Here is a 72,089-nt window from a genome sequence, read left to right on the forward strand (position 1 = left end):
TTATTATAATTATATATAAATTTAAGAGTCTTGAGATATTGACAAAATTAGAAAGTATATTTGCAGTAAATGAAGCCCCTTGTAACCGGGTTTAGATAGTAAAGAATTTTTATTTTAAAAAAATATATTTCTTTTAATCTTTTATAGATTGTAAACATTCATACATAAAAAATATTATACATGAGGGAAACATACTTGGAATAGTCTTTGATTAATTTCCGCATGAGGTCGGCCGTGCCGAGGTTCGTGGCACTCCTCAGAGCCAAGAAATCTTTAAGAAGGTCATCAGGGATGTCCAGTTTATTGTCCACATTCTTGTTACCAAATGACGCAGCATTGACCTCTGACCTTTCTGTAAGCATCACTTTTTCTAAATCACTCTTGGTGTCCTACAATACCAAAAAAAAATGTCTTTAATAATTCAACACCCTTGATTTTTATTTAAACTTATTTTATTGAACACAGTCGATGGGATTGGACACAAGTTATACCAACTTAGATTGTCCTCACCAACACAAACAAAATAAAATTGTATTTCAATATATATTTACATATATGTATATATATATATATATATATATATATATATATATATATATATATATATATATTTACATATATATATAATTCATCCTTTGAATGGTACGATCTACATTTATTTTCTCAGAAAATTTTAGTTATCCCCTTGTGCAGTTGCAATGTAAAAGTTTTTAGCTTTCCAGTAAATACACCCTCTGTATTGTCTCTGTGCCTAAGAGAAAGACATTGGGAGTTAAAGAAAATACTAGTATTGTGCCTTTACAAAAATAAAGTGCCACGCCACAACATGAAACGCCCGTCAAAAAATTACAATTTTCTTAAAATTTCAGTTCAGAAAATCATGTGCAATGGTTTTGAAGATTTTTCCTTTCCTTAAAATATTTATCCATCCCCTGTGGTGTAAGCATTAATTATAACAAATATTACATCACTGATAGATTTCTATGCTGGTTGTGTCAGACCTTGTCAAATGCCCATCATATTAAACAATAAACAATTAGTCTTAACACCTTAATCTATATCAAATTTATTTTGAAAATAAAAGGCTGGCCATCAAATGACATATGCTATAAAATGACCAAGAGTTCTTCTGTCTAATCCCCAAAGGATACAGATAAGACTTCTTAATCAGAGATGCTCTAAAGAAATGATTGAGACAGCTAGCTTTCCAACATTGAACTTATTAATTAATCTTTAACTGGATGCTTGTCTACTCATTACTACCAAGAGATGAATGGGTCTGCACTATCTACCATAAAACATTTTTAAAACATATGAAACACTCAAAGATTTTTAATTTTTTTTTGTTGAGATTATATGTCAGACAGGTTTTAATATGTAATTCATATGGACATGCTGATTTCACTCCACCCCATAAAATTAGTTTTCAAATCAATAATATTATATAATATCAGATTAGTCTATTATGCAATATCAAATTAGTTTTTACCTTTCATCAAATTCATTTTAAAACTAGGCTAGCCAACAAGAGCTATTTTTAATCCAACAGGCTGACCCATTTGCCCTCTTCCCAAGGGATATAGATAACACCTGCTTGATCAGAGATGCTCTACCAGTTAGCTCCTCACACTAAACTCATCAATTTCTCTCAATTTTACATGCAATTTTCTGTTTTCAAAATTCTTCTTGACCAGTGCTTGATGATGACACTTATGGGAGGAGTGGGATTTCTCTAACATACATTATATTTGTTATAGATTGCTGTCAAGTTTATGCTTAAAAAAAATAAGTATTTTCTTGATTTAACACTCTTTTAATAAGGATAGTGAAATACTCTTACATTATTTGGGATGTGTAAATGAATAGTAAAAAGACACATTTTTTTTTAAATTTCACTTAAATTAAAGGTCACAGTGACCTTGAAATATGTCGCGACACGCCTTCTACCTAAGATGCATAAACTGGCCAAGTTTGATGATTCTAAGTTTTATAGTTTTCTAGTTATGGGCCGGAAGGGATTTTTCCATATTTGGCTATAATGTCTTAATTAAAGGTCACAGCGACCTACTTTTACTGCATGACACACCTCCTTACCCAAGATGCATCAGATGACAAACTTTGATAATCCTAGGCCTAATAGTATTAAAGTTATGAGCCGGAAACGAAAAAGCTAACAGACGGACGGACATGAAGCCTATAACATAATACGTCCCGTCTTAAGATGGGCGTATAAAAATTGCAGATACTGGCTTGCGCACCATTAAATTTTATTAAAAGTAAATATAAGATTCCAATGGAGCATCTTGAAGATGTAAAAGGAGAAGACCACCGGTAAAACACAAACAGCTGTAAGCTGTTATCGAGTATCGGTATAAATTTTTTTTAAAAGAGTAATTCAAGAGGTCCCGGGTTCGATTCATGTTTCAGCCATTCATTTTCTCTTTTCATGTAACAGACTTGGTGCCGTTGACCACCGTTGACTGGATCCGGAATTGCAGGTGAAACTCCTGCCAGGTGTTAAAAAGAATATGGGTTGTGTCTTCGAGGGCGAGGACAAAGGGTAATGGTTGGGACTGGGATATCGGCCTGGGAAGCTCAGTTGGTAGAGCATCTGACTTGTGACTTTAGTTTATGTGAATTAAACGACCGAAAAACCTCACTTGTTCATAGACTAACAGACAGTCATATATTAGTGCAATATGTTACAATAAAGGCTTAGAGTATTACCTATATCACAACTGGTATAGTTAGCTTTCAAATTTTTTGAATTCTAAAATATAAACTCAGATTGGCTTGTGAAAATAACCCATTTATTTTTTTTTCACGATAAGTTTCTGGGAACTTAATTCATCTATTTGTAGTAAAACTCAGCTGCCTCTGGGATTTATGTTTTTTTTGATAGACTTTTGTCTGAAAACAGAAAATTGCCGACAGTTGGCGCGCTGACAAGGTATCTAGATTACAGTTGTGTTCACAGAGAACAAAATATATCTACAAGAAAACATTTATGTCGTGGGGTTTCAGATCATGGTTGTCTACATACAGAACATGCCTATAAGTGATTCATTATTATTAATGTTTTTTTATGTTAATACTAGTTCATATTTCTGATTTATATTTTAATGAATTGAGGATAGACGACAAGCTGGAGAAATTCCATGGTTTAACAACTTGAAAAAAAAAGAAAGAATAAAATCCTATTTATGATGCAACTTTCTTTATTATTCAGACATGAATGTAAACTTCAAGTAAATCCCTACCATCGCAAAAATCTTCCGCGCGTTGTAATTCGTTAACAAAAAGCAATCGCACACAAAAGGGGATTTTTTTTTCCAATTTTTAACAATATTTGTTCCATGTAAATGGAATTTTGCTGCATTTCTTTTTTAGGTAAGTTTTAAAAAAATACATTTTTGGTTAACAATTCAGGGGCGTAGCATCGATTTTGAAAGGTGGACAGTCAGAAAAATAATTAAAACTTAACTGATAAAGTTTACAAGCAAAAAAGTAAGTATGTGAACATGATGAATAAAAAGGAAAATTTTCCAAACACGAACATCCTATTATTTCGTGTGTGTGTGTGTGGGGGGGGGGGGGGGGAGGGGGTTAGAGGGAGGGGGTGTTCCAACTTCTTTCAGTACATCTATTCATATTCTATTGCTTTAAACTTTGATTATTATACCCCCCCTGGAAAAAAGCAATCCCCACCACCCCCACCCCCCGATGCTACGTGCTTGAAATATAAGCATGGAAATTAAATACACCTTTAAGACAAAAAAATTGCATCTCTTTGTCATAGATAACTGATTTTTTAACTATTGCTGTAATTTAGTGCATTGTTAGAGAATTAATTAATTTTGACCGTGCTCTTTAGCCCTATTATTAAGTTTAAAATAATTTGGATATTTATCATGATATAGTTTATTTTTTTAATATTTACATATACAACTGTACTCGGATTAATAGTTTATATATACCAATTTTTGATTAAAATGTGACGTTTTAATAATTTTTATTTAAAAATTGTAATGATCCTCGTGATCTTCAATTTCTGAAAATAATCTGAAACACAAGATTTTGGTTAAAATCCAAAGATATCTTTTTAAAAAGTTTTTTTCGTCAAAACTCCATACTTTTCCATGAATAAAAACTTTGTCATAAACATTTGGAGACGTAAAGATTTGATTAGAGGCAGACATCAAAAGACAGGACAAGAACTGGAAAGAAATAGAGAGCATTGCTCCGGGTAGAGGGGCCTGGAATCTTGTCAGCGGCATATAGTAAGTAAGCGTAAACATTTCTTTTCCCAATTGAATTTGATTTTTAAACATAACGCTATTTGCTTTGTTCGCCTGTCTGGGGGCGACCCTGAGAGATACCCCGTCGTGTCTGAGGGAGGGGTAGCGGACGTAAACAAAGGATTATATCGGACCCACCGAGCACTGACCTCATTACCCCCAGCAGAGCTTCACGTGCGGAAGAGATAAAGCTGCTCTACATACGTGTGTCTTAAAAGACAACAAGCGAAACATTAGACAACTTCCTCAAATAAAATTCTTACGCTTCTATTATTTGTTTTGTTTGCTTGACCTAAGTTATTTCATGCTCCATTTTATAATAATTTTAAGTTAACCTAGGATTCTTATATAATTACAAAATCTTTTGATTTCATATAATTTATTGGCTTCGTTGAAACCGCCGTCAAACCTACCTCTTGGCGAGATTTGGCCGATAACAGATCCAGAACGGCGGAAATTCTCTTCTGTTTACACAAAGGATGCGAATTCTTTCTTCTGTGCGCCATGCTGGAGAATTTTCCCTATTAGCTAGTGGTAAACTTCTTCACCCAGTTGTAAAAGTTTTCCCCAAGTTAAATATAAACGAGTCCCAGATGTCTCGTAGAAAGTCAAATATCACTGAAAGCCATGATAAAAAAAATATGTACGTCCATGTTCCCCAAATTTGATAGAATCTTTGTCAAAATCTTCTTTCCATACCACAGTCTGCTCGGATTATTCCGTTGTGCCAAATATGGTGAGGATACATTAAGAAGAGGCGATATCGTGTTCCCTGTCGGTTCTGGAAGCGAGCAGTGAGGAGGCTGATAAAAGGGGGCAACATAAGCCAAAAATAACCTCCTACTGTTCCCTTCCAGGTTTACCCCTTAAAGGGAATGTCGAATATTTTTTAGCTTAGTTCCCATGGCAACAGACGATTTAGAGGAGAGAAAAGCTCTACACATGTAAGAATTTATCATCAACAGATGTGGAAAGCGATTTATAACCGTAGTGTTGTGGGGAGTTAAACAAGAAACTCCATATACATATATTTATATAGTTTTGGGGAAAACTTGATGATTCATACATTGTGAAATGTCGGAAGATTTAAAAAGAATATATTAATTCTTCGGATTATCTTCATAAAATGAATTAATGTTATCTTTTTTCATATGTCCATTATTTAAAATGAAATTTAGAATTCAAATATTTTTTATTGTGGTGTCAATTAACATGACATATTTTAAGATGTAGGATAATCCGAAATTGCTAAAAAAAAAAAATAATAATAATGTGAATTGATCAAAAGACGTTTTTAGGATTACTCGCATATTTCAGTATTCTTTCCAATTCTGGTAATTAAAAACATTTTTCCTCTGTAAGTTGCAGCATCAATCTTCAAGAGAGATAACTCTATTTTCAGGAGGCAAACTCGCTCAGAAGCTTTCAGTTTTCATATCCTTAGTATATATCTTTCCTAGAAGAAAGAACAAACTTAATAATTGCATAATTATGCTTTATTTCACAGAATATCATATGGTAGTATCACAGATATTTAGATTATTGAATTAATAAAAAGTATAAAACAAATTAGCATCAATATTCATCGAAAAGAAAAGAAAACAGCTCAATTCTATACAAGATGATTTTCATATATAATGAAGAAGACGTTAAGTTGAACATTTTGCTCATGATTTCAACTCTACAAGAAGAAATTTGCAATTTGACATTTTGAAAATCATCAAACCCTGTTCCCATATATGTAATTACCACGTTATTTGCATTGACAATCTTAAAATTTTCAAATCCTCACACTGATTCTCGGTGGTTGTAGATAATTAAATATATCATTTGACCTGTTGAAAATTACCAAACCCATAACCAGGAACTTTTTTAATGGATTTTTTTACTTAGTATATAAAGATCAAAAAGTGGAAACAAAGTCATCCGATGTAATATATAAAAAAGAAAGAAATCATGCATATTGGGAAAAAACAAAAATTTTATTTAAAAAATTAAAACTGGTGTGTAGAATTCAACCACTGGGTAGGCTTATACATTGTATACATGTATATCATTTCTCAATGGAATTAACAACACTTTAATGAGTGTAACTACAACACAAGATATCTTTATACATAATATTTACATTTGCAAATGTTTTCCTTTATATAACACTACTGAAGGCAACGTTTTTATAACTTTTTTTACAGGTATATGAAGAGGTCAAGATGTAAGTGGATAAACAAAGTCATAAAATTTTATATATAAAATAGCGTTTAGTGGATTAATACATGCCGTTGGGAAAAAAAATAAAAATTTTACGTTAAAAAAAATTAGGCAAATATGGTGTGTAAGTCACAAATGTAAATACCAGTAATAAGGTATCATTTTTACATTGTATACATGTATATCATTTCTCAATGGAATTAACAACACTTTAATTAGTGTAAAGTTCTACAACACAAGATACATGTATCTTTACACATAATAATTCATCGTTTGTGACATTTTTCGCAGTAGAACAATAAATTGCATGGAATTTCAATGCATATATACATTTGCACTGAGAGATGGACATTCATTTAAGGAATCTCAAACATGCCGGTGTAGACAGGCTGCCTCCTAAACTATGTCGGCTTCGTTGACTTTGATTTCACAATATTTCTTCTCTCTAAATAACTTGTCACATTAAGTTCATTATCTTGGAAGTCACATGTCACTTGATGTTCACTCATTCACAATTAGTAAGGTGTACATATAGTCTCCTGTCTTTGTGTGGTGTTTATACAATCAAATGTCGTTTGCCTTTTATGTAGTTAGTTGTGTGGGGTATATTCATATGTCGTAACGATGTTCCCATGCTCACAGAATTAAATACTTATTAACTTAGTCAATTTTGTTAATGCTTAAACACTCAGATGTATATCCTAAAGTCACGTGTCGTGTGACAAACATGTCGTGTGACAAACACATAATCACACGTAGCATGGTTTTCGAATCGTTTTGTTGTTGTAACTCTTGATACGCTTGTGTCATGCTTTACAGGTAATAATTAATGTCTCTAACAGGTACAGTGTAAGCAGATAAAGGACTAGGTACAGTTAATGAGAGCTAGAGAGTCAACAGCAGAAAACATAACATCAACGAGTGTAAGACTGGGAAATGATATTGTGTCTTTGCAGGAATTTAACTTTCCTGAACATTGTGGAAACAATCTTGCGACCATACGCGAATGAATTGTTACATTTGTATATAGCTCAGAGATATTCACCCTTTCCATGGGAGCTAGAAGCGAGGTGCTTAGAAAAGGAGAACTTCATGACAGACTCTCGGATCTAAGGAACGGATTATTTGGCTAGTACAACTTTATATGTCAGAGGGAAGAATAATAAGGAATGCGGAATGAGCTATGTTGAAAGTTACGATACATCGACTAGCGGATTGTCTACCACTGATGACCCACCCACTAAAGTATGCCATGGTCAAAGGTCAAAGCTTCTTGGTGAGATTGGAGGCCCTTTGATGACGTCAAAAACAGACAGACAGACGCGAGGGGCGGATTCATGATGTAGGGCAAGGAGGCAAGGTCAGTATTGAATCGGTAGAATAACGTCCTCTTAGAGTTAATATTTAACAACTGCTCTCATCCTTTTCATTTCTGATCAAGCTACTAGGATGTCTCAGTATAAATGTTTCAGCTTTTTCCGGAGATCCATGTAAGCTCTGTATTTTTTGGAATGTTGTATATTTTGGAGTCTGTCAACTTTTTTGGTATACCCTAGATATCGGCGGACATTATTGTCAAATTTGTTCGCTTTCATCACCATGCTCTCAAAGTCGTCACAGCTGTAACCGTAGTACAAGCGGGGTTGGCTTCCTAGTACCGCCGGGAAGTCGAGACACGTTTTTTGTGGAGACCTCAGTACCTCCGCATACTGCATCTGGTAAAGTTCTCTCAGCATATCGTCCACCTTGGACCGCTGCCTCCGCTCCTACAAAGATACTCAAAAGGATAAATCCACGGGCACCTGACGATATATATAGAAAAAAATTAAAATAACATACCTCATAGTTATTACTTGATATGAATTTTTAATAAGAAAAATATTCATTGTCAAGTGCCTGTGGATATTTTTTTCTCTTCAACACATAGATTATTCATTGCATACCAAAGATTCGATAACAATTGTTTTATGTTTTGTTTCAAATGGTGGTCTCTCATTCCATTTTAAGAAAAGGTTTCATGTGCATTAAAGGAAGGAAATCAATTCTACCTTTCATAAGAGTCATGCCAGTAATAACCAATTCATTATAAACGGCTGAATATAGTAAATACAGATAAGTTTTCTATCAAAATTTCGATGTCTCGAAGAAAACTGTTTTATCAACAAAAAATTGACACAGAATGCCGACATAATGATCTACCCTTGCAGAGTTAGGACTTCCGGTTTTAGAAAATGCTCGATCGTTTTAATTAAGACAGCATGGGCTGCACACTCTCGCACTTAAACCTGCATATAAAATGTAAACCAAACAAGGAGAGGAGACATGTATAAATTAAAGAAATCTATACAGTTTTGTTTCTATTCAAATAATATCGAGCATAGTAGGAAAGTTACTTAAAAATCGAATTGTTGGTAGGTATAATAGTTGAAATGCATGTTTCTAGCATTAAAAGAAAAGGACATTGAAAATCAAAATTTTACCCAGTTTGAATTGCAATTCAATATTTGGCAACTTGATTTTGTCGTTGTGCATGACAACAGGGACCTATATACTACATGGTATATAGGTCCCTAATAACAATAAAAACTAAATTTGAATATAAAAGTAAAAGAAAAAGAATGAATTTAAATAAACACAGGGTTTTTTTTAAAACGGAAATCAATGAATTTGATGAAATGGTATGATATTTGTCCATAATTAAATACGAGGTATATGATGTCATCTCTCAAAAGAATATATTGACCCTCGCGAGAAAAAGGATTAAAAAAAAACAAAGAGAATTCTCCGGGAAAAAACACACTTAAGTGCAACTACATTGAATCAATATTCAAAGAAATGTCCCATATTTAGCCAAACTTGAAATATTTTAAAGTTCAGGAGCCGACATTCTTTATTCATTACATGTAACTAAACAATATTTATCATATAAATTTCAATATTTTGGGAGATAAAACCGAAATAAACTCAAAATATATAAATTTTAACTGTAAAAGTGTGGACAGTATGAAAAAATATGAGGGACAGAACATCAATTGTTCTATCGTCACAGCCAGAACTTTATGGTAATGTGGGAATATTGTGGTGTCTGATCTTTTGTTGCTTTCCGGAAGTACAAATACGAGGATGGAAAAATAAATGATCGGGAAAGGGTAGCTTGTGGATGGGTCGTAAAAAAACATTGATAACAAAAGCCTACCAAATAAAAATCAAATAAAGATATAAAAGCATTTATGGGTTGGAAATGGAATTAGGGCGCGAGGTTTTAAAGTGCTCGTGACACAGTGAAGGGAAACCTCTAAGCTGTACAACTTATATAAAATGTTATAAAAAAAGGCACACTAACGAGTTGATATAAATATCTGGCAAGCCTCAATGCCCGAGAGCCTTTAATTACATAAAAATATTATTCAATATGCACTGAGTAATTGAAATATGTTTTTAGCATAAACCATTCTTTGAAGAGAGCAAAAACGCATATAAAAGCTGAATCAATATGAGCTGCAACTTTGATGTCAAACTTTTCTGTTGCAAATTTGTCATTAACTATTTCAAGGACAGGGAAAGAGAACATTAATAAACGTCTGTTATTCATATCTGTAATAGAACTATTTGCAAGCTCTTAATAATGCACAATTAAACTATTGTCTACCTATACAATATTGTTTTCTGAAATAATGATAAATATTTGATTGTACTTTCTGTGAAACAATTTAATACTTTATTTTAGTCTAATTGTTCAAAGAGATTTAAAGTAATTTATCATAAGGATACATTTTAATAGCAAAATAAAATTTTCAAAAATGCAACTCATATTGCTTGAATCAATATTGCGTATTATGTAAAAATAACAATTTATGGCGGCTGAGGGGCATAGTTAGCATGGATAGACAGAAAGGGAGAAGCAATAAATCGACTTACAGCTTGTTTGATGAAGTAAAGAACCTCGGGATCGAGCTCCTCCCTTGGGCTGGTTGTTTCGTGACGTAATCTGATGAATGACCTCTCCCTCATTTGAACCAGTGGAGGTTCACATTTTAATGGCGGTAACACGGTCTTTTCTGGTCCTACATATTCTCTGTAGATTTCAGTGTCTGTCTGACAGGATTGCTCTCTCACTTCAGAAGTCTTTTCAGAAGCATTGTTGCTGTCAGAGGGCAGTTCTATCACTACAGTTAATTCATTCTCCTGACTTTTGTCATCGTCTCTTATAAGAATCTCAATCCTCTTGGGGCTAGATTTACGAGATTTGGATTCATGATTTTTTAGGGGTTCAAGACTGACTGGAGTATCAGCTATTTCCCTGTTCTGATTTTGAGACGACAGTACACCAGGAAATCTATTATTGTTTCGTTTCACTTCTTCTTTAACCAAATCATACCTTGTTGAATTGATATCTTCTGCTCCTTTCCGACTGACATTGCCATCCCCTTGTTTTAATCGTTGATTATCCATGTCGCTAGAAATATTTGAGTCTTGTTCAGTTTCAAAGTTTTTAGAATAAATCTTAGATTGCTCTTGACTTGGTCTCGGAGTCTTTTGATTTGCTTCATCATTCAAGTTACTTTCATTGTGGATGTCTTTGTCATCAACGTTGTCTAAGACTACCCCACCCTCATCGCCTTCTCTTTCTACACCACTATACACCCCACCCTCATTGCCTTCTCTTTCTACACCACCATACACCGCTTGATCATCTGGTTCGATTGTTTGCACCAATTTTGCAAACCCAACAGTATTTTCATTTCTCTGAGTATCTTTCGACTCTGTGTTTTTATTCTCAGTGTCATCTATGTCTTTTGTGTGTCCGTGTGAATTTATATCTTCTAGACTTTCGTCAATAAAGCAAGGTTCGTTTATTACAGAATAGCTACTCTTTGTTTCTGTGGCCATCTGAATATTATGGACCTTAGGATCTGTAGGCTGCTTCTGCTTTACATCGAAATTGCTATCGTTTAATTCTTTTTCTGCTGATTCAAAATTACCGATTGTTTCTTCTGCAAACTCGTCAATGTTGCCTGTTGAGTTTGTCGTCACTTCTAGGTGATTTTCTTCGATAATCAAGCCTTTCAAATCCTTTTCTACAGCCTTATTCTGATTTTGTATATTGGGATTTTCTTCTTCTTCCATCCTCGCGTTTGTTACTTCATTGCTTTTATTGTCCATCCCCGTTTCACTTTCTTCGTGTTGTATTTTAGAATAAACAGCCACCCCGGAGTCTTCCCGTTCGTTTTCTTTATTTTCAACGTTTACTTCCTTTTTTATGTACGGTACATCAGCATTGACTTCCAATCCCATGCCATTTCGTTCATTTTTGTTATTTTTTTCATCTTCTTCCATGGCATGATTTGATACCTGTCGTTTTTCAGCTCCATTTGTTTGCTTTTCTCCATTATCTTTATTTTCCAAATCTATTTTGTTTGGATCGGCATCCTTTATCGCTTCGTTTTGACATGAGGTTTTACTTTCCAAATCTTCATCGTTATCACTGGGCAGATTAGGATTTTCTTTTGCTAGTATTTCTTTTTGGACAAAACTTGTCTTTTCTAACTTTTTATCATTGTCCTCGCTTAGTTTATCTATATCTTCTTCAAGTTCACTTTCATTTTCTTTGTAAACTACATTTTCTGGATATGTCCTCGTTGTGTCAACTGGTTCCTGAGAATTGTTTTCGTTTTTATTTTCGAGATCTGTTTGTTCATGAAGGGGTTCTTTTTTCTGTTCTTGATCTTTACAGTCATTATTTTCTAGATGAGTTTCAATTTCCTCCACTGGTACATTAAAAGTTCGGTTGGAACTCGCATCGTTTCCTTCAGGGAGTACATGTTTCCTCTCCTTCCCATCCTTTTCATCAGGTCTATTTTCTTTTTGAATATCTGGGTTCTCTTTTTCGTCATTTTCATTATATTTGTTATTTTCTGGACAAAGTTGTATTTTCTCTGCAGTGGAATCCTTCATTTCTTGTTTCGAGCTTTCTTTTCGTGTTTGGTGAATCTCTTGGCTCTTGAGCCATCTTTCTATAACTGCTACTTCGCTAAACTGACGGGACTCAGGGGTTTTATATAGTTTGGCGTTATGAGTTCTCACATCCTGCAGCGATTTCACAAACATTTCAGAGCATTCCTGTTCCTCTTTCATTAAAGACTTCATACTTGCGGCCATGGATCTGTAGTCCTCGTTACTTATCTTTAAAAAAGAAATCACAGATAAACAGCAGGAAGAATTTAGCGCAAATATGTTATAAATGAATATTATCATTACTATAAATTGACCCGAAGAGCCGTATCAGGTCTCACTGACTGGGCAGATCATCAGATCAAACAAGACGACTTGCGTCTCGTTTAAGTCGATGATCCACGCCTGTCAACTCGATGTGATATGTCTTTTCAGATTAAGATACTATTATACAATTATGTTAATCATATACCTCTCTATATTTAGGAATATATTTTAAAATAAAACCTTAGAATAAAGTGTATATCTTGAATTCAATTAACAAATCATTTTTCGCAGTGAACCTTTTGATACGCAAGAAAAAAGGCATGTATAAGCTGTACTAATTCATCAGTTTCAGAGAGAGGTTGAAGTGATATGAATTCAGAAAACCACATTGTGGTGATCTGGAAAGTTGGTATCACATGAATGAGTGAAATCTATAGTAAATTTGTGAAATTCACAGTTAAGTTTATATAATAACAATTATATGACTGTTTTTCCAGTAGCCTAATTTTCTAAAAACAATTAATAAAGAAATCGAGATTGATGCATTTTTTTCAATACTAGTACTTACTTTTGACATTCTAGATGAACACTTTGAACTATTGACAGCATTCGGATCTGGCAGATCTAATTTTGTATTTTCCTGTTTGTCTGATACATTGTAAACATTTGATTTCGTCAGTGTATTGGAAATGATGTTTTCATCTGAATCCTTGGTATCAACTTCTCTCAATTGTGGAACTGATTTTTTTGCATCAACTTTCAGATTGTCGACGTCTATAAGTTCAATTTCATTCGTGATTTCTTCGCATTTACCGTCATTTGGATAATCTACATCCGTTTTGATATCCAGTGATGAACCAATAGTTTGATCCACTTTATTTGTGATTGTTGACAATTGTGTATCGCTTAATTTGGTTTCTCGATCATCCAGTATTTGGACTTGTGTATGTTGTTGGTTCGATGCATGTCTGTGATCTTCACCTTCAGACCTGTCATCACACGAGCTATCTCTCTCCTGTGTATGAACCACTGTATATACTTCAGTTGATTTATTTGTACAGGGAATCTCTTTTAGGACTTTGACTGATGTGTTTGTAGAATGGATATCCTTTGGGTCTTCCTGTGGTTTATTTGTAGAGGGAATCTCATTTGGTACTTTGACTGATGTATCTGGAGAATGGTTAACCTGTGGGTCTCTTTGTGACTTATTTGTAGAGGGAATTTTCTTTTGAAATGATGTTTTGGAAAGATTCTCCTTTTGATTGTTGTGTGGTATATTTGTAGGGGGTGGCATTTCGTTTGATTCTTTGTGTGAAATTTTTGTGTTATGGATCTCTGTTGTCTTTTTCAGTGAAGGATTTGTAGGAATCTCCTTTAGACCTTCGTATGATCTTTCTGTAGAGAGGTTCCCCTTTGAATCTCTCGGTGATGTATTTATAAAAGGAATCTCCTTTGAATGTTCTTGTGGTCTTTCTGCAGAGAGATTCTCTTTTAAATCTTTCCGTGATGTATTTGTAGATAGAATTTTCTTGGAATCTGTAGAGAGATTCTCTTTTAAATCTTTCCGTGAGGTATTTGTAGATGGAATTTTCTTTGAATCTTCGTGTAATCTCTCTGTAGAGAGATTTTCCTTTGAATCTTCATGTGATCTTTCTGTAGAGAGATTCTCTTTTGAATCTTTCCGTGATGTGTTTTTAGATGGAATCACCTTTGACTCTTCGTGTGATCTTTCTGTAGAGAGATTCTCTTTTGAATCTTTTAGTGACGTGGTTTTAGATGGAATCACCTTTGAATCTTCTTGTGATCTTTCTGTAGAGAGGTTCTCCTTTGAATCTTTCAGTGATGTGTTTGTAGATGTAATCATCTTTGAATCTTCGTTTGATCTGTCTGTGGAGAGATTCTCCCCTGAATCTTCGTGTGATCTTTCTGTAGGTAGTATCTCCCCTGATTCTTCATGTGAAGTGTTTGTAGAATGAATCTCCTTTAGGTCGCCGTGTGACGTATTTGTGGAGGGAAAATCATTTGATTCTTCTTGTGATGCTTTCGGGAAATTAATCTTTTTTGGATTTCTGAGTAATGAATTTGTAGAGGGAATCTCCTTTGGTTCTTTCTGTGAAGTTTTTGTAGAAGGAATGTTCTTTTGGTCTTTGGGTGACATATTTGTAGAGAAGTTCATTTTGGAATCTTTACGTGACAAATTTAAAGGGGAAATGTCCTTTTGCTGTGATGAATTGGAGGTAATGGTTTTTGTATTTTTGTGTGTTGTTTTCGAAGATGTATTTGTTGTGTCTTTGAGTGGTTTATTTAAAGATGAAATCTTCTTTTGCTCCTTATTTGAAGTATTTTTCGAGGAAATCTTTTTTTGGTCTTTGTTTGATGTATTTGTCTCTGAGTTTTTGGGTGACTTATTTGTGGAGAGAATCTCCTTGGCATTTTTGTGTGATGTATTTGAAGAGAGAATCTCTTTCGGGTCTTTGAGTGGTGTATTTGTACAGGAAATATCCTTTGAGTCCTTGTGTGATGTAGTTGTAGAGAGAATTCCTTTAGACTCTTGTTGTGACGTTTTTGTAGGTGACAGTTCCTGTGAAGAGGGAATCTCCTTTTCAGTGGAAGGAATCTCCTTTGGGCTCTTGTGTGCTATGTTATAACTATCATTAACCACTGTGACTTTGCTTGACGACACATTTTGAGTCATATGTTCTGTGGTTTCTCTATTGTCCTTTGTAATAATTTCATTAGGTTTTCCACTAAATTCAATTCTGTCGTGGACATTTTTGAATGATTCCCCGGTTTTCAAATTTTCTGAATTAACATCGTGAGTTGCCCCTACATTATTTCTGTCTGAATTGTTTTTTTGTTTGGTATGGCCATCTTCAAAATAAGGAACTGAAACATGATATTGATTAGGATCACCACGACGTTTATCAGATTTTTTGTCTTTACCGTCTTTAGCCGGTTCTCCTACCTGCAATATAACGACGTTATTTTGCTTCTTCCCACTTTTCCCTCGTGTTATTTCAACTCTGATTACCTGGTTGTCCTGAACGTCTCTTTCATTTACTTGAGCTTGGTCTTGTTTTGCAGATTCCGTATACCCCAAGTCTTCGTATCTTCTGTCATTCTTAATTAATGCAGATTCCTGTCGCGGCCCTTTACTTCTGGGCATTGATTCCTGAAGAACATCATAATTCACTGAACCAGACCTACTTCCAGGATAAGAAGAGGAGGGAATAGAATTTAGGGTCCTTGTTGACCTGCTTGTCCGTCGGCTACGGCCACTTTTTAAACTTCTGTTCTGATTACCTCCTTCTTCCTCAAGAGCCCTCAGTTTGTCCTCTTTGGTAAAACTGCTCCCCTCATTGTCTTGAATCACAGAAAAGCGGCGACGTTTGGAGTATCCACGAGGTACAGACGGTGGAATTTGATCTATGTTGGGTTCATCTGGCGCGATGCCGCCTAACTCTTTGTCTATGACGTCTTGTAGGGAGTTTTTGCGGGATTCGTCGTACCATTTTGAGTTACGGCGGTGCCGTGTTTGTTCGCGCCTGATCCGGAGAGGATACAGGGCCGATGTCTCGCCGTCTGATCCTACGTTGTCATCAATGGTGGACAGCTGACTCGGACGCTTTTCAATTTTAGGTTTTTCTGCACTTGGGAATTGCGTGTTATTGACGTCACTTTTAATGTCTTCTACAGCGGTTTCGTTTCGCTTTATGCGTTCTGTTTTGATGAAGTCGGCTAACGAGGACCGTCTTCGTTTTGCATCCATCTACAACAGGATAAAGTTAATTAGGAGCCAGCAATTATGTTAGGACAACGGAATCAATTAAGCTTCAAACTGCGCGGAGCAAATTTTGTAAACTGAATTTGCTGATTCCTTTTACGAAAGCATACATGATTCAATATTTTTTTAATCAAAAAAGGAGTACCTACACATTGAGTGCCTTTCTGCTTTTGTTTCCATTAAAGGGAAAAAAATAAGAAATGAAAGAGTGATCCAAAGGTATCAATACAAAATTATTTCTGAATAGACGATTTTCATTCATTCATCTATTCGGTCCATTTATGAAGTAAAGCATTTAAAAGCCGTATTTATTCATTAGAGTATTATAATTGTAGACTTATTTAAAGACTTTTCTCTTTGAAATTGATTAGTATTTTCTGTGTAAATTTTAACGTTTGACTTTTCGTTATGGTATAAAGTAAATATGCCTCCAGTTTACGACATCCACACTCCGGACATTAAGAACCAATGCACCAAAACTCCAGTGGGAAATTTTGCTTCAGTTTCAGGAATGATCTTGACGACAAAGATTGAAAATGATAACAACTTAATAGAAATTGAATTAGTCATTAATTATTCATAAAATTAAAGTATTACACCGTAACTGTCATTTTTTTCCGTTGTATAAATGATTCCGTATACATAACTATGTAATCTTGAAATAAAAATAATAATTAAATAACTATATGTGTGCACGTTTGAAAGACAAAGCCAAGAGAAAAAAATCTTTATTAATCAAGATTTGGTTAATAATGGTTGGTAATAGATATATTTTATATGACAAAGAAAAAGTCACTCTGTCCAGAATATGAATATTTTGCATAGTTTAAAAAAATTAACATTCTGCTACAAGTTCAGCCAATTAATTCATTCATCGTTATAATCAAATAGATTGTAATCAAAATTATTTATTATTCATACCTTCTCAGCTAATGAAGCTTCCCCATGTCCATCTGTCCCTAAACCTTTGATCTTGTAATTTTATTTTTGTATTAAAGACCTGGACCTCATGTGGGATATAAACTAAGGGGCGTACACCGTATCCATCAAATATCTAGCTAATCAATGTCTGCTTAGAGTTTCAAAATGAGGCCAGGGCAACGTAACAACGAAATTCGATTTCACAGATTGAACACTGACACCTACAGTTTTTAATAACAAAACGTCAATTAGATACACAGCGTATGCGATATCTAAACAATATGTCAATTTAAGTACATCAGAATTTCCAATCTTCTGAAATATACACTGGGAAAAATATTTGGTTAACGGAATTTGGATGCATGATATATTTGATTATTCAACTTTGACTTGCGTTTTTGTCAGCTGACTAATTGAGAAACAACTTATCGTCTAAAAAATATTTGATATTGACTTGTGCGTGAACAAATTACTTCTTTTTGATAAAACATCATAAGAATTATTTTTGTTCACACTTCTACTATTCAGAATGTAAACAATGACAAATAAAAGCACAACAACCATTGAAACATTTTATTTACCACGAACCAATAAAATAGTTTACTGCTTACCCAATAGTTAAATTGATTGCCTGACAACATACATTGTGATAACCATGACACCATATAATGTGATAAACATATGCTTTTAGTTAGTTAGGACTGTCATCAAAATGTCGCCAACCGATGTCAATTGCGTAAGACAAATGTCAATCTGTGAAACTCTTATGAAATATAGAGAAAACGAAAACTACTAAAAGTAGAAAGTCTATTGAAACAATACAAATGGGGAGCGGAGCTAACACGTACCTCTTAAAAAAATCAGAGGTGGGATCAAGTTCCATGGAGTAATAGCACCCCTGTTGACCGGTTACATCCGCCGTGCGCTCCTTGTCCTGATTGGGGAAACAAACCGTAGATAGACAATTTTTATTGTAGTGCGTAAAATGGCTTAAATTCACAATTGATAAGAAAAAAGTTACTCAGAATTCTTCGTGTCATCCACTTGTTTGTCAAGAGATTGCCTTGTTTTAGATATTGATCGTGTGTAAAACATGCATTTGCGCATCGAATCAACTGAGAGAAATAAACTCCATATATGAAGGTAAATAGGGTATACTGCAACAAAAGTAAGGGGAGTTAACTACAGGTAAGTTAGAGTCGTCACTTGTTGCTACGTTATAATTAGCGTCTTTTTCTAATAATAATAATAATAAAAAAAGATATGTCAGAATCTGTGGAATCTTTACTTTGAATTCAAAGGGATATATCATATCAACTTAAGAAAGAAAATGAATATTGTGAATTGATAAAGTGACATTTCTAAATATTTAACAGAAGACCACTGCCAGAGTCAAACAACAAGGTAAAGAATTTTACAATTATGGTCATAAGGAAAACAACTGTGATAAATAAAACTTAGCAGTCATGGCGATGGTTAACAATGTTCAGAAGTAGGTCAATCTTTAAGGTAAAAATTCATGGTTTCAAAAGAAGGTGTACCGTCACAAGGGATACATATGGAGAAAAATGAAAGCTCTGACACCAACTATTCAAACGTTGTGGTCAAGGTTTCAAAAGTAGGTCAAACTCTAAGGTCAAAATTGTTGGTACCTTAAGGAATACATCTTTATCGTGTCGCTTTTTTTGGTAAGATAGTCATGTTGTATACTAGTATTTTATTTGATAGAATAAAGTATATCAGGAGAGACAATATAACAGCCCTAGCACTAACCAATTTAAAATCATGGCAAAGGTTCAAGTGTTTCAAAGGTAGACTTAAGTCCAAGGTCAAGATCAAAATTGCTGGTAACCAAATAATGACATTGTTAGGACATTGTTACACATGTGAAATAGCTTTAATTTTCCAAATGTTACGGCATAGGTTAAGGTGTTTCAAAAGTTGGTAAAATCCCAGGGTAAAGTCCAAAAGGTAAAAAAATATTTGTACAAAAAATCCCTATTAGATATAGAAACCCTCCATTTACGTTCAAAAGTTATGACCAGTTTTTAAGTTTGGTTATTTTCAGCAAAAAGCAAGTCAAACTGCAAGATCAAGATATCAACTATTTTTGTAGCCAAAGGAAGGGAAATACAACTGCTCCAACCAATCTAAAGTTTTAAGCAAAGTCAAAGCTTTTGCGGACAAACAGACGAGCACAGAGACAAACAGACGGAAAGACAGAGCAAGAACTATATGACCCCTTAACTTGGGCATATTAAAAAGAACGAAAGAGAGAGCTAGCTATTGAGTATAATAAATCAATGTAGAGACTTGGTCAGAAAAAATGAACATTTGGAACAGGTGAGGTAAGGATAGAATAAGCTGCTTGAATAGAAACTGTTCTCAAAGGAAAAACAAAATCATGATGTGTTTGTGAAACTCTGATGTTACATAATTGGTTTTTGTATGGTCACAAAAAAATTATTGAAGAAGTATAAATTCAAAGGAAAGTGAAACAAAACTATTCTGACTACTTCAGCTCATAAAATTAAGGTAGAGTTCTATCGCTGGTCATTATGACGCTAAATAATTACGTCAAACTTAATGTTTTTGCAGATTTTCCAAAATGTTTTTGTAAATTTTTATTTTGTTTAAAATGTTTTTGTAAATTTTTAAAATGTTTCTGTAGATTTTTAAAATGTTTTCGTAGATTTGAGCGGACAATAATTGATAAAAGCATATCTGCATTAATACACTACGTACATGACCTCCCACCTCTGGTATTGTGAACATTTGTTTCATTTGTACAGTTTATAAGCGGGGTAATCAATTTCTATCTGTGACACATTAAAACTTTAAAAGTAAAGTAAATATTCATATTGAGATAGCATTTGCTTTGTTTTACAATGCCTGTGAAATATCAATTAGCTTGTACTGAAATCACAAATGGATCGCCGACAGAGAGAATTTACTGAGCTGCACAAAGAGGTACGCTCGTCAATTCAGAGTGAGGAAATCAAAATATTTGGGTAAGGGATCAATGTCAACGGTGATGTTAAATTCCAGCAGAATTTTTAAATGTCATGTTAATCAGCGTCCCAATCGTTAGTGGTGTCTAAAAATATGTAATATCAATAAGCAAATCAAAGAGATGCGTATATCTCTCATTTTAATTTCAATATAATACAATTATATCGAGGTAAACTGTTTTCCTAATAAACTGGTGATGGTGGCCTGTTCAGAAGAAGGGTTTGTAGCAGACCTTCTCACGGCGACCACTGGCTTTGATCGCCTTAAACACAGCCATGAAGAGGGTTGGGAACTTGGTGAGAAAATACTTAGTGGGTTCCTCTAAAATCTCACGGGCTGCTTCAGTTCTACAAAATAAAAATACTCAAATAACACGTTGGTAACTTTTATACTGTTTCTTTTGTCACTCGTTCACATAAGTCTTGATAAGTCTTAGCATTTGCCCCTATCGATGTTGGACATTACGCTTAACTTACAGCTTATGTAACTTTGTTTTTAACAATGTTAGACAATAATAAAGTTTAATGTACAGTTTATGTAACATAGAAGTTGTTCTTAAGACATGTATCACTTATAGTTTATGTAACATAGAAGTTGTTCTTCAGACATGATGCATAACTTATAGATTATGTAACTTAGAAGTTGTTCTTTAGACATTATGTATAACTTATAGTTTGTGTAACATAGAAGTTGTTCTTAAGACATTATGTATAACTTATAGTTTATGTAACTTAGAAGTTGTTCTTAAGACATTATGTATAACTTATAGTTTATGTAACTTGGAAGTTGTTCTTAAGACATTATGTAGAACTTATAGTTTATGTAACTTGGAAGTTGTTCTTAAGACATTATGTAGAACTTATAGTTTATGTAACTTGGAAGTTGTTCTTAAGACATTATGTATAACTTATAAGTTATGTAACTTGGAAGTTGTTCTTAAGACATTATGTATAACTTATAGTTTATGTAACTTAGAAGTTGTTCTTAAGACATTATGTATAACTTATAGTTTATGTAACTTAGAAGTTGTTCTTAAGACATTATGTATAACTTATAGTTTATGTAACTTAGAAGTTGTTCTTAAGACATTATGTATAACTTATAGTTTATGTAACTTAGAAGTTGTTCTTAAGACATTATGTATAACTTATAGTTTTTGTAACTTGGAAGTTGTTCTTAAGACATTATGTATAACTTATAGTTTATGTAACTTGGAAGTTGTTCTTAAGACATTATGTATAACTTATAGTTTATGTAACTTGGAAGTTGTTCTTAAGACATTATGTATAACTTATAGTTTATGTAACTTGGAAGTTGTTCTTAAGACATTATGTATAACTTATAGTTTATGTAACTTGGAAGTTGTTCTTAAGACATTATGTATAACTTATAGTTTATGTAACTTAGAAAGTGTTCTTAAGACATTATGTATAACTTATAGTTTATGTAACTTGGAAGTTGTTCTTAAGACATTATGTATAACTTATAGTTTATGTAACTTGGAAGTTGTTCTTAAGACATTATGTATAACTTATAGTTTATGTAACTTAGAAGTTGTTCTTAAGACATTATGTATAACTTATAGTTTATGTAACTTAGAAGTTGTTCTTAAGACATTATGTATAACTTATAGTTTATGTAACTTGGAAGCTGCTCTTTACTTACAGTTTCTCGAAGTGTAGACAACAGTTGTAGATGAAGAGAACTAATTCCACTAGAGTACACTTGTACTGACGGAAGGACCTCATCTCTTGCATCAGAATCGGCTCTACATGACTGGTCTGTATACCATAAATCAAGAGAATTATCTCAGACTTATACATGTACACGCTATATAAAGTCTTTGTTTCTTATTTTGTTATAGATATTTTCAAAATCTTTGTTTGTTCACAAATCAAAGACATTGTACCGCTATACCGCAGCTATAATGCATGGATAAATAAACTGGATTTGGAAAAATATTTCAGTCTTGCACTTTCAAGTGAAAAATTTCGATATTTTACTGACCCATTCATTCAGAGTGTCGTCCTGTTCGGCAGAATTCAGTATATCTATCATGGTAACAGCACCACTCACGGCTCCCGACGTAGGAACTCTGGAAATGAAAGAAAAGAGACCCGTCAGCCACAACGCTCACCCACAGCATCTCTTTTTCTTTAGTCCATATATTTCTTCGTAAATTAAACCTTATTTATGCTATTACTACTAGACAATTTGTAATTATACAGTTAAATTTATTGCAGTATATCACAAAAAAAAATTCCCAACCCTACAGAGCATGGCTCTTAATTAAATGGAAGAGATTATTCTGAAATTGCTTTTTGCCAGTAACATAACTTCTCAATTTAGCTGTGTTAAGAAAATTTAAATTTGTGGTCATCGGAAATATATATCCTTCTTTTAAAAATGCAATAGCATTTTACTGACCCATGCTTCATGTCTCTGAGAACATCTGAACCGGCAATCAGAACAAATCGGACCTTCTTCTCATCGGCCCAGAAATAAGGGTGCCTAAAAAATAAAAAGGTAAATAACTCAATTTACTATAAATTTTGCGAAATTGTCGCCACATTTACAACGTTTGTCACATTTATGATGCAGGGGGTACCTTGAAAGTATGTATGGTAAATGAAGTCCATTATGACAGCTTTGCGAAACATTATTTTTAAACAAAGAATGTTATAATGAATCAAGATATATCCAAGAAGTATTTTCCCCAAAATCTTTACAATTGCAATACTAGCTAAAAACAATCAATCTAGACGCTGCAAATGTTGCGATGTGACACGTACTTGAGAATGTCTGGAAACTCTGGTCGATCTGCTGGGGGCATTACGAGCATGTCGGACACGAGGCTGGCCAGTTCCTTGTTCTGGTGGGAGATCTTGGGCCAGTTGGCCTGGATGCTGACCGTGATCTCAAGACTGTTCTCACCATAAGCGTGCATCCCGCCAGACATAATATAACAAATCATCATTCCAGCAACCTACGGAGAATTAAAATTACATAACCTTATGTTCAAAGATAACTTACAGCTAAATGTGAAAAAATGCACAGTTATTTTTACTTGTACGCCTGACTTAGCTTGATGGGGTTCACCTGAACTCAGTCGTAGCGACCCTTACCTGTATGTCTGACTTGATGACTTGATGGGGTTCACCTGAACTCGGTTATAGCAACCCTTACCTGTATGTCTGACTTGATGGAGTATGGCTCGGACTCAGTCATCACCTCCGTTGGTGTCCAACAATTCCTGTCCACTGTTGGAATTCAAAAGACCAGTTTTAAACATGTAAAAATACGCATGATCCGCGAGATTGAACTCAGACGAAAAGAAACAAAAAAGGGAAAAGAAACTCCAAAAGAATTAACTCACCTGATATCGCCTTACTATTCATTAACTGAATTTGTTTCGTTGTAATTCTTGGAAAACCATATTCACTGAGGCGAAGTCGACCCTCAGTGTCCACCAAGACATTGGACGGCTAAAACAAAGAAGAACAAGCTGCAAACAGGTACAGGTACAAGGAATCACAAAAAATTTTTTTTTTTACATCTGTCAAATACTTTGGTTTTGGGGCGTTGGATGTAATAGTATATTTTCTTAAAATTTTCTATGGTGCTTCACCATGATATTTCCGTGAGGGATCCCACAGTTCTCGTGCAGTGAGGTCAGTCCCTTGAGGAGCTGCCAGGTGAGTCTGGTGACCGTGAGGGGGTCCACTCCCTGATTCAGCCGCAGCATGCTCGTGTACTCAGCCAGGGTGTACTCGTGGAGCTCCATAGCCAAGAAACACACCTCATCCTCTATGGCGAATGACTACAAATCAGAAAATAAAAGTAAAATAAAATGAGGCAGTGACAATAAATAATGGTGCTTATAACTTGCAATGTTTATGCATTTAGAAAAGATAATATGCTATTGGAATCCCTCAAAATCAAACTTTTCAGCTTGTCTTGTGGGCAGCATGGTGGATCTGTCATCAATATCACGTGTTCACCACAGAATACCTGAAACAGTCTTCACATCAAATTAATAAAATGTAAATCCTTGATAAAAAAAAATTAATTTGGCAAAGTTCGAGGCTGAAGAATACCATACCCACCTTATACTTGACAAGAAAGAACTGATTAATATTATCTGATACTAAGGTCTGTAGGAAGCCTTTGTCGAGTGGGCGGTTCTTTAGGTCGACCATCTGGACTGCCACCTCCGAACCATCACACAGAAAACCAAGTACGGCACCCTCGTCCCTGGAAACCAAAAAAAGTGTTTACTAAGAAAAACAAATGTCTGGAGAGGAAAACTTCAGTCTCAAGAAATATCTTTGAAAGAGGGCGAGGATAAATAATTTACTCACGAATACGAAATCTTGTATTTATCGTATTGTACCGGGAGGATGATATCCCCAACACGTCGTCGTAGATGCTCTGGTAGTTGGTATATCTCCTTCAGTTTTGACCTCCATCTAGAACTCTTCTTGCTCCATGTGTTTATACATGCCTTTGGTGATTGAGGAATCACGTCACTCAGCTTGGTTTCCTCCCCACATTTCGCCATTGAGGACTCACTCCTGCGACACGCCTCATCTTGGTTTGTATTCTCTGTGTATCCGTTTTGAGAGTGTCCACTCTGATGTACTGTATTAAAATCGTGGACGCCATTGGTCATTGAAACTGGTTGGTGATTTGTAGCGTAAACACTAGGGCTACAGAGTGTATTATGGTTTCCTTGATAATTCAAGTTGTTTTTATGGGGTTCCTCGGGTACTGGCATCGGTGCTTCTTGGCGCATTATGTTTTCAACCTCTTGATTGGATAACCCTAGTGCAGAGGCGTAATACTGAAAATCGTGGAAGTAATTGGTGTGCACAGCAGCAGGATTTTTGCTGAACTGGCGGTAGTAATTGTGGAGCTGAATGAATTGTATCAACTCCATCTTGTGACAATTTAATGTCAGCCGACTTTCGTCTGGGGGATTTTCTTCAGGATCATGAAATCCAGGAAACAAATTTACATGCACGTCATCCTTTTCATCACGGAGTTCCTCAGGAAAGCCGATTTCATCCTGCTGATGATTGATAGTCAATGCATTTCGAAGTATACTGTCTCCCAGAGGACAGTTCCCTGAAATTGTTTCCACTTCTTGTTTGTCCCCGTCAGACATGGAGACTTTGTTCCTGTCTTGAAGAGCCAGGCGTGGGTCAGGTGATAAGGTAATGCCAGTAGCTTCCAAACCATCCAAAAAACTTCTCAAAGCACCTTCCCTATCGCCCTCCGGTACTTGCCTTAGGCTGGTCTCAGCTGGTTGTACTGGATTCGTGGACTCTTTAAGCTGCAATTTACGTTCATGACCGATAGGTTTGATAACGGCTACTTTTGTGATATTTGTTTCAACGGTTTCTTGATGGCTGTCGTCATACGCATTCTTTAAAAGTTCTGCTTCTAGTTCAACCAGTGTCATTTTTCTACAATTTTCATCCACTGAATAATCAATTTTTGTTCCATACGATGTATATTTTTCTGTCGTTTCGACTAGTTTGGATAAATTTACTTCGCTTGAGTGGTTAACAAGACCAGTGTCTGCAGTGTATGGAGTAGAATAAATATTTTTCGTGTCGAATTTTTCAATATGTCCTGATTTGATTCTATTTCGGGATGGCTGTGTATCATTTGAAAGAAACGAAGAGAGTTCTCTGTTGCACGCCACATATTGTTTGGTGTTATTTTCAAAACCGTTAGAACTAAAAAGAGATTGACCGTCCCTTCCTTGTTGAATTTTCGTATTTGGATTAGGCTCTGAGTTCGTTTTAAATGGAATCATTTCCTCTTTGTAAGTGTGAGTGGGTTTTTCTGTGTCTTTCTTCCGGCTGTGTTCTCCTTGGTGAGCAAAGTTTTTATAATCAGTCTTTTCTGCCTCTGACACTGTGGTATTCATGAACTCAACTGCAACATCTTTTAAAGTAGGAGCTGGAAATTTACCCCAAGGACATGCGTTTTGTTTTCCAGTAGTGGTTGAGGTAGTGTTGTCGGACAGAATGATATCGCTATTAGCATCTGCTAGAAAAATAAGCCCTGTAGCATTTTCGGAGGGATCACAGAGTGTATCCATATTAACATTGCCTTTTCTCCGTGATTTGTTGTATCCTTTACAACTCGAAGCCTGCAGCTGATTATTAACTTCGTGAAAAGCTTGAGTTTTGGCACAAAAAGGAGTGTTCTTGTTATCTGTAAAGGATACAGGTTGCTGGGTCATGTGACGGCTCTTGCCTTCTTCTGAGCTTTGATCAATGTATGCTGTTTCACGTCTTTTGTCCCAAGTTGTCAAAGAACAGTCAGCGTTTGAAGACACCTCTGAATGTCCTGATAAGGGTACATCAATCTCCTCGCGTTTAAGATGGCTTTCTTCTACAGTGTGTCGAACATTCTTTTCAAAGTCTGACGTTTTCATCCAGTAAACGTCGCTTTCCACTTCTGTGGAGTTTTGCTTGCTGTACTCCACCCATGCCGGGACCTCTTCGCCCGGTTCATTAGTAATAGCCGCCAGGTATTCGTCACTGTCCCAGTGCTCAGCTGTGGATTCAGACTTCATCGATTCGGGAGAATCCTCCTCGTCCTCCCACTTTCTTGCCATGCTTTGTTTGAGAGAAGGAAATTCTCTCCAGTCATCTGTTTGGATTGGAGAAACAGATTCCACCACCCGAGGATTTGGTTTATTATTCTCGGTATACGCTGTCTCTTGGTTATTCCTCTGACAAAGTACATCCGACCATTTGCGTGAATCAGAATTCTGGATTTTCGGCGTACTATTATACTGAGGTGAAGGTCTTGACCTCTCAATCTTCTTCTTGCCAGGCCTCTTCGGACTATTCAGTGTATCTATCTTTTGTTGATTTTTCTTTCCAATAACCTTTGTCCACGACTCATACTGCTCAGCAAAACACTTCTCACTGTCTTCCTGCTGAGTTTCATCAGAAAACATCTGGTTTGTTTGCAGGTCTTCGCAATATGTCCAGTTCTCATCATCTCTCTGTTTTGATTTCTTGGTCTTCTTCCTATTGTTCTCTTTACTGTTGGCTGATTTATTCATTGCAGCATGAAATTCTTTATTTTGACTGTCATTGACATTATCTGTATCATATGGTTCTGTCCTCATGTCTGCCTCACGAGCCCCAGTCAGTTCACTGACTAGATTACATTCCTTCTTACACTGTTCGTGAATCCCGATGTGATCCCCAGAATCTTTATTGGTATGAACTGCGTAGGTTTTTTCATCCTCTATGTCTGGTGTATTGGAATCACCCGCCTCTTTCTCCTTAGGTTGTTCAGTTGTAATACCCTCCTTAGAATCCCCGGTCTTCTTTTGTTTTTCTCGCAGTTTTTTCTGCTTCTTTCTTTCTCTTTTTTTATCCTTTCTAGTTCTTTCTCGTTCCTCTTCGTCTAGCAATTCTTTCATCTTGGAATTTCTCTGATTTCGCTGAAGATTATCAAACTCGTCCCAAAACCTCGTCCACAGGGTATGCCCCTTTTCCTTCAGGACTTCGTCGTGGTGCTTGAGAGACGCAAATTTTCCTCTTAAGGATATGTAAGGTTCAATTTTGCTTGTATTCTGTTCTATCCAAGTCTGGCAAATTTTGCACTCGTTAATACACACAATGGGATAAAAGACGGAAAGCATGAACTCTGTTGAGTGTTTTCCGGAATCTGTGTAGAATTTCAGAGCTCTGAGACAAAATTCCGGTCCTCTTGCTTGCAAAAACTGTCTGGCGAATCTTTCGTCTATCAATGAATTGTACCGATACATGCAGGAGCAGAAGACAGTACACGCGCTACCGACGACCTCGTGATGACGTAGGAACTTCTGAACGGCTGAGAGCATGTTTGGGATAAGCTTATCTCGGTACAAGATGTCACGACCTGGTTCAACTTTGGACAAATGTAGGAAAACAGGAATTAACGTGTCCGTGAAAAAGGCATCGAAATCTGCGTCCTCAACCATACTTTTCATCCGATCGATTCGATTCTTTATTTAAAAAATTCAAGTTTTAACAGAACTTTCAAATGAACAAAATTGAATTGCGATACTTGGGGTAATCATTGAATAAGTTAATATTCATTGGATTAGTTAAAAATAGCATTTGGACCATTCGTAAATAACACGACAGATTACAGTATGTACCTTGACATAGACCTCCCTGTCTTTCTGGGACATTTTATACAGTATGTGTTTGACAAACTCATCTCCATTGTTTTCATCCTCGAATCCATAACAGACTGCTGTAAAGTGGTACTGAAACAAACAAAGGCACTATAACTTCCCTTGCACAATTTGCATTGCTTGGAAAAGACGTGGACAGGGTCGGGGTGGGGAGAGCGTCTAAGTTTGATTTCTATGTTATTCATTTCTTTGAAATTTTGGATGTTCCCTTCTCTGATCCTACTGAATGTATATGAGAGAAGAACTAAATAATTTATGTCACGGAGCAGTGAGCAATTTAAAAACGGGGGGGGGGGGGGGGGGGGGGGGGGTAAGCTCCTCATACAACTCTGTCTTGATTTGCAGTGGCGGACTTAGAAGGGGTTGCAACCCTCCCTCTCCCCATATGATAGGATTTGAAAAAGGACTAAAGCTGTGTAAAAATTTAAATTGAATTTTAAAACTTGTTTTAGTTGTTTGTCCTTGTTTATCACTATCAACATTGTGCAAGCCTTTTAAAAAATACATATTAATATCTAACTCAAGTCCGCATAGGTTTAATGGCTCCAACCTTTTATTCCTTTGTTGAAAAAGATATTTGATTGCTTATAACTATGTCTTTATAAATAATTAGATACAAAATCCTCTAATCATTTGATTACGGATTTTAAGGGAAAAATTGTTCGTGTACAATGTGCAATTGTATATTTTGCCTCAATTTTCTGTTTTGCCTCAAATTTCTGAGATAAGTATAAACATTTATTGACATAGATTAGGTTTGTAACTAAGTGCATTATAATTTTTTTTAAATAAGTAAACCGCTTGCCAATTGAATTCATACATAATCAATGGCAAACTGAAAGTGTGTGTGTGTGAAGGGGGGGGGTAGTTGAAAGAGAAAAATATTCCAACCAAAAAAACTTGACAAGCAAAAATAATGAGTATTTGTCCATCGTCCACACAAAATTCTTAATTATTTCGGGTGGGGGGGGGGACGTCTTTCCCAAAATCAGGCCGGTAGCAACGTTGTTCAAAGTTGGCTGCTACAACCTCCAAAAATCTCACTAGCAAAGAGATAAACAAACCAATATGAAAAATAAATAAAAATGCTCAAACCGCAGAAAGTTGTCTTTTTCTTTTTCTTACTTTTCTTTTGGGGGGTGTGTTCAAGCAGTATCAATGTAAAAAAAAATGAAAAAATACCTATTTTAACAACAACTAAAAACTATTCTCGGACACTTGACCCCGCCCCCGGCGTTTCTCTGGGCATGGGCATATATATATATTTTTTTACTGCTTTGGAAATAAAAGTGATCGGGTTCGAGATTCTTCAATACACATGGTTGTTGTCTTTCGGTTTCGAAACGAACTTGGCGTTGACCGTGGCCTTTACATCATTAAATTAATTCACAGTGATGTCGTATTGTCGAGAAGAAGGTATGTTTTGAGAAATCTATATACAGAACTTGTCTCGTGCAAATACTTGGAGCATTCTCCAAATATGTGATTCATTAACATTGATTCAGTTGTGTTGACACTGACAGGTTATTTTTAGCCTTACTTAGTTAGAACAGGCAAAAGATTATTTTTTTCAACACCTTCATTACTCTGCGTAAGAAATTTCTGGTTTATCTAAGGAAAATATATTTGCAAAATGTCTGAAATGGAAATATTGAAAATTGAACCAAATTTCTTTCTTCTAACTTTTGTTTCATCAATTATCATTTTGATAGACTTCACTTCAGTATATAAATATATTGAATTTCAGCAAAATTTGTTTTTAAAGAAGCCCAGTTTTTAACTGTATTTTTTATCAGTGAAATACTCAATCTAATTAAAATCAGACTTCTTACTACTAGTTAGATATGCATCGTTTCCTCAAACCACAATATATAGAGTTTGTGCTTTTAAAGAAGTCAGAATTTATTTTACTTTGTGAAAGTTTGTCATTTTTTGAAAATAAAAACTTAAATTCAGATAAATGCTTTAAAGTAACAATTCATTTCCTGGTAACTAAGAATCTGTCACCCTTCGACTTGAAACTAGAGGGAATAGATTAACCTAGCTGAACTAATATTAATGTACATGACCACATCTGAATGATGCCATATCCTTGATAATTTTTTTTATAAAATTGCAACTACTGTCTGCATATTAATATAGTGATTTTCTCAGCTACATTGTTTTATATTTTTGTGGAGCTTTAACAGTTCAGTTAATTTCAGGTAAAGATGGTAAGGACCGGATTGTGTTTGCCAGTAGAGAGGAGGTGTCTACCCCCAGTCAGGCCACGATAGCCCAGGAGGAGGAGGAAATCTACGACGGACCCAGTAAGTCACCACTCCATCTGTTAATGTAACAAGAAACAAAGGGGAATAGTTATAGAAAAAAGTCACCACTGAATCTGATAGTTTCCCAAGTAACAAGACCGAATAGTTATAGAAAATGTGTTTCAATAGTCCATCTGTTGTTTGCTCTCTTCCTAGTGATTAAAGTATAAACAGGGGTTTAATTACCTGGACAACACTTGAAAATATTCCTCCCTTAGTAAGTTAGTTATAATTTATAATCGTTATTTAGAAATGAGCATGATGAATGTTTATTTGTTTTTAAGCTGGATTTGTGCAGCCTAACGGTGACCTGAATTTTGGCTGCCCCTGTGTGGGGGGCCTCCACGCAGGACCCTGTGGGTACGAGATGAGGGAGTTCCTCTCCTGTAACTATTACAACTCTAAGGACAAGGAGGATCCCCGGGGGCAGGGCTGTGACGACAAACTGGACACTATGATGTCCTGCATTCAGAAACATGCAGACTATTACAGGGAGAAGATGTCTGGTGATGATGATGAAGAGCAGGAAGATCCCTTCGCCATCACAGAAAACGAGGAAGATGAAGTCTCCTCCTCCCACATTGACGTGACCAGTAGTATTGTGAAGGACAAGGAGGAAACACCAGAGACTGGTTCCCAGTCCTGATGTCTGTCTGGGAACTAGTTTTCTTGTCTTTTTTCTTCTTTGTCATGGATATGAATGTTAATATTAAAAATTGAGTGGTTTTACAGTAGCTAGTAGACTGATATTTGATGTTTCTCAGATTATACAATTTGTTTTAATTAAATAGACAATTTTGTAATAATTTTGGCAGTTAGCAAATGAGTGTAAGCTATTGTGTGAAAATGTGAGGTTATTTTGTTGTAGGATTTATTTTTTTGTATCATTTTATTATAAGTTTGATTTACATCACCTTTTCCTTTTTGTATTGAATGGCATTATAAATGGTGTATTATTCTGAACAATGTAGCATTACAGTCACTGACAAATTTTATAAATTGACAGTTGCAGTGAAGCTGCTTTGATTTCAAATATTTTTGACACGTACATTTTTAATTTAAATTTTGTTGTAATTCATGGCATTACTCCTTCATATTCTTCAGGAGGAAAAATTTATTTGATAGCTTTAAGATTTATTTTTGGAACAATCTATGCTGTATAAATGCAAATTTAACTTATACTGTTTCAGGGAATTACAAATGTACTTGCATTGTTAGTTCTTTCGCTAAATATTGATATCTGGTACAATCCCTAGACATAAAGACCTTAGAGAAAGCATTTCAACCTTGCACTTCATACTCAGTTATGTTTTCTTGAACATATATATATCTAGGGATTGATTTTATCAAAAGACTACAATTGTAATGTATAATACAAGAAAAATACTATCATAGTTTTTTTTATGATGAAGTAGATTTGTTTACAGATAAATAAAAGTGAGACAAAAATACCACCACATCTTTTAGTTATACCCCACGCAACAAGTTGGAGGAGGTATAACGTTTTTGACCCGTTTTTTAAATTCCAATTCCTTTATTTTTTCAGGGAATTTTGACACTTTGAGTTTTGGGGGAGCATGGGGTATATGAGCTTGCTTACCTTTTCTTTCATTTTCTAAGAGTAAGGGAAGCCAGTGAGATAAGGAATGAAAAGGGTTTTAAAATAGTGCTGAAAAATTATTGTTTTATCTAGTTTATAGTGTGATAGTAAGGGGGGGGGGTCGCAAGTAAATAGGTGAAATATGTGGAGATAACAAACATTATTATATGATTGATTAAGTTCCATCTCTCTGATTGGCTGAGATCCAACTATGTTAGAAAAATATTACGTTGTATTGACCTGCACGTGACGTTCCAGGTCAATACAAAGATTTATTTCCTCTACATTGATCTAAAAATAGATTGGGAAATTCCAAATTGATACAAATTGTTTTAAAAAGCTATTTAAACGACTGTTTTCATGTGAACAAAACATAAGCGAATTTATATTTTAGGTGAGGGTGGTAAGAGGGGATGCAGGGACCCCCCACCCTCCAACACTTTCACTAAACAACAATTTTCTTTTTACTTTTTGGCAGTCAGGTTTCCTTGATAATACTCCTTCCTTTCAAATTCTATCCTATAAAAAGGACTGACATTATATATATCTTTCATGGCAACTAAAATTGATTTATAAAAACATTTCAAATTGATACGACTGGTAAGGTTTATTAACATTTTAATTCTGCTACTCTCTTGTATTTGGCTAGGACTTAATAAAATGCAAACAAGTAATGAGCTGTATCATTTTATTAGTGAATCATATAATAAAACAATTATTGCTGTTTTTTCGGTCAATACAATGATTTAGCCATCTTCGAAGTACAATATTCACCTCGCCCTTCGGGCTCGGTGAATATTGTACTCCTCAGATGGCTAAATCATTGTATTGACCTCAAAAACCAGCAATAATTGTATAATATCTGAGCTCAAATGACGATTAAACATTAAAAAATAGGAGCGAGCTAACATGGACCTCCAAAACAGCAGAGATGAGATCAGGTGCCATGGAGGAGCGAGCATCCCCTGTCAGTTGCTCATTCCCACTATGTGTTCCTTTTCATGTTTAAGATTCATATAGGAGTACCATTATTATTATAATGCTAAACCCTCATCATCATAATTTTTCTGTTTTGGGCCACACAGCATGATCTATTAGGTCTAGTTTGTTTTATTTTAAACTTTTGTGAATTTTATATTGTACTTACGTGACCATTGTTTGATCCCCCACTTACTGTATTTAGACGATACTTACATCATCCTCAATAAGAATATCTGCCCCCTCATCAATTAAAATGTCTGCTACTTTAGTGTCTGCCTTCATAGCAGCTAACATCAGGGGTGTACAACCACTCTGTAGGGCAGAGAATAACAGGACAAGTTAACAAATTTTGTGGGATGTATAGAACAGAGATAAAAAGACTAATGTAGCATTTCTCTATGTAAACTTACATTGTTTTGGATGTTGATGTCAGCACCACAGCTGAGAATGACCTTGACACAAGTCTCCCAGCGCTTCTCAACAGCAAAGTGTAGCATAGCGTGACCAGTCTAAGATATCAAAGCAATAATGAGCATTTAATATTCACATGTAAAATGAACCTAGGCATACTGCAAATTACTACATGTTTGGTATTCTGATAATGGTTCTCTTAATTTCAATGAAGTAATAAAGCTAAACATCATATGAGATTATTACCTTGTTCCACATGAGATTCTGAACTGTCTATTACACCATTACCTTGTTCGATATGAGATTTTGAGCTGACTAATTTACCATTACCTTGTTCCTGTGGTTGATGTCTACTTGGGCTCTCTGTGGTATGAGATTTTGAGCTGACTATTTTACCATTACATTGTTCTGTATGAGATTTTGAGCCGACTATTTTACCATTACCTTGTTCTATATGAGATTTTGAGCTGACTATTTTACAATTACCTTGTTCTATACGAGATTCTGAGCTGACTGTATCACCATTACTTGTTCTGTATGAGATATTGAGCTGACTATATTAAATTACCTTGTTCTATATGAGATTTTGAGCTGAATATTATACCATTACCTTGTTCTGTATGAGATTTTGAGCTGAATATTTTACCATTACCTTGTTCTGTATGAGATTTTGAGCTGACTATTTTATCATCACCTTGTTCTGTATGAGATTTTGAGCTGACTATTTTACCATTACCTTGTTCCTGTTGTTGATGTCAACTTGAGCTCTCTGTGGTATGAGATTTTAAGCTGACTATTTTACCATTACCTTGTTCCTGTGGTTGATGTCTACTTGGGCTCTTTTGGTATGAGATTTTGAGCTGACTACATTACCATTACGTTGTTCCTGTCGTTGACGTCTACTTAGGCTCTCTGTGGTGTGAGATGTTAACCTGACTAATTTTACCATTACCATGTTCTGTATGAGATTTTGAGCTGACTATTTTACCATTACCTTGTTCCTGTGGTTGATGTCGACTTGAGCTCTCTGTGGTATGAGATTTTGAGCTGACTATTTTACCATTACCTTGTTCCTGTGGTTGATGTCGATTTGAGCTCTCTGAGGCCACAGTGTGTTGACCACCTTGGCATCCCCCGTTTTTATTGCTACCATCAGAGAGTTGTTTCCCTCCTGTAATAACAAGAGTTTTCAAAGCTTACTTCGGTGAGCTTATACTTTCTATACAAAAATTAAAGCAGATTCTGGGATTATTCTTCAGGGAGGGTAATTTTAAATGTTTTCCCGCCTACCGAGTTTAGGGTATTGACGTCAGCTCCGAAGGAAAGAAGAAGTTCTATGGCTTCCACATGACGATTCTGTGCTGCCAGCATCAGCGGTGTGCTACCATCCTATAATTAAGATTTAAAAAATCATGATTAATGGCTTGATACCATCCTATAATTAAACAAAATGTGTTTGTGTCAGTGAACACTGATGCCCCCGTATGACAGCTAATGGCGAAGGTTGAGAAGTTTCTCAAATGCAAGTCGAGCTCCAAGGTCAAGGGGGCAAGTTTGGTGGAACCCAAAGACAGGTATTTCACAAGGAATACACCTGTGAATTAAGAAAGCCATAGCCCCTTCCAGTCAAGAGTTATGGACAAGTTTAAGGTTTTACGGACAAACAGACAGCTAGAAGGACGGACAAGATATTGTCTCAAGGAATCGAAATACCTTCTATGGAAAAAGCAGCTATTGCATAAATTTTGCTAACTTAACTTTTGATAAAGGTACAGTCCAATAATTAAAATGATTTGCTCATCTATCATCGAAGTTGTCCAAGGAATAGGGGAGGATTTTTAAATGGGCATCCTCCCCGTATTGTTTGAACATATGCTGTTAATCTCGCACTACTTGATTGTCCTTTTTTTTGTAGTTATTCCAAAATTTAGAAATTAACAACGGTCAACTTGAACTCCTGGACTCCTGTAATTCATAAAACTTCTTAACATCTTCTTAACATATTCTTAACTTTAAGGAAACCCACTTTCAATCACATCCTAAGGAAAAAAAGGGTAGTAAATTTAATATATGTGGATAAATCCTCAATATTACTCTCCTTATTTAAATATTTAAATATAAAACGAAAACAACAGAAGCTTACGGCCTAAGTTTCATTCATGCTTCGTCAATAAAAGCTCAGAAGATAATTCTTGAAAATACTTCGTAATTTTTTTTTCGGGGATTGGGGGTTAAATCCGCCACAAAATACAAATAACGAGATAACAAAATGAACGATTTATACAAGATTTTAAGGTTTGCTCCTTACTGTCATTAGCGTCTCGATTGTATAACTGTTTACAACATACCTTCATAAAATTGTACCACCTTAAGTACTTACCGCCATACAAGAATCGTTTGGATCTCTCCCAGCTTCCAGAAATCGTCTCATCCCTGCTGTGTGTCCAATGGCTGCAGTCAGGCAGAAGGGGTCCATTCCTAACTGGAACTAAAATTATTGAACTCTTTTTATATACTAGCTGCAGATATGTAGCGTTATGGTTTTATAATTTTACCATAACGCTACTTTAATTAATTTACCGCGCAATATTTTTTGCGCACTTTTGGGTAGAATTTCTCCACTTTCCAGCATTGATCAATTAACTACCTTTCATTCCCTAAAAATAACTAATCTGTATATTTTTTTATCTCTTAATTGATGATAAACTCGCTTGATTAAAATAATTTGTTAGATTGCTTAAAATTCACTCCAAGCGAGTTTATTGCCTGTTGAGACAATAATAAATGGGTGGGAAGTGGATAAAATATACATATTGGCTGCAGAATATGTCTAGAATTGGGGAGTGAAAGGTAGCTGATTGAGCAATTCTAGAAAATGGAGATATTCTCCCCAAAAGTGCGCAACAAATATCGCGCCGTAAATTGCACCTTTTTGCATTACGGGATCTGTAGCGTTATGGTCAAAGACAAATATATAAAACGATAACGCTACAGATCTGCAGCTATTTATATACATGTCTGTAAATGAAGAAAGAAGAAGAGTTTCGACTTAAAAGATAAAAAACACAAACTTTGTTTAAAGAAATCAGCAATTAATATTTCTGATAGTATATAACGTTTACAAGGTATAAAGAATTCGAATAGTATAAGTTATACGGTATTGACAAAACAAACTTTATATATAACATAAATCAGGTTATGAATCTATCAGATTTCGCTAAAAATTCTGCTTATACTATAAGCAGAATTTTTAGCGAGGATTTAATTTTGGCATTATTAGCGAGGGTGCTTAGATCGCTAAAATTGAATATCGCTAAAAAGTAATTGCGTTTTTTATATTAGTACCTTCTTTAGTGAGTATTTTAAAAATCGCTAAAATTACATATCGCTAAAAATAAAATACCAATTTTTAAGGGCAAATCGCTAAATTTACCTCTCGCTAAAATTTCCACTTATACGGGATATATAGAACTATGTAGAAACGAAACAGTCTCGTACCTATCGCCAAAGAAAGCTTACATTTTTTTATATTATAGAGAATTATTATTTACGTAATTTCAAATCAATAATGCGTCAAATTTTTGTTTGTTTCTATATTTTTTTTAGTTTGGTCAATGGGTTATTCTTATTTGTAGTTTTTAAGTTTAGCATAACAAATTAAATTTCAAAGGAATGGAGTTTCAAAGGAATTAAATGTGAGTAAATAAAAAAAAAATATCCTCATACCAGATCATTCCTGGAAGACAGCTTGAGAATTTCCTCTGGGATGTTCTCTCTCTCCTTGAGAAGTTTCTCTAACATTTCTATCGTCTGTTCTGCAATATTTGGAATCGTCTGCTGTTTTTCTGTCATCTTCTCTCCTTGTTCGTGGATGCAGACGTCACCCACACAAAGCAGACACTTCTTTTTGGAAGTTTTCTTTGATTTTAATTTCATTCTTCAGCGCAGCAGATAATAACCGTGTATTCTCTATGTAGAATATCTGAGTTGTTTACCGTGACGTCATGACATTCTTTGACATTATTTTGGCGGAGTTCGGAATTTGACGCCAAATGACGTTACGTTCATTTATGTAAAATAAAAAAAAGGAAACATTTTATCAGTGAAAATGATGGGCGGATCAGTCGATTTCAAGGCATTTCTCGTTTCGTTTGAAATTACTTTATTAAAGAAAAAAAATAGCATAGGCCTATGTGTCTTAAATTTGATGTTCTTTAAAATGTAACCTTAACAAAATGTTGGTAATTTTTTTTTTAACAAAATGGGTGTACATGTATTATTTTTAAAACCTTTATTCGGATGTATTATTGTTCCTTTGCCCAAAATATTACTAGGAAAGGTTGCTCTATCAAACAGTACAAATGGTTTAATAGAAAATCATATATTTTTTTTTTACAATATGAATAGAGTTTAACATTATCTCAGCCAAATTTTTTATACTACGCAGCATATAGATTAGATAAATTATGTACGTTTTGAAGACATTCAGAAGAGACCTTATAAAATTAATAAATATATAAAGGGAAACCGGCGATCTTAAAATATGACGAAAGCAAAAGAGTTAATTTTCCTTAAAATAACCAATGCTTGTATTAAGTGAAACTGATTAACGATGCTATGGATAATATTACATATGATGTATATTTTGAACTGTAAATGTATGTTACTTTAATAAAAACAACTGGGTTTTTTTTTTAATTTAACTTTATAAAATATAGTTTTAATCTCTATGCTGTAAAACATGGAAATTTTAACTTTACAGAGAAATAAATTATGTTCAATCATGTTGAGTTACCTCGCTTTGCTCTGTATAAAAAAAAAATAATTGAATTTTTTTTACGATTCTGTCAATAAATGTATGTACATAAATATTAATAGCAAATAAACTATACATTTTCCTGTTTTTACATAATTGTGTCTATATACTATTAGCAATATAAACGATACATTTTTCACCAAAATTTATGTCGAGACCCGTGGATCAAGGACTCGGGCTTTAGGTGAGGCAGCATGCCTAGAGCTCCAGTACTAGTATTTGTGGTGACTGGACCTTTTTTCACATTTGTGAAATAGTTCGTGTTTTTAAAAGGCATCTCTGAATGAAGTTCTTTAACTTCATATATTTTTGTAAATTGAAAAATAATAAAGTTAGCCATGTGTTGCACATGATAAATATAACTACATGTATTATTTCTGCCAGATGGCAACAGTATGGGTCCACACCTAAACTAGCACAGAGCAGCAATAGGGAATGTTTAGCAGTGGATGGTCATCTTTACTCCATTTGTCTTCAACATTCAAGAATCCATCTCAGCCAGTATTCAAATTCTTCATTGATGAGAGGAACTACTTACATGCCCATTATGCCAGGGAAATGCTTGTATGTGCTGCAGCCTGCTTCGTGTTTTATTGCATCATGTCCACACAAGTTGGTTCAAGTTTTGAATTTAATCATTGACCTAATGCAGATCCCTTTGATTTAATTATCAAAATTTAAATATATCTGCTTGGATGCAAAACTTAAACCCATATATACTGGTCTCCATCGCGATGAAAAGTGGGAAGAACAGTTAATATGGAATTTGTCATGGCCACACAGTGTTTGCTTACAGCACTGAAATATACAGTGTGAAAAATGTCTGAAGATCAGACAAGAAAGTCAACATTTTTTAAATTAAAATCTGTTGACATTTTCAGCAAACTCAAAAGACCTCTCTGCACTTCCCTGTTAATACAAATATTAGAACATCAGACATATTTAACACAGAGCAAATAAAAAACACCACATTTTTTTTTCTTTGAGTATTTATTTTAGAGAATGACAACAAATGTCAGCTCCATACAGAAATATAACAATCAAGTATTGCACAGTGTACAAAATTACACACACCAATAAATCTCCAGCTTTATACCCTAAATAGCAAAAGTTATCTCCCGTTACGGCTTTAGACAATAAAACAGATGCTTACATGAAATACTGTATAAAACAGAGGTTTACAGGAAATATTGTAGATTTCAGGACTCCCAGGTGAACAGGTACACATGTACATTATGAAATAGAAAAGGAAAGTCAAATTCTTTGTACCATACACATGATTTTTATCTGTTCAAAAACATGTCTTTTTCAATTCAGAACTCTGTAATTTTGAAAATGTGTCATTGTTAGTTCAGAATCCAGTGTCACATGGCAGTCAACTGTTAGTTGTCTCCCTTACCTCTCTAGTACACTGATAACGATTCACGATTCTGTTTATGTTGATGTATGAAATATAACTCATTATGAAATTACACAGCAATGAGAAATACAGAAAGTCATTAAAACAATATCATGATATTTATAAATGACAAAAAAATATTTCTGATGAAACTTTTTCATAAAGAACAGCACTTTTCCCACAATGAGTGAAGCACAGAGTTTCTCTAGTGCTCAACAGACAAACACCCAGACAAAAAAAACTTTTACACAGATTTAACATTGACATAATAATAATATACATATCAAGTTAAAGCTCAATGTAGAAATTAGTAGCTAATGAATAAACGTCATTAATTATCACAGAAACAAATCCCAGTACGAACTCTGTCTACATCTAATATCATACAGACATGTGCCAGTCACTCACAGGAAATCTTCCTTCTACACAAAAGATCTCCCAACACACGTAAACTTACACTGAATACCCCCTACAAGTAACAGACTTCCCTACAATACAACATCAAGTTAGTACACAACAATGTAGTTAAAGCTAGTTGACAAGCACATTGGGTCAATGTTTGACCTTTGACCTAATTATGGGTAATATTTAGGTCACAATTTGACCTCTGGGTATGTCACACTTCTACATCATTTCTGTTTGTAGTAACATCACCAACCAAAACACAGGGCACAGAGTCACAAACAATCATAAATGACTAGAAAGAGTTACAATATAGAAGTTTATAAGACAAGTCCTTTTCAAGGCATTAAATGAGAGTTTTCAGACCAATAAATCTCAGTTTGAGAAGGTAGATTGTCCCATCTCACCTGAATTTTTACATGTCAAACATGGAATGTCAGTATTACATTGTCTATATCAGGTATATACTATGCATGTAGCACAAATAAATTCTTATTCAAATTGGTCCAACCAAAATGATACAGAATATTTCACCACTGACGTCTTTCAATGTGTGAAGAGTTGCCATTATTATCACATGATTATTTTATGATCCATTCATAAGCCTGACCATTTATTTTTATCCTATCACATCCACGTTTTTCTCTGGGGGCGTACTTGAGCGTGAGGCTGCCTTTGGGGGTGAGGGGAGTGGCCGTCGGGGGCTGAGGGAGGAGGGCTGGGGGGGACTGGAGGCCTCCGCTGACTGACCGGGGCTGTTCTTCTGCTGGGGGGGACTATGTGTGGCTGACGGAGCCCTGTCAGGTCGGGTCTCCGGGATGCTTGATGCTGCGTTCGACTTCCCACACACATGGTGGTGGTTTTCCCAGTCCTTGTGTTGACAGAAGGAGCCGCAGTATCGAGCTATGTTACAGCCACTGCAGGTCTCGCTTGCCTTCCTACCACAATTCCAGCAGCTCTGAAAACCAGACGTAAAATCTTAATACTCGTACTTCCATTGAATGTGTCTATAATTTCCATTTGGTTGACAATTGCATTTATACAGCACTACCAAATGTCTTTTGATTTTTTTAAAGTTAGAACTGACCAATTAACTTTTCAATGAACTTTCTGAATGTAAACTTTAAGAACAGAAGAAATATCTGTGACTAAATTAGAGAAAAGAATACAGGAATCTTATACTGACCTCACTAGATTCCTCCTGGTGGTTAAACTGAGCCATCACCTCCTCTCGGACTTTTTTGCGGGTCTCGGACAGTGACCGTTCCATCTTGACGCGTTCTGCTGACACCATTTCCGTGGCCTTGTGTTCAGCTGCTGTCACAGCCTTCTGTAGTTCTAACATGGCCTGCCTCTTCACTTCCTGAACTGCTTCTTCTAACAAAATATCAAGATTTTAAAATTAAAAGTTTCACTGATAATGCTATTCTAAGTGCTAATTAATGTTAGGGTAATTCACTGCTACTCTAAGCACTAATTAATGTTAGGGTAATTCACTGCTATTCTAAGCACTAATTAATGTTAGGGTAATTCACTGCTATTCTAAGCACTAATTAATGTTAGGGTAATTCACTGCTATTCTAAGCACTAATTAATGTTAGGGTAATTCACTGCTATTCTAAGCACTAATTAATGTTAGGGTAATTCACTGCTATTCTAAGTGCTAATTAATGTTAGGGTAATTCACTGCTATTCTAAGTGCTAATTAATGTTAGGGTAATTCACTGCTACTCTAAGCACTAATTAATGTTAGGGTAATTCACTGCTATTCTAAGCACTAATTAATGTTAGGGTAATTCACTGCTATTCTAAGCACTAATTAATGTTAGGGTAATTCACTGCTACTCTAAGCACTAATTAATGTTAGGGTAATTCACTGCTATTCTAAGTGCTAATTAATGTTAGGGTAATTCACTGCTATTCTAAGCACTAATTAATGTTAGGGTAGTTCACTGCTATTCTAAGCACTAATTAATGTTAGGGTAATTCATATCTCAAAACAAATATACTGTTTTTATTCTTTATTTTCACGTAACTACGCGAGACAATGAGCTTGTGAAAAAATTCCTGCTAGAGCATAAAAATGTTCCTTACAATTATATAAAGGAATAACAACAATTCATGAAAATTATGCCTCACTAATAAAGAACCAATGACTATCTTGTGAAAATAAGGTGTCACCAAAATTTTGCGATAAACAGAATTAAGAACACAAGAACCCATCCTTACTGAGGGAGCAAGACAAAAAAAAGAAAACCTCCGTACCTGCTCTTCTTCGTACATCGCTGACGCGGTCCTCCGTCTGACGCAGGGTGTGAGCCATCAGGTCATTGGATTGCTTCTTCATGTCGACGTCCAGTCCCTCTGCATGTCGCCTCATCCACAGCGAGACAATGAGCTTGTGAAAAAATTCGCTCCTGGAGCATAAAAATGCTCGCTTCAATTATATCCACCATACCAATTCATGAAAATTCAACATGCCTCACTAATAAAGAAAAAACTTCAGATTATTCATTCAGCTAGCCATCAAAGCTTAAATGGGTATTGATAATACTGTAGATCACTTATTTTTCGTGACAATTTATTTTCGCGAGATAGTTATTGACTCTTTATTAGCCAGACAAAATTTTCACGAATTGAGGTCATTGCTCTATATAATCTTAAGGAATACTGGATACGCGAGAATGAAATTTTCGTCCACCATACCAATAATACAATTCAACATCTAGTTACGAAAAAAACTTCAAATTATTCTCAGCTAGCCATAAAAAGTGATTTAATATCTACCAGAGAAAAGTAAAATAAAGTTTTAGATGCATTTTCAAATCCATAAATACTCATTTCATAGCATGAAATTGTCAAACAGCTTTCAGCAGCTTGATTTTTAGTGACGAATTTATGTCCACCACAAAATGCAGTTTTTCACAATTATTACTACTAAACAATTTTTCAACCACAAAATCAAATCTCCATGAATCAATATATTTTCCACAAACCATGACAATTTTACCCCTGGAAAATATGTGATTGTACAGTATTTAATTTTTGCAAATTCAGTTAAATGATTCTATGAAAAGCCAAGAATTGAAATGTAATCCAAATTGTGACTATTGTGTGAGGTTTCTGAGCATTATTTCCGTAGGATTTCTACAGAGTCCACTTACAGTTTCCACGTGTCTCCAGTCATCGTCCATTCTTTCTAGAGGGTCAAATGAATCAGATCTGGAGTAATCTATAAAAGATTTAATGTATCATAATCAAAGGAATTCAATGTGGAGTAGGGCCTAGTCATTAATACAAATAATGCATCATCATCTCATTTAAGGATGGCTTCATATATGTGATATAATATTGAAAGCGTAATAATACATGCATTTTCTCTTTGTAAATTGAACCTTGTGTATTACATGTATACCTCGTAATTATACTTCACATCAAAATAAATAAATATGATAGATGTCTTGTGCAGTGTGTGTTCCTTGTACGTACTGACTATTATTGAAGGGAGGGTAGTGTATAGTAGGTACTGACTATTATTGAAGGGAGGGTAGTGTATAGTAGGTACTGACTATTATTGAAGGGAGGGTAGTGCCTGTCCCCGCCCCGATCTGTTCTCTCCCTGTCTGCCCGGTCACGCTCCACTCGTTCCCTCTCCCTCAGCTCTCGGGACAGACTTATGTCCTCTAATTTGATTGGTCCACTGTTGAGGTTAAGTACACCATTAGGACTGACTCTGGGGCTCACGGTCTGATGGCGCTTAGCGGGATTCATCGAGTCCAAACTCATCTCAAAACTGTTCTCCTTCCGGCTGTAATCAAAATATCTGAATATCAATTATGGTAATTAGATTCACTTTGGACAATAATTACTTACATTTTTCCTGTAAATCATACTTTATAATGTGATTAATATTCACAAGTAGATGCTATATAATTTGTAAAGCAGATACTCTATCTCATCTTAGATAACAAATATCAGCACTTATCGCCACCACTAACACAAAACAAATTGTTTCAAAATATGTACCATAATTATAACTATCCTCTTAAGAGAATGTTAATACAATAAACAAATGCATGACACTGCTTGACATTGCATATCTTTGCTAAGTGATTACACACTCTAAGCACTGAGACTGCTGATAATTTTTTTTGAAATTTTAATTTGGAACCATTGTAGTTTTAGTTTCAGAAACTTTGTATGCAAATGCCTGTGTTTAACTATATCACACAAAGATCCACCATTACCATTTGACTGTATAATTCTCCCTACCTGTCGGGGGAGCGACGTTTGCCATTTTCGTTGACGTCCACGGAGATATCCTGCGTCTCCGAGGGGGAGGGGTTCGAGGCGTCAAACAGAATGTGTTCGTTCTGAGCTAGGTATTGCTGGGGTGTCTGTTTAGCCATCCGAGCACAGTGTAACAGCTCTCTCTGAAGTAAAGGCAAGTTGGCCTGCAAGTAAACAAGTTCTCTTTTCTTAATTTCTTTTAAAAACTAAGATGATCAAGATAACTGTATTGATTTCCTTGGTGAGAAAACTAGTTATCTGACTCCAGGATAATGAAATCGACTTAAGACTTCAGTCAAAATTTTAATGCCATGTAAAATGTTTATTTTATTATTGATTTAATCATGTAATATATATATAACAAAATATTTTAAAGGTTTTAACTTAAGCTAAGATACCCTATATCTAATATCCTCATGATCCTTAAGCCTGATCTTTTAATGACAATTTATAGATAAATTCAGTAAACATTTGAAGAGGAAGTAAATTCAAAATAATCTTAAAGAACTGCTTAAGGATACATGTTAGATCTGTGAGTATAAAACTGCATATGTTATTTTTCAATATTCTTACTTTTAGAAATGGTATAACAAAAGGTCTCAGGGGAAAATTGGTAGCCTCCTGCAGCTTGGCATGGAATTCTTCTATTGACAAATGGGAATTCTGGAAAAGAAAAGAAAATCTTTAAATGGGAAGGAAGAAGACTTCCCTCTTAAGTTTCTCTTTCGGTGACAAATTACGAGATAATCACATGTGGTCCACTTGAGTATACCACTCGGATGGACTGAAGTGGGACCGTTTCTCTTTTTTGAATCATCTATCTTCATCATGTGTTAGGCATTGCTGTCACTTTAAGAGGTTTATTCACAAGTTCGGAAGCAAGTTACATAATAAAAAAATTGTGCATCATCACATATGAAGAATTTTGGTCAGAACACTAACCACAAGTCCTAGGACCAGTGTTCGGACTCGCTCCCCAATATCTGGTGAAATGTCGGAACCAAACTGTTGTAGGGTGGTCAGGAATCTCTTTAGTTTAGAGAGCTGCCTCGCTCCACAGGCTGGGGGTAGCTGCTGATTCATGGAGGAGTTGACCAGGGCTGAGGGGGAAGGGGTTCGTCCATTCATCAGCGATAACGGAGAGTGACTACCATTCACTAAAATTATAACAAAAAATAAATGAATTTCTGTATTAAAAATAAATAAATCAAACATATATGTATAATGTAGGAATTTGAGATTAAACATCTTAAGCTCTTCTTTTAAATTCTTACAAAGAAATTTTTATGTGAACAATCAAAGTGTATGCACGCAACCCAGTATTAGATCAGGAAGTCTTTCCTGCGAGACTCTATAATGGATACTGTGTAATACTCCAGATGCACGTCTTCCACTCGTAAAAATCACTTCACCAAAAAACATCAATCAAAGATGACGGAGTAAAAAAAATCAATGTGAACTAAATATAAATTACAGTTCTGACAGAATCCTCAGATGATAGTAAAAATATTACTAAGTCAGAGAATAATGACTGCTCCCTGCTGATACCTTAACAGCTGTTGTTGTAGGCCTACAGACATAAACAGAACATTTGATGTGTGTTTATCCCCCAATTAATGCCTCCCCCCATCATCACTACAGCCCGTTAAGTTTTCTCTGTGACCTACTTAGGTCTTCACCTGCTCCCGATTAGAACCGTTCATCTTCTGATTATTTGGGAAATTCCCTCAACACCTGTTTCAGGGCCATTTTTTTCTTATTTAGTTTATGGACTGAGCCACCTTAACATTGAAGGGGTCTTTGATAATTATGGCATCACACTCACTGCTCCCTTCAGTCAATGTATTCCAGGACACATGTTTTATTGCATGATTAAATTCTCACTGGAAACAGACAGCTGATTACACACAAACTAACAATAATGAATAAAGATGATCAATAGTGCAATTAGGGTCATAACTTTCTATAAGTCTCAAACTTGTATGCTCAAAAAAAGTGAAACAAGCTGTCTTTAAAAACATTGAAAAACTTCCAAAATAAACTCTGTTTAATAATCTACACGTATGTGTTACCAATTTTCAGTGTGATATATAAAAAATATCTCTTTTTTCAGCCAGAATATGTCTAAATAAATCTAAGCTATCAACTCTCGTGAATTTTTAAAGATTAACAGATTGTATCAAAGAGAGCTCTACTCTTATTTTAAGTTGATTTGCTTTAAGTCTGCTATGGTCTGGTATACTCAAGACTCAAGTTACAACTTGATCTTAATAAAAGACTAACAGCTTGATGAATCCTTAATCTGAGATGGTCGAGTGTGTAGTTTTTAGTTATTTACCTGAGAGATTTACCTGAAGTGAGATTTTTTTAACAACAACCAAACTTTCTGACTTAAAACTTGCAAATGTATGTTACATAATACACCTGATATTGGTGCCTTACAGTTGTGAATTTTGATCCGAGACCAATATAATTATATATTTTGTAAATCATTATATAATTTGGGTTGTGCCTGTCGGGGAATTTTTTCCTGATACTCAATATGTTACATTATTACTGAATGACTTTTGATTTATCAGAGATGCCCATCTGAGATCTTTGTTTAGTAAGAGTTGAGAATAATTCATGATTTGTACCTGTATTGTCAATCAGTCCTATCACTCCTATGTTTAGTGAATAAACCACCCACCTTGCCTATGTATTATGTATCTAATCAATATACCTGAATTTATTTGATTTACCTGAGAGACTGCTGCTCCCTGAGTGGGGTCTGGAGAGGTCCCTGGAGGGGGGGACAGGTACGGCCCCGCTGGTCATACTGGGGGAGGACTTTATGTCTGGGGATTCCGGCATACTGCTCTTTGTATCACTGCAATCTGAAATAAAAATAAAATCATACAAATAATGAAATCTGACAATTTTATAATTTCCTGGAACTATAAAGAAATAATTTTCCCTTTACTATACTGGAATACCTAAACACAGTTCAACAGAGATAAGGCAGAGAAACTATCTCAGCATCCACAAAGACAGCTAAAGACAGCTACAGATAGCAGGCAGTGTGATGGATAAGGGTGCATTGACAGGTGAGAGACTTAGAATGCCCCTCTCCACACCTGTTTCTGTCCGTCTCTGACCACCTTGATTACCAGAGCCCGTCAGCTGGCCACCAGATTAGATAATCCAGCTCTACCCTCTATAGGTCACTAATACACATTTTTTTAAACTGGCTCCAGTGAATCATCAAGTGAAGGGGAGGAAACCCATACTTACAAAACAAACTTCCCTTTTCCGGCAAAATAATTCGTTTTCCTGTCTGTAACAAGCTAGAGTTATGATGACACACAATATTCCTCCTCCAATTAAACAGTTCTGTGTGCTTCTCCTCTCAAACTTTACTTACATTCTATTTTTATCTTCAAGGGAAGGAGTACTAAGTTACTTCCCAAAAATAGATTGTCGGTACTGATAAATAACAATTAATATTCCTATCAGACATAGACAGACAAATAATCATTATTATCATCAAATAAAACGATGCAATTCAACGGTTCAATAAATATTTCATTGCTGAGAAATATATATTTCTTTCCATACTGTTCTCATTTTCTTCTATGATATTATGAGAAAAATCTCAAATTGACCAATTGCCCCATTCCAATCAAAAATGAATATTTACCATTTTCATCATTAATTGTATGCAATGTAACCACCATGCTTTATGACTGTATCAAGAATTCCTGCACATTGCCTATCTATCGTCAATCATAAATACATCTACAATCCACACTATTAGAGATCGTAACACAAACAAAATACTGTCCCCTCTCTCCTGCATTGACTTCTTAACACTGTATAAGTGAGGGCAGATGATTATTTTAATCTTAAGATGACAGATGACAAGGCCGCCACCATGTGCCACAGTTATGCCTGATCGAACCCTCAACCTGGCACCCGTATCCTCAAACGGCCCAATTCACGTCCCCCGCATCGCAGCAGTTTACAGACAGGAGTCCCCGCCCACCCCCCAGACAATGAGCATTGTTACAGAGTTACAATCTGTGGAGGGCTGCTTACTCACCCGTGACCACTAGGACAGGTGACATCCTCACTCGGCCCATTCACAAATACTTCACCTATACACACATTTTTAACAATTAAATGCTTCCTATTTTAAAGGTAATTTTACCATGCACTGTTTTGAATCTGTGCATCATATATATTGCATAAAGTATTAAAAATGTGTGCAATGTATTATTGATGACTTTGTGCCTTGTTATGGGGTTGTTATTTCAGAATCAATATGTTTTAATGTTGGCCCTGATCACCAGCTGTTCTGCCTCTCTCTGAGACTGTTTCACATCTGTGCTGATCAAATCTTGAAACAGCTGTTCACCTTTTGTGTTTGTTGCTCACCTTGGCAGGAATCATAAGAGAGCTCTAATTCAGTGTTACCTGTCATTCTATTTTGAAAGGTGTAACAATTAGAATGGGAAATTTAGGAATGACTATTTTGGGAAATATTAAATTCTATTTGGATTTCTTCACAAAAGCTCACATTTTTTTCAAATATTTCATTAAATTACAGAGTTGCAATACATGAAATTACGTACATACATCATGTATATATAGAGCTTAGACACTGCACATCAATTATTGCCCCCAAAATAAAGAATTTTTTTAAAATGATTTTTCAAAGAATTATAGAAATTAAAATAATTTTTTTATTGCAATTATGAAGCAAAAAATCAATCTTGTATGGATATAATAAAATTTGGAAAAAGTCTAAAAAGATTGTGCAAAAATATAAAATAAATTGGAATATTATTCTTCTAAAACTTATAATTATATAATCTGCATATATATTGAAAATTTTTTTCAGCCATAGAAAAATTGGAACATCTCTCCTTTTTACAAAATTTTTTTCAACTTCATTATGCTCATGCAAGTTCTTCATTGACAGCAGTATAATAAATCTATAGCCCTCACCTTAATATTAGATTAATCTCATGACACCTTCTTGCACCAGAAATAAAAAAAAAATCCCAAACGTCTCACTAAAACACGGCAAACACAGACCGATCTCCACCCAGGCCTTTTCCGTGTCTTACTATTGCTTCAAGCACCACAACAAGCATGTGATCCAATTGTCACAAGTAGTTAAATGGCTACTTGAAACTTGAGCAAGTATTTACTTATGAAAATGATGAGGATTTTACCGCGTGTTTCCTCTGGTCTAGATGTAAAAGATTTAATTCTGTGTCAATTGGTTGTTCACAATCAGATGATATACCAATCTAAATCAAGCTTATCACTTTTCTATCATCAAGAATTATATTTTTATAATCACAAATTAATGTCATAAGAGTTTGTTGCGATTGATGTCCAATAAGAAGTATTTGTTTCTGAAGTGGCGGTTTGATTTCCTGGTATATATTGTTTGTCTTTGTATTCCGCGTGCCTGCCTTGGAGCAGAGCAATAGGTTCACTGAACAGCTGATGAGGAGCCTGGATATATACACCAATGTGGATTTCATTGATTGTTGGAAGAAAGCAGTCACATATGGCAGGAGCGCCAGTAGAACTTTTATCATCATCACAAACCCTCTTGGGGTATTTTAAGGAAAATCAATCCGCTGTGTGACTACCAGCTAACCTCTCTATATAACTGTTCCTCATTTTTCAAGAATTTCAAGGAACTGTACGTATAATAGTGAATCCAGAGGAGCATAAGAGACTTCATGTCATTATATACTCATTAAATAGGTTTAACTTGAAATTTGTACATGATGTGACAACAATAATAACTTTCATTTCCAAGTTGAATGATTCTAATAAATTTTGAGATTCTAATGCATTAGCATTTATCTAATAAAAATATATTAAAATACACAAAATTGTTTTTCTGCTTATGAAAGGCATTTTTTTTTTCCAAAAAGTGCCATTAAAAAAAAATATTATCAGAATTATACAATGGTGTTACACTTAAATTGCCAGAGAAAGACAAACTTTATATACTAGCATGTATATTTATATACATGTATTGACACATTAAAAAAAAAAAATAACTTCAGCTGTGAAATGTATGAAAATTGACCAATCATCACTTATCTCCCTTTAACACAGCTGCCGTTATTCGGGGGAACATCTGGCTGCGGCAGGCCTCGGAGACACAATTACGATTAACTCTACCCTAAAAGGCTGATTCCAAACCACTCAATATCTAGAATAATCCAAGAAAATTCCTCGCAAAATTAAATAACAGGATGTGCATCTGTGTTCATTGTGTGGGGAGTGCAGCCATTGTCTTGACAAGATATTCTTTCTGGACTAGCTATCTTTACGTTTCACAACACCTTTGTACCTCTTTGTAACTAAGTTTTTATTACTTAAATCCAAAATATTTTGAATTTTCAAATAACATACAAATAAATACAAGCATTTATACATTTTTGGAGATTAAAAATTCATTTTTTAAATAAAAGCAAAGGTAAAATATGCTGATTAATCAAGTCAAAATATATAAATCAAAATGACTTAATACTGAGAAAAGGAGTCCCTTGCAATTCCCTTACATTTGCGAAGTGGATTGCATAGAATTTTTATTAGTTCCAGAGAAAATAAAAATATAGCCTGAGAAAATACGCAAAATCTACTGCGAACTTTCTCTAATGTTGGACACATGGAACTGCTAATTGTTTACAAGATGGACTCGTTTCTTTTTGTATCACATGCGTTATGTATTAGACAATAATATTCTTCACACAGTGGTATTTAGGAAAAGAAAGTTTAACAAACGGTGGACATTTGGTTTTCATTTTCTTCTATTAGGACTTGAAAAGAAAGGCAGGGTTCCAATGTACACCAGTCATTTGTTCATTAGCAGGTTTTTAGCTTCAACATCTTGCTTCTTTCTCTTGAACAAGGTTATTGAATTGACAGGCTAATTAGAATTCTTCCAAGTAATATTCTTGAACAGTTTAAAATACCTATCTATATTTGTGTGTTTAAGATGTAAAAAAAAATTACAAAAAGACAGAATTCTGTCTCTGTACCTCTGTTTAAGTCTCTAAGAATGTCTGCTATTTTCTGATATCATTCAGATTTTTCTCCTTAGAATTCGTGGATATATCATAATGGCAGCCTACATTGTACAATAGTTTTAGGATGAAATCGCAATTATTCACGGCTCTTATTAAAGTGACACATCTACTGAGATTAATATATGATTACTGGATTGTCCTGGGATTTAAGATCTACTCACAATAAATAATTGATTCAATGTCAACTTATAAAAATCCACTTCACCTGCAGATTTCACCTTTGATGTCCCTGAAAATCAATTGCTATCAATTACTGCATTACCTATGGTTCCGTTTAATGGAATTTCTGTTATATAGTTCAAACATCTGACTGATAAACCAGGGAATATGCACATGTATACCCTTTGTTACTAAGAGATTTTATTAAGGAGGAAGAAATTAATTGTAAGCATAAAACCTTATTAGATATTAAATGATTGATTTGTACACTGATTACCACTAATTTTTGGTGATATAAACATATTAATTTTTGACAAGTCTCATATTTTATCATTTGTTCCAATTACTGTCTTTCAGGGATATCAACTAAACCTAACAGTTTTAAAATTCATAAAATAAGTGATGCCAACATTCAATATCATAACATAGAATCTGTTGGGTTTATATATATTTTTTACATATCCCTGAGTGCAAAAGGAATTGATATTTATGATACACCTCTTATGAATTTTACACCTTTTATACCAATGACCTTGAATTTGAAAGAATGACCAGGTCAAGGTCATGACACACTTTCAGATCATAAGTAATATCTCTACAAAGTTTGAGCTTCCAATGATTCTCTGTTACCAAGTTCATTCCAGAAATAGAAAAATAATACTTTTTCTGTCAATGACCTTGAACCAGAATACATTGGGTCAAGATCATGACAAATTTGAAGGGCATTAGCAATCTTTGTACCATTTATTTGCTTACAGTGATTCCGCATTACAAAGTTATGTCCCAGATAATTTTTTCCTCTAGTGACCTAGAACTTGCATGAATGACCTTGGATCAAGTTAAAGAAACACCCTTGGCTCATAAGCAAGGTCAATCATCATACTCATTATAAGCTTACAGTATCTTGCCATAACAAAGTCAAAATTTTGGCACTCGAAAAGAATTTTATACTTTTTCAGCAAGTGATCTTGAAATTGCCAAAATGACCTCAGGTCAAGGTCATTACACACCCTTAGGCCATAAGCACCCACCCATCCATTTCACCACTTCCATAAATGGAATTCTCCTATTAGAGGGAAAACCTAGTAGTTAAAACATATCAAGCATAAAGTAACCAGAATTATTAGGAATTGCTTTAAAACAAAGTTTCCCAAGCAAGCTTGGAAATATAAGTAAAACTTGATTATCATAAATCTCTGCACAGACTTTAAAGCAATATGAGCTGCATTTTTGAAAATTTTATTTTGCTAGTAAAATGTGTTATTATGATCAATCTGTATGTAATCTGAACCCTTATGATCAATAAAACCAAAATAAAGTTTAAAAATGTTTCAGAAGAAATATTTCTGTACAACCGAATATACAGTATTATTAATATAAGAAATCATAATTGCACAGGACAACAATAATTCAATTTTGCTTTAATCAAAGCATAAAAAAAGTTCTTTCATAGCAAATATGAACAACAGAAGTTTATAAATGTTCTATTTTTCTGTCATTGAAATAGTTAATAATCAAACATGCACAAAGTTTTTGTTCTTTATATCATATCTTATATATCTTTTAGTTAATAAAAATTTTTTTTTTAAATATATCAAGTCTCCTATGGGGTTAAAAAAATAACTTAAGGTCAAGATCTAGTAAATGAAAGGTGCCTACAGATTTATCTAATGTGAGAAATAAATTCCTTTATTGATGCTTTACAACTTTAGTTTTTGTATTTTAAACTTCATTTTTAAAATATCATGAATATCGACAAAGGAAATGTATATATCTAATTAGTATGTTCATGGCCTATAAAAAAAAATTTAATAAAAATATATCAACTTGAATGTCATGTCTCCGTAAAGTACGGGAAAAAGAAAGTTGAAATTGATTATGTCATAATGGTCTAGCACCAAAAAGTAAGTTAATAACTTAACACCTAAATTTCTAAATAACCAAGCTTCTACTGTAGTAAATTTAGATCCAATGCTAGTGTTAATTGTCGGCCAATCAAATTTAACTTAATATACACCAATACGTAGATTACACAATTCTCTCTCTTGTAATAAATCCATTTTCTGACCTTATACTTTTATTTGCATTTTCTGGAGCCAAAACATTTTCCATAAAAAAGTCTCCCAAAATTTCTAGGTCTTGAATTCTCTGTGCACACTAACCATGGTAATTCTATAAACTAACTGAATTCTTTGCAAAAGTACTTAATGTTTCTTGAAAGGGTAACAACTATTACAGAGAGATCACTGGCTTACAGGTAACACGTAGGTATACTACGGACAGGTATCCTGTATATAGTGACTCTCCCACCTGATGCCAACATTATGGAACATCTACACCAGAAAACATCTGGAGAACATTACATCTGTTAGACATGCTGGAACCTTCCTGGCATGCTAATTTCAAAAAACAGATGGGCCTTGTTAAACTAAGGGCCTATCAAAAACAATGCAAAATAAGATCATTTCCTCAAATCAAGTCCTCTGCTCTCCATCCACATATAGCCAGAAAGGCCAGGGGACCAGCTTACTATGTCTAGTAAAAGACTGGCTCACAATGTTTGTAAAAACATTAAATTCTTGTATATTGGCTAGCAATGGACCTGAAATGTACTTCCCAAAAGAGATTTTAATTGGTTGGCTAGTTTATAGCACAATCTTTCTTTTGGGTATAAATCCAAAATTAAAATGTTTTGCTTGCAATGTCTCAAACTCTAAGAAGTAAAGACCTCTACAAATTTAAATTTTACATCTTTAGAATGACAATTTCATTCTAAAGATGCAAAATTTAAAAATAAATTTGTCTAGTGACTTTTAAAAAAAATTACAAGAATAATGCCTTGATATATCAAACACAAATTGTATTCCCTATATCAAATTGATGTTTCAAATGATAAAAATAAATAAGATTGGCCCCATGATTTCAAAATTGAGAAAACTAGAAGCTTGAATCTTATGTTTCTTACATTTAGTGTAGCTAGTAAATTCAGTCAGGTACTCCAACTTTACAATATTATTGTGACCCTAAGACAACAAAACAAAATACAGTTTTGTTAAAATATTTAGACCACTATACTTTCAACATACCTTTATAGTTTTTCTGTCCTTCAACTTCTTTAAAATGTCCTACTTTTCAGGTAAATTTAAGATAATATTAAACTTCATGGTTAATTTCTTTTAATGTGGGAAAATATGCAATGTTCTGAAGAGGAAATTTTGCCTCAGAAATCAATAGGAAGAGGATCATCAAAGCCAATATTTTTACAGGAAGTCCTACTTCTTCCATGACAGGAAGTATACCTTAACCTTACGGGGTTACTTCCCTTAAGTCAATAAGTCCCATCTCTACAACAACAAAATCACAGAAATTTTAATCAATGTCACTATCAATTCCTGCATCAACATTTCCTTATAAAATTTATTTGATAAAATTAATTGATAATGCATAAACAATTGAAAATTTATTTCAAAATATATTGTTTGCACACAAAAGCATGGATATGCTCTATCATGACAAAACATGCCCAAATGTGCAATCTCTACTACCATAAATATTTTTTAAAAAATCAGTGGAGACATCTGTTCCATGAAGATTTTGAAAGAAGCACAATGGTATTATTAGCTGATACTACAATAACTCTCTATTGATAATTGTAACTTTGTTGGGATACCCTGAAATAAAGGCCAGGCTAATTTTGTGTCATTTTCGGCAGTCTCTGCAGCTGTCCGTCATGATTAGACAATAACTAGTTGTTTCAGTGTCCCCCACTCTGACCAATTCCACGTGGTATTCCCTCAAAGACAGGATTAATCAGAATCTTTGGTTGTCAGTTTTTACCAGATTTTATTAGAAGTGGATTAATATGAAACAATGGCACCAGAGAACAAAAACTCACTCTCCTTTGACCAATAATTTCATGATGTGTCTTTAGTAAAAGTTTGTAAATGGAGATTGGTTTAAAATATTTTGAGTCAATAAAAACTAGAGGTACTCACAAAGTTCCACTAAATTAGTTGCTCGATCTCACATAATGATACACCTGCTTCCATAAAAATATAATGGAAATATCCCTGCTTCTATAAAAGTATAAATGCAAGTCCATTTTATGCTTTGGGAAAGTAAGATATCATCATTGTACGATCAAAAAGTAAAATAGGTGGTGCACAATGGCACTGTGTACTGAAGATTCTGTGAAAGTATCTCTAAAATTTGTTCAGATGGGGTTGCAGATAAGGACTATATGGGAATATTGGTATTTTCCAAATCCAGTTAATAGAAACCAGAAGAAACCAGACAATGGATCTGAGAGACCAGTCTCAGACCCACATCCCCACAATGGAATTTGAACCCAAGATGTGAAGATAAACTCCTTACTCTGCAGTTCTATAGAGCAAACGACCTAACCACTGTGGAACTCAGGCAAGTTTTTGGTGATCTGATGACAATGAATAAATATTTTTCTAATCAAACGTTAAATTTTGAATGTCAAAAAAAAAAAAAAAGAAAGGAAAAAGAAAAAAATCTACGTCACTGAAGCTTCAATTCAATTAAAGCTATTATAAGATATAACTTTGAGAAACTCTAAGGCACAGGAAAGTTAATTTAAAACAGACAGGACTTTCAGGCTACTAATTAACAATCTTTTTTTCACTCATAAAAATTTGTTGATTTTTTTCAATATTTGTTTTCTATTTCTGGTTAATTAAGTGGCGACCATTTTACGGTGTGCTTTAATTATATTTCCCAACTCTGACCACTTACAGAATCCCTAATTACAGCAGAACTTGAAAGAGTCTTCCTTCTGACACCCAGCAGAGAATTTTTTTTCTAAAATGATGAAAAAAATTCAAACCAAGTGCAATACGAAATCACACATAGATAATAGTGACAGGTTGCACATGTGAGAGCGTTTGAAATGCAAACAGGACTGGCGCCATGGTGCCATTACAGTCTGTTTTTTGTTTAAGTTGATGAAGGATTACATAGACAGAAGAGTTCCCCAGCTCTTCCCAATATCAGCTGCTCACTATGCATCTAAAGAAATGGAAAAACTATTTATCTGCTTCCGAGTTTATGCTCCATGTAGCATTCCCTGATAAATGTTGTGTCAATGTGATAACCACATTGGCAACTTGGTTTAGAAATCAACTCAAATGAAAAAGGCCCCAAGAACATTCCTCTAACATATACATTGTATACATGTATAAACTATTTATTTCAACAATTTAGTCCTCTTAATAAACAACATAACATCATCATAAACCCCCCACCCCCCAGAAATCTTTAATGGGAATCAAATCAACCTTTCCAATGAAATAATGACATATTTTTTACAAGAAGTACTTATTTGTTCAAACAATATATATTGCTCATTTGCAGATCAAACCTTATTCAAATGGTCTTGACCTTTGACATACAGCTTTATAGGGAATCTCTGTGCATTGCTTCCTTCTGACTAACAACTACTTTACATAATGACTTACAAATGTTAGTCTCTGCTACTTTCTGGATAAGACTGTTAAGAATGCAGTGTCTCAATCCTGAACTTGTTAAGTAACAGCCACAATAATTTAAGACAGCTGGGGCGGGGAACCAGGAAAAGGACAACACTACCTTAAGCTTGGGAGTTTTTGTCAATCCATCATTATTAACTCATCCCAGAGATGTAAGAGATGATAATAATCCATAACACAAGCAATGACAATAAATACTGGAAACATGTTTACAATTAGCCAGAATAACATACAAGTGTGACTTCAATGTTCTCAAAAGACTGGTGGCTGACAATGCCCGAGTCATCTACATGAATCTCCTACTATCAGATGTGGGGTCAACATAAAATGATAGTGAGACACCTCTTCCTTAAACCACCATTAACCCTATAACAATCAACTTTTTATAGTAAATTAATTTTTTATCACTACAATAGACAAGAATGTGGCAGTTCAGAGGACATCACTCGAGAGGAGACAAAAGGAATCCCTGAGCAAGTGAGCTGCCAACAGTAAAGTCAATGTCATTAAATTTCCAGTTCTACTAGTAAAATATATGGAGATAATGAACAGTAATCAGGCTCAAAAGTCCATTAAACAATACAAAACAGGAGCAGAGCAAACACAGACCTCCAAAACATCAGAGGTGGGATCAGGTACCATGGAGGAGTGAGAATCCCCTGTCAACCATCACACCTGCTATGTGCTCCTTGTCATGATAGGGAAATAATGGGAAAAAAAACCTGTCCTTAATTCAGTGTGTATATAATGGCTAATAATTAGCATGAAAAACGTCAGTCTTCATTTGACTCATTTTGTATTTGCTGACAAGGTCATTGTATCGACCATACAGAACTTACAAAATGATGACTCAGTATCATATCAATCAGTTTTGAACCTCTTAAACAGTGCATTAGTGAGTTACAGTATACTGATGATCAATACTGCACCCACCACCCCACCCTTAACAGCTATTATATTAAGGCCTTATATAACTATTAAAATATGAAATTGAATGTAACCTAACTGCTTTTTATTAGGATAATGGATACAGATTTTGTAAGATAAAAATTAATTTGTTAATGACATAAAATATAAAAGTTGGCTGTATAAATAACAGCCTCATTAGTATAGCTTACATAAAAAATCAATTCTTATTTATTAGAAAAAGTTTAATTAAAAATTTTATTGAAATTGCAAATTCAAGTGCCAGGTTTTTGTAAAAATATTTCCTGGCTTTTTTAAGTATGATAAAAATAATAGCTCATCATTAATTTTTATTAAGCAACAATTAAGAATTAATTTCATCTTAATAATTCAAAACTGAAATCTTCTAATATAAAATAATATCGAGCTGCAGATTTCTTTCTATTAGTATAAAGAAATAAACTATTCTTATGACTGAATATTACCATATACTGAAAGTTAACAAGAACTATACATCTGAAAAGTACATGTACTTTAACTTGCCTGGTACGCTGTGAATGATACCCCTGAGTCATAGAGAATGTGGGTAGTGAGTACTGGGGGGAGGTCTAGTGAGTACCGACACCTTGTCTATATCAGTGTCAGAGACCACAGACCTATAGCTGTCACTATCACACATACCAACGCACAAACAACAGTCAACCCTTATACAATCTTCCTGCCCATGCAAATTATCATAAAATCTATAGTGTTAAGGATTTGACAGTGCTTGCTTCACTATTCTCACACTTCCTATTTTGTTTTTAGAACAAAACGTTAATTTCAAACTGCTTTCAAAATCTCTAAGAATAAGAGATCTCTATAATTACATTGAAGTAATTTGGACAGGTCTTCAGGATTGGCTCAGAGACAGCATGTTGATGATTTTATTCTCTGAATCATATTTTTGTCAGGCCGGGAATACAGGAATCATTAATGTTTTATCCCTGATTAGTGCAATCAATAGATGTATGATTACAATTTTAATGACTTTTATAATAACTTATGACCTTGATGTTCAGGTGGCAAATATCAAATTTGGAGAAATAAAATACATTATTAATATCTCCCCATCCCTTGTTTTCTTTATCCTCAGCCATACAAAGAAGAAATCCCCACGATAATAAATTAATGATACATACTTATGGACGAGGATGAATTGATCAGGAGGTTTAATTTTTAAAACAAATGATGCTGGCCTAGCACCTGCCTCCCTGGTAGTTCATCAATAGAACAATATGAGGGGGACTCCGCCAGATAGCTATATTATTGATAAAGCCAGGGATCTGAACCACCTGCTAAATCCAGAGAGAGGCTGCTCTCGTTTTAACTGTCCTCTCCCATTATCTTAACTCGGCCTCAGACACTGAACATATTGCTCAAAAAACACCACAACATATAACTCATAAGATCATAGGAATGCACCTCTTTAATTTTTTTCCCATTCTATATAATTGTTGGGATTTTTTTATGCATATGTTTTCAATGAAAATGCCAGAAGTGGAAATTTTTGAACAATTTCACACAACAGTCATTCTCAACTTAAATTACATGTTTTTTAGCATCTAAAAGAAAAAAAAAAGAGGCCAAATGTGAAACAGTGCAGATGAGTGCCAGCTCTTTATAAGATAAATTAAATAGGGCTGGGTATTGGCCCGAGATTTCGTATTGCGATATATTGCGATATTTTAAACTGTATTGCGATACATATTGCAATATTTTCAATGTAATAAAAATGGCATTTTCTTACTATATTCATTTTAATTTACATGCAGAATGTACATAACTATGATAAGTAACCAACACGAAAAAAAAATCTTGTTGATTTCCTTTAAGTTATGCTCTGAAATGTTCACCCAAAACAACTTCTGACTTACTGTTTGGCTTAATAACAAACTTTCGTAGGTCCATTTTTATATTTAATGACAAAATTCCTTAATCTAAGTATATTGCCAATATATCGATATTACAAAATCGTATTGCGATACGATATTTTTTGTCATTGTATTGCAATATATTGAAATATCGATATTATTGCCCAGCCCTACCATTTAAATAAGACCCATAATAAATCATAGACTTGATAATCGAAGATGATCAATATATTTCATATTGACTAGATAATCAAACAGAATCTAACCTGAAATAATTGTCTTCAACAACATTATACTACACAAAAAAGTGTCAGTCAGTCAGGGGAAAGTAACTCCTGTCACCAAGGGGAGGTAAGCCATCATCAGGGGAATCCCCACATCAGAACAATAAAGAATACAAGGAACAATTTTCAGACTCATCAATCAAAGTTTCCGGAAGAGTGTTCAAAAGATGGCTACAAGTTTCCTGCTACAAAATTCCTGTAGGAAATTAGTCACATTTCCTGAGTGGCTAGCGGGAGATAAGGTTGTCCAGTGTGTTCAGTAACACATGTGGGAAATCCTGCACATGTTTTTACCAGACATGCAATCTTGTAGGTGGCATGTAAGTCAACGACCTTGACATTACAATACTGTTATATATTTGGACATATTTTTATTTATTATTTACTATTTTATTTGCTATAGACAGTGAGATGCTCCTACCCACCAACTTCAATGCAATTCAGGTTTACCTTTCACGATCTCAGGTATCTTCTTGCTTTCTCTTGACCTTATATAACTGTGTGAAATAAAACGAAATCGATCGAATTTTAAAAAATAAGAAATTCAGTATTTCTTTTCAAAGTTATATTCTATGTATATATATTGTCTCAGACTTCTTATTTGGAATTTCTTGAAGTTGAAGAAATTTTTTTTCCAAAATCAACAAAAAATGCCAATAAAAGCTTGCACTGAAATCTTTGTAAAAGGTAGGGTGAGACTTTGATCTCCTGTCTGGTGTATTGTGACAACATATGGTATGTTTCCTAATTGATTTGAAGGTTTTTAATATTCCGTCAGCACTCGAGTGGCCGTGTTATTAGACTGTAGGGGAACGAGAGCCAGGTCATCTGTCACAAAATCTGCTGTCATTATGTCATCAATCTGTTCATTAATTAATTATCAATAAAAAATAAAACAGCATCATGTTCTGTCTTCTTCAACTTTCTTTTTTCATTAATAAATCTAATGAATTAACATTAAATCTTGTAAAATTAGTGTTACATGAACCATTAAGGTGTGAAAAAATATGATATGACTTCCTCTATGATGTCTGATTTGTGAAAATTAAAAATCAAATTTACATATTTTGAATTATTTAAAAAAAGAAAACATAGACTTCAACTTGGTTTAGCTCTAAACATGAAAAAGTTTTTTTTTTTTCAATTTATTTCCTTACAAACCAAAAAATAAAAATTCACAGAAAAGATAAATGTTATGTTTAATGCTCTTTTTTTAAAACTCATTACCCTTTCCCTTTAATGTGATTGCAAGGAAATATCAATGATGGTTAAAAAAACCCATCAGAGTGATGCCTGGTCGCAGGAGTTGACATTAACAGTATTGCCCTAGACCTGGCTGGGGACCTCCCGATGACTGGTAAATCAGCAGCAGCCTCATCCATTATAGACCAGTGACATGTGCACATCACAACCCCTGGGGACCGTGGCGACACAAAACATAACCCGACCCTTCTGACAGATATCTAATTTATTCATGATTATGCAGCATTGTCAAGAAGCAAAAAAAGACAGTTTTTATGTATCAAAGATCATTCAAACTTTGGCTGGTAATTTTTTTTAACATCAGCTCATGAGCTGCTATAAGCAGTGTTGTATGGTGTTATAAATCAGGGCCGAAGTGTTACTGGGTGTTAAGACCTTTCAAATCAGGGCCAAAGAGTGACACTTAGTTTATGACAATCATAATGGTGATCTAAATCAGGGCCAAAGGGTTAGCAATTGTATGGTGTTCTCATTCAGATTTAGGTGTACTGGGTTTCAGAACAGTATAGTGAGCTTTATATTGGGGCAAACATTTTTGAGAAGGTAATAGGGCTACAGTGAAATCATCTGCTTGCTTTAGTTTACATGCATATTCTTTCTCATTCTATTCTGCCAACTTTTCTAGACTTATTGGAACATTTTATATCTTTAGACTGAATGCTCACTAACATCTTTTTTTAATCTAAATTGCCAGGCTATTATATCTTGAACTGACAACAGATTGATCTGCTTACCCAATTAAGATAATTAATAGGTTCACAGTGAATGGGACTGGTTGACAGGGGATGCTTACTCCTCCATGGCACCTGATCCCATCTCTGAAGTTTTAATGATCCATGTCTGCTCTACTCTCAATTTACTATAGTTTCAATTATTTACTTGATTTATAGTAGTTAACTACATATATTATGACATTGTCTGTCAATCAATATTTCATGCATTACATAAAGTTTCTGGTGAGAAATATTATTTCATTTATTTAATTATGCTAAGATTTCTTTGTTACCCAAATTATTTAACCAAATGTTCCAGAATATACCTTCTACTCCTTATCAATTTAAAACACATCTAAAATATGTTGTGTATGTAAAAAGATGAAGAACAGAGAAATTTACAGAAACAATAAGTTTTACCATGTACCTTTTCCATATTTCTATGGGGGGCACCTGTTATTGTTCTAAATAGAAAGCAAAAATGAACTTGCCAACAATAAGAAGCTCTTGTGGATAATGAATTTCAATAGTGCCCATATGGTACTATTGTAATTTACACTGAATCAGTTTCTAAGCAATTGCTTCCTGACAAACTTGTAAGGGTCCATTTCTCAGAATTAGACCCAGATTTTAAGTGCTGCAAATCTTAAAGCCATATGGCCTTTTTATTCCTAGTTTTACACCAACTAATGATACACAATATTTCAAAAACCGAAACAACAACTTCATAATGATAAAATTTTATTATCTTCAAAGAGTTTTCTTTTTCACTGAAGTACCATTATCTAAATATTGAACAAATTTTAACACCAAGTATTCTCCATGTATACTCATATTGAAGTGAAAATCGGAATTTGTATCCTATTTTAAGGACAATATGGGGGAAGAAATTCTGTGGAATTCATAAAAAATGGGGATTGTTTTACCGGGTATATAAGTTTTTGTGGCAGGTAGGTGGGGTGGGCTAGGGGTGAGGGGCCTCTCTTTCATTTAATCAAATATATTTCCCCAATTAAGACATAGGTCAACATCTGGTAGATTCTAAGCCTATTTATATATAGACAAGTAAACTTACTGTACCAAAGAGCATAATCCCTGTTATAGTAATTTGTTAATCAATGGTCTAAGTTGTCTAAGTGGCCATAACTCTCCACAAAAGGTCAACTCAAAATGGTTTCCCTTGTATGTTTAGTTCATTGGGAAAAATTTAGCAGAAGGAGAAACAATTAAGTGAATTAATGCCTATAGCAAGAACCTAATAAGGTATGTTAATAAAACATTAATTCATTGTTAGTCCTTTGTTTTTATCATAAAAGTGAAAATGATGGGGTGGGTGGGGAGTGTCATTAATACAGTTATCTTAAACCTCAATAGAGGGGGAAAAAAGCAGGTTTGACTGTCCTTCTACATACATTTTATTGTGAAGGTACCTGTCCATATTTTAGCTATTAATAATCAACACAACAAGTGTTTACAAAAGGCACTGACAATGGATGTGGTTTCCTGTTTCCCGGAAGGACTCCATACCAAGCCGGATCTGACAGGATGCACTTCCAAGGGGAGATAAGCACTCAGGAAGAACAGATTTAGGAAATTGTAACTACCTCAAAAAAGGATACAAATGATAGCATGCATTCACCACAAGTAAACAAACCAACAAAGGGGGCATTATACCAACACAAATCAAACTCTGTGTGATGAACATCACATGCATGCAGTCACATTGAAGGTTTGCATATATGAAACAGAAAAAAAACTACAATTCTTTTTTTAACTGTTTATAATTTCCGTAATTTAATTTAAGGAAATTATTTTTATTTTTTTTTTTAAACTTCACATTTATCATTATTGTCACATGTTCTTATTTTATGAAATACATGTATCATTTCTTGGTTTCAATTTTTCACCTACATGTTGCAAGGTTTAAAAATAGATAAGTATAAAATTATGTGGCAAAATAATCAAAGAGGCATATTATAGATAAATGTCTGTGCAATAAGTAACTGTCAAAAGTTTCTCTGTGGACATACTAATTTTTAGTGATATAAATAGATTTAAAATATATAAATATCATATATCTATTGCAAATTCTTGTCTGTTATCTATGACCATAATATACTACTATTCAGTTTTAACCATTTTCAGGCTCTAGGGATAATGAAAATTACTAGCGGAAAGCTGCCACTTCTTAGAAAGGTCTTTTCTGGGGCAACTGTCAACTCTCCATCAGATATCATGTGGGAATTAATAAATTGGCGCTGGATGGCTTTTCCTGTGCAATCTGAAAATGGTGCAACTGTTATGCATGTCAGCCCCTAGGCAGATCAATACAGCCTCCAATACCTCAGATATTCCAGGGAGAATTTTAAGAAAATTAGCATACATGTTAACTCTCCCGATTTAGGCGGGAGTCTACCGCTTTTTCACTCCATCTCCCGCCTACCGATTTAATTCAGAAATCTACCGCTTTTCTACAAAAGCTGCGTCTAAAGTATTTTTGGTCCGCTTGGGTATCCATTTTTGAAGCCACTCTCATAAAATCTCGCTAGATATCGCGTGATTTGACTCGGAATCATACAAACGCTTTTTTTGTACATAGATTTCAAGCACGGATTTGACAACGACAACAACATAAGACTACCAGTGATTACATTGGTTACGATAAATTAATCAACATCCCTGCCATGAAAAAGGAGATACAGCTTTTAAGAATTAGATGAAAACATTTGACATCGTCTTTAAAAGCACAGAAGCTCACAACTTTATTAATAAAGTCAATAGAAATCACTCTATTGACCAAGTCATGTGGCACATCTCTACTTTCGTTTTCGATCATCGCGGGAAATCTGATTTATATAACGAAAGATACGAACTTGTTTTAGATCTAGATTAAACCATGCCATAATTTGTTTTGTTTAAAAACTGAATGAACATTCAGAATTATCGCTTCTAGGCTATTTCAGCAAAGATCACTCTTCAAAAGGCTAAGTAAAGCAGCCAATCCAAGCAAAATGATGAGCATGAAAAATATTTGAATTTGTACAATTTATGTCAAACTTAAGGTGTTTCTGTCTTCTTCTTTGCTGTTGATATTTAAGATTAATTAGTGTAGGTACCTGATTTCATTTAAGGCTTATAATATACATGTATATTACATGAAAGATATCGATAATCCAAGCGTTAAACAACATGCGTGCAGTGCTACCGCTTTTGAGGTCTGAATCTCCCTCTTTTTCATCACAATAGGTTAACATGTATGAAATTAGACAGCAAGCCTGTCATATTGCAGGCAGGCCCTCCAATCTGGAGATTCCATCAGGGAGAGAATGAAATTAGAGAAATTAGGTCTGGACAGATGCACCATCTGGTCTACTGATAAAGTCATTCCACTAAACTCACCAAATCTCAGCCTTACTAGGAAATATAGGAAGTTATTCCAATCAAAGCATGGCCCCATCATGCAAGCAAATCAGGTTAAATTGTTCTCTCAATCAGGAAATTGCCATAGCAATCAGAGTTTCTAAAGGCCTTGGTAAATCATAAATACTCAACTGAATTTAAGCAAAAAAGATACATTGAGATAAATAATATATAACTGCCTTTTATGTTTTTATCCTCTTGAGATGTTCAGAGGTAGCCCTATAGATATGATTATTATTTATTTTCTTTAAAGACAAACTGTATTATTTGACATTTTATGTAGTTCTAAAGATTTGCATACATGGTCACACACTGGAAAATTCTGTGTCTGAATTACCCTTTTTTACTTTACCCATAACATATCGATTTATAATCTGTAAAATTAATTTTTATGTGTATTATACAATTGTTACATTTCCAAGAGAGAGAGAAAGAGAGAGAGAGAGAGAGAGAGATATTTAATACTGCATCAAAAAAGATCAAGTTCTATCAGTATGAGCATTTTTTTAAACTTTGAATTTAAGTATATTTAAGAACTTTTTTTTAAGAAGAAAGCTATACATTGTATACAAGTTTCAATGTTTCCATACTGTCAGTCATACTGCATTCAATACTCCCCTGTGAAGTATGACACTCCTTTGACAACTGAAAAGCTCAGTAAATCACCCTCCTGCCCGCTACCGCTGTGGGTCAACCACAGATTGGGGAGACCGTCAGTTACCGCTGATAGATCTATAATGTTTTAATAAGACACAAGCTGTTTACCCTAACACACTGTTATACTTATAACCATTGTGTGCAAATTACAGTTACCAGAATCAATGAGCCTCTTATTGAGGCCTGATTTTCTGTGTTTTATGGCCAAAGCTGACATCAAATGATAAATTGAAAATAGTGGAAGACATTTAAAGTCTTGAAATACGGGAATGAAAAAAGAAATAACTCCCGACACAGTGCAGATGATGGCTGGTCTGAAAACAATGCTGATTTCTGTATCATTTATCAATTTCCTTGTCAATTTCTGGTTAATCAGCCTAGCCAGGGACCCAGTGAAGGGAAACAGATGACAGTCAATTCCTATAGACGGGGCCATCTTGAACGTTTCACAACTCATTCTTCACCGGTCAAAACAACAGGCATCATTTAACTCCACTCTCCTGAAAATCACAGAAATTGTCTACCAGTCTAAATGGCCTTTATAACTGTATTTTTTTTTTTTTTTTGGAAATAGAGGTGAATTAAATAAGATAAAACATTTTGATACTATGAAGTAAAATTTATAATGCATAGAATGGTATATGTGTATGAAACAATCATTTCTATGAAATTTACAATCAGAATTACTAGTATCGATAATGCAACCAGGCATCAAAAATGTCTGGATAAAAATTCTTGCTAAAGATCTCAAAGAGAACTTCTTGGCTGCAGATTAACCCCAGAACAGTACAGTGCAATAATCTGTCATTATAATCATGCATCCAAGAAGTAAAAGCTGCCCGGAATCCCACCATCAAAACCAGTGTCATCTGGAATCCCTTAGGAAGTCTGGCAGTCGGCACCTTAGGCAGGACAATCACCCCCTCACTAGACCGTACCAGCCACTTACAGTGTTAGATAACGCACAGGTACCATAATAAAATAACTGTCACATCAGCATATCATACAATCTACTACCACTACTACAAAGAAATGCGACACAAATGTATTTAGTACTTTTGTGTGCTAGAAGTACATAGGCACAAAGCTTTAAATATAAACATGATTTTTAGCTGTTAACCTGGGATCAAATTTTGACACTATAAATAAGATAATTTAGACCGAATAAGAATGACATTTCTTACATGATGAAGTACTGAGTTTTAATAAACTTAAATGCTTCTTATATTAACAGTGGAAGTTATGATAAGGAGTTTTCCTTTACAATTAAATTGATTCTCAGTTTATTATTTTAGACCATCAAATGTCAAATTCTCACCAGTAATCAATAGATGAAAAGCCTAATTTTCTAAATTATGAAAATACCACTCCAAACAAATAGTTCTGTATTTTGAAATGTACGATGACATTGCCAGCCAATCAATATTCTGTTGGGGTTACATGTGATCCGAATTCTGAAGCTGCTTCCTTCCCAAGACTCCCCGCTTTTATCAATGTTCCCTGAGAAAATTACCATGCAAAAACAATGCCGAATATTTAAAACAAATATTTGGTGGGTCGAAAAATTTAGCATATTTTCTACTTGCAGATGTTGTTCCAATGTTCATTTCACAGATATGAAACTAATTTCCTATAAAAGGTAATCGTTAGTTTCCTTCTTATTGGCTATTCTAAACTTACTTTTCATGGAGATTGTTTTTCATATTTTTATTTTGTGAATTGATTAAAAATTTTAAGAATACTCAGAGTTAAGTTTGAGATTAATTCAAAGAGATATGGTATCAATGTTAGAAACTCAACATTTCCCTATCCATGCCAAAGTAAAACAAAAATCTTTGATGGAATGAAAGCTCTGTGCTTGTCTGAAGATTAGTCTGTTCCTATCTCACATTTATAATATTTGAAGATTTCAAAATTTTTTTTAATTTATCCCAGGAAAAACACAAAGTTCACAATGAAAATCATTAAAATCCTGCTTACGAAAAAGTATTTTTTTTTCACATAATATACCACACATAAGAAGTTAAATACTAAGACTTAAGAAGTAAATGAGTATAACAGATTATGAATTTATGGATATATTAAACAAAAGAATTTTACCAGCTCTCCCTTGTGAATACAATGTATCTCTTTACTGATTTACTGTTTAACATCTAATTTTGAAATTATAAGTATATGACCATAGTAACCTGGTCCTATGAACTTCAATTGTTCAAAACTCGGTGATCAAACAGAGTCATGCAGATAAAACAAGCAACATGGGTAACGTGATAACTGCAGTGACAACACTGGATATTGAAACATAAAATAAGAGTTCCTATGCAGTAATTTAACCTTTGCTTATACCCCTCGCCCGTCCCAATCGTCAGTGAATATATAGCCATATGTAAACTAAGTGCCTTCTTTCTCTGTAATGGGCCAAAAACGACAACAAGAGAATCTCACAGTACATGTATTACATTTTAGTGCATCTGCACGGAATGAGATCTTGACCATCTTGGTTCTCTGGAAAGAATTAAAAGTAGGATCAACAAGTGCACTGACCCTCGGAACATCTGTATTGTGTGATCCGTTGCCTCATTAGAGTTACCTTTAATCAGAATCTATTAATCAAGTCTTATGTAACTCGTATGATGACGTCTAGCATGCTGACCTTTCTGCTGTAAGATTCTGTATTAAGAAGTAAGTTATGGTACCTATCATACCTTACAAATGACTACCATATTTTAGGGATGTACACTAAATCACTACCAGTTACATGGGTAAGTCTGTGCATCATTACCTGTCATAGCCCACATTACAAATAAATAAATATACTATCCTGTCATATCAAATCTTATCATCTCCATGTTTTGTTCAAGTCCACACTGCATTTATATCAGAAATATTCTGCAATGTTTTCCCATTTTCAAACCGGACCAAAAAACAAACACACAGGCAAAGTGGAAACTGCAGTTATTGAAGCACTCAATAATTAATTCAATGTCATTCACAAACATGGATAAATTATCTCTTTTACATAGACAGTATTGCACAAAATTCCTACATCCACCTAATTCTACAATGGTACTTACCAATGACTGGTGAGGATTGGTCGAATGTCTGGTCTTCTCCTCTAAGTTTCCTTTGGAAAATCTCTGGACTTTTGTCTTTTTATAAAGGTTGCTATGAACTTCCAATGTGTTTGTTGCTGTGACTTTCCAATGTGTTTGTTACTGTGTTGCTTCTACAGATCTGCTGCTGCTGAAGATCCTGTTTGTCCCTGTGACAAAGAGTAGAGGGTAAATACAGTGATCTTCTAAGACTATAGGACTATAGTTAGGATGTGACCTTCATAGACTAAGGACCAGCTCAGTGGTTTAATTTGTACAGTACCACAGTTCTCTGCCCCTGTTAACAACCAAAGAAATCTCAACACAATGCAGGCTGTACAACCATACAATCTGGTTAAGCTAAGAAAACAGTTGTTTAAGAGGCAATCATAGCTTCAAATCCTTTGTAAAAACACCTTATGATTTGGGTATAAAGTAGCAGTGCTTCAGGTGGTCCTTACAAAAATCTGATCAAGGACAGATACAGTACAAACTAAATCAAAATTATCAATTAAAACACAAATTAATTGAGGGATAGTCAGAAATAATTAAATTTCTATTTAATGTTCATTGACACTCTCTATACATTTACACAACTGTGTTAAATACAACACAAACAAGTATTTATAGATGTGATTATGATCTACTGGACAATTGCTGACCAGGTAGATTAAATGTGTCAACTATCAAAATTCCTTAAAATCACATCAGAAGCCTAAGAAAGCAATGTTAGTTTTTCTTGACCAGGGGTCAATCTTTGATTACTGGATTAGGACCTTTACCTGAAGCTGTTTTCATTAGGATTTTTTCTACCATTGATATGTTGCATACTGAAATAATTCAAGAGTAATCCAAAGAATTTATTAGTCATTGATTTAATCAAATTTTGGGGTATTGTTATTGTATGTTCTTTGGGTAGAAAAAGCTTAAATCACAGGCACAGTTTATGTGGATTGCAAACTTTATTGCATGGAAAAGAGATAGAGAGACTTGTTCAATAAATTGTATACAATGCTTTTCAGTCTGTAATTCAGCCATATGCTAGCCTCTCCAGTTTTCACCAATACCTTTCAAACTAAAAAGCCAGAATCTCCACTGAAAAAGGGCAGCAAAGACAAATAGAAGTACTAATCTCCCGCTACGGAGTGTATTTTGGAACTCTGCGTACAAAGTCTGTTTTCCTAAGATCCCTCTGGAGTTGACTGTTTACAGAATCATTGGATTGGGGATATTGCAGGCCATTCTGAGTGCTAGTTAAGGTCTCATTTCCCTTGTGTTTCCATCACAGACAGCTGCTATAACATATGTCATAGGAATGACTTTTTAACTTGTTTACACTACATTGTCAAAATACAGAAAATATCAAAGGATAATTTTTTCCTTCTTATTCCAGTAATAACAATGCATATTAATATCTATGTTCACAACCAGAATAATGAGAGATTAGAAAATACATATAAGATAAAGCATACCTGGAGTAACTTAAGTCTGCCTGTTGTTTAAAATCTAGCTATCAGTTTATAATCCACGTATACAATGCAAGTAGAACAACTGTATAGCATTGCTACATTGTACCTTATGGTACCTTCCTTGACAATGCCATTTGTAGTATGTACACAGGTGAGCTATGCAGTCTGGCATGTCTGCTGCCTATGCTATACTGCCACCTTTTGACAGGCCTACCTATACACACATGTGAGCCTTACTACCTGGGACACTTTTGTGTTCTGTGGTTTAACAGACCTATCTATACATACAGGTTAGCCATATAGCCTGGCAGCCTACTGTTTCCTATGGTTTAACAGTGACACAGCTGCTAAGAGCAACATCTGCCTCCGTCAATGTTCTACCAGCAACACATGGCCCCCGTGACTGTGTGGCAATTACTTCAATTACTCGGGACTTTTCACAAAAAATGTATTTTTATCTACATAAAATAATAACTTGTGGACATTTATAAAGCCTTTCATTCCATGTATCTTAAATATCTCAAGTCAAGAGAAATACTTCAAAGTCTGAACTTAATTCATTGATTTATCAATGTAACCCCATACTGTTACCCCAATTTCGATTTCTTTAATGTGAAATTTTAATATCAATCTTTACATAATTTTTAACCCCCGTGATTCTGGTAGACATCTTTGGTGCCCGCCCTTACAGAGATTCTCGTTTCACTGACACAGAGGAGGACACCCCAC

At 34.5% G+C, this 72,089-nt stretch overlaps 4 protein-coding genes and 2 long non-coding RNA genes across 7 annotated transcripts in view; 3 read left to right on the forward strand and 3 right to left on the reverse strand.

Annotated features, from left to right (window-relative positions):
* The window catches only part of LOC134237490 (uncharacterized), an 8,476-nt gene extending 3,243 nt beyond the window's left edge, over positions 1 to 5,233 (reverse strand). Inside the window, exons 1-2 of the mRNA XM_062719576.1 lie at positions 4,712 to 5,233; positions 196 to 389 (exon numbers count right to left, since the gene is read on the reverse strand). Coding sequence (XP_062575560.1) covers positions 196 to 389; positions 4,712 to 4,804 — 287 coding nt within the window. The 5' untranslated portion in view covers positions 4,805 to 5,233. The remainder of the gene's footprint in view (positions 1 to 195; positions 390 to 4,711) is intronic.
* Positions 5,234 to 20,564: 15,331 nt separating this feature from the next.
* On the reverse strand, positions 20,565 to 37,964 carry LOC134237491 (uncharacterized). 2 transcript variants are annotated; one of them, XM_062719577.1, is made up of 17 exons: positions 37,688 to 37,964; positions 36,342 to 36,449; positions 35,252 to 35,350; positions 35,028 to 35,132; positions 33,961 to 34,059; positions 33,764 to 33,862; positions 28,622 to 28,732; positions 24,804 to 28,465; positions 24,549 to 24,696; positions 24,071 to 24,262; positions 23,819 to 23,927; positions 23,629 to 23,702; positions 23,235 to 23,428; positions 22,870 to 22,953; positions 22,450 to 22,537; positions 22,108 to 22,223; positions 20,565 to 20,789 (listed from the first exon to the last, which is right to left on the reverse strand). In XM_062719577.1, the coding sequence occupies exons 1-17, from the start codon at positions 37,895 to 37,897 to the stop codon at positions 20,651 to 20,653; spliced, it is 5,637 nt and encodes a 1,878-aa protein (XP_062575561.1). In that variant the 5' UTR covers positions 37,898 to 37,964; the 3' UTR covers positions 20,565 to 20,650. The 2 variants fall into 2 exon arrangements, with proteins under 2 accessions (XP_062575561.1, XP_062575562.1); XM_062719578.1 differs by lacking the exons at positions 35,028 to 35,132; positions 35,252 to 35,350; positions 36,342 to 36,449; positions 37,688 to 37,964 and adding an exon at positions 34,292 to 34,344.
* On the forward strand, positions 29,946 to 32,423 carry LOC134237513 (mitochondrial intermembrane space import and assembly protein 40-like). Its single transcript, XM_062719603.1, has 3 exons — positions 29,946 to 30,076; positions 30,865 to 30,969; positions 31,254 to 32,423. The coding sequence occupies exons 1-3, from the start codon at positions 30,055 to 30,057 to the stop codon at positions 31,613 to 31,615; spliced, it is 489 nt and encodes a 162-aa protein (XP_062575587.1). The 5' UTR covers positions 29,946 to 30,054; the 3' UTR covers positions 31,616 to 32,423.
* Positions 37,965 to 39,748: 1,784 nt separating the features above from the next.
* LOC134237492 (protein CBFA2T1-like) lies at positions 39,749 to 48,856 on the reverse strand. Its single transcript, XM_062719580.1, has 11 exons — positions 48,548 to 48,856; positions 47,610 to 47,744; positions 45,811 to 46,025; positions 45,442 to 45,531; positions 44,851 to 45,032; positions 44,148 to 44,386; positions 43,743 to 43,810; positions 43,259 to 43,303; positions 42,844 to 43,015; positions 41,765 to 41,955; positions 39,749 to 41,536 (listed from the first exon to the last, which is right to left on the reverse strand). Exons 1-11 carry the CDS (start codon positions 48,582 to 48,584, stop codon positions 41,198 to 41,200), a joined length of 1,713 nt encoding a protein of 570 aa, XP_062575564.1. The 5' UTR covers positions 48,585 to 48,856; the 3' UTR covers positions 39,749 to 41,197.
* Positions 48,857 to 60,767: 11,911 nt separating this feature from the next.
* LOC134237493 (uncharacterized) lies at positions 60,768 to 61,630 on the forward strand. The gene is made up of 3 exons (XR_009985838.1): positions 60,768 to 61,066; positions 61,150 to 61,211; positions 61,506 to 61,630. It is a non-coding gene; the product is annotated as an uncharacterized LOC134237493 (long non-coding RNA).
* An 8,379-nt stretch (positions 61,631 to 70,009) lies between these two features.
* On the forward strand, positions 70,010 to 71,913 carry LOC134237494 (uncharacterized). Its single transcript, XR_009985839.1, has 3 exons — positions 70,010 to 70,073; positions 71,512 to 71,532; positions 71,672 to 71,913. It is a non-coding gene; the product is annotated as an uncharacterized LOC134237494 (long non-coding RNA).
* The last annotated feature ends 176 nt before the right edge of the window (positions 71,914 to 72,089 follow it).

The sequence above is a fragment of the Saccostrea cucullata genome, unplaced genomic scaffold (assembly GCF_032062105.1).
Source record: "Saccostrea cucullata isolate Sc308-1 unplaced genomic scaffold, CSIRO_AGI_Scuc_v1 ctg289, whole genome shotgun sequence".
Classification (NCBI taxonomy): Eukaryota; Metazoa; Mollusca; class Bivalvia; order Ostreida; family Ostreidae; genus Saccostrea; species Saccostrea cuccullata.

What these genes read in the sequence shown, in the direction of transcription:
- LOC134237513 (XM_062719603.1), top strand. Translation starts at nt 30,055, where the DNA reads ATGTCGTATTGTCGAGAAGAAG. An exon ending in GTCGTATTGTCGAGAAGAAG is followed by an intron (nt 30,077 to 30,864) that starts GTATGTTTTGAG and finishes AGTTAATTTCAG; the next exon opens with GTAAAGATGGTAAGGACCGG. An exon ending in GGAAATCTACGACGGACCCA is followed by an intron (nt 30,970 to 31,253) that starts GTAAGTCACCAC and finishes TTTGTTTTTAAG; the next exon opens with CTGGATTTGTGCAGCCTAAC.
- LOC134237491 (XM_062719577.1), bottom strand. Translation starts at nt 37,897, where the DNA reads ATGAAATTAAAATCAAAGAAAACTTCCAAAAAGAAGTGTCTGCTTTGT. An exon ending in TCCCTCACGGAAATATCATG is followed by an intron (nt 23,928 to 24,070) that starts GTGAAGCACCAT and finishes TCTTTGTTTTAG; the next exon opens with CCGTCCAATGTCTTGGTGGA. An exon ending in CCATCAAGTCAGACATACAG is followed by an intron (nt 23,429 to 23,628) that starts GTAAGGGTTGCT and finishes AATTCTCCGTAG; the next exon opens with GTTGCTGGAATGATGATTTG.
- LOC134237492 (XM_062719580.1), bottom strand. Translation starts at nt 48,584, where the DNA reads ATGGTGGTTACATTGCATACAATTAATGATGAAAATG. An exon ending in TTGTTATACCATTTCTAAAA is followed by an intron (nt 45,033 to 45,441) that starts GTAAGAATATTG and finishes GTTTACTTGCAG; the next exon opens with GCCAACTTGCCTTTACTTCA. An exon ending in TGGACGAAAATTTCATTCTC is followed by an intron (nt 43,016 to 43,258) that starts GCGTATCCAGTA and finishes ATATAATTGAAG; the next exon opens with CGAGCATTTTTATGCTCCAG.